We start from the raw sequence: 72,089 nt of genomic DNA on the forward strand, positions 1-72,089 counted from the left end.
CCGTAATCCCGCTAATTATTCGATTTAAAGATTTTTGGGTGTCCTGCGTATGCTCATGTTGATAATGGAAAATTGGAACCGAGATCCATTAAATGCGTTTTCTTGGTTATAAAGTGGTGTAAAAGGCTATAAGTTATGGTGTCCTGAAAATAGAAAAGTTGTGATTAGCAGAGATGTTGTTTTGATGAAGCGCTATGCTACCTAACTTATCTCTTAAAGACTCTTCCAATAAAGAAAACCAAAAGCGGTGGAGCATCGATTAATAGAATCAACTCCTCAAGCCGATACAAAATTGAGAATAGAGTTGCTTCTTCACCGCAATACTCTATCGCCAAAAACAGGCAAGAAGAGAAATTAAACCTCCAAAGAAGTATGCCGAGGTTGATCTAGTTGCTTATGCTTTAAATGTGGTGAAGATATAGATGCGAATCAAGAGCCATTTAATTATTTCGAGGCGATTAGTGTGAAGACTCGAAAAGTGGATGTTTGCTATGCAAGAGGAGATGGAATCACTCCACAAAAGCAGAACATGGGATCTTGTAAAACTTCCTAAAGGTAAAAAGGCATTCGTTGTAAATGGGTGTTTAAAAGAAAGAAGGGACTCAGGAGTTGAAGAACCGGATATAAAGCAAGGCTTGTTGCAAAGGGTTACTGATCAAATTCCAAGAGTGGACTTCACAGATGTGTTCTCTCCGGTTGTTAAGCATAGTTCGATTCGAGCTTTGCTTGGTATTGTGGCCATGCATGATTTGGAGCTTGAGCGGTTAGATGTAAAAGCGCATTTTGCATGGAGAACTTGAGGAAGATATTTACATGCAACAACCGGAGGGTTTTATAGTCTCGAAAAAGAGGACTATGTTTGCTTCTTTGAAAAAGTCCCTTTACGGTTTGAAACAATCACCAAGACAGTGGTACAAGAGGTTTGATTCCTTTATGACTTCTCATGATTTCAAAAGAAGTAGTTTTGACAATTGTGTCTACTTTAAGAAAAACAGTGATGGTTCTTTTGTGTATCTACTTCTTTATGTTGATGACATGTTGATAGCGAGAAAAGATAAAAGAGAGATAAGAAAGGTTAAAGCCCAACTAAGTGAAGAATTTGAGATGAAAGATTTAGGACCAGCAAAGAAGATACTTGGTATGGAGATTCTCGGAGATAGAAAAGCAAGTAAATTGTACCTAAGTCGGAAGGGGTACATTGAGAAAGTTCTTTTGAGTTCAATATGCAGAGTGCTAAGCTGTTAGTACTCCTTTAGCGACCCATTTCGGACTTTCATCGGCCTTATCTCCTCAATCGATAATGAGATTGAGTACATGTTACATGTTCCATACTCTAGTGCGATGAGGATCTCTCATGTATGCTATGGTTTGTTCACGCCCGATTTATCATATGCGATCGGTGCGATTAGCGAGATACATGGCGAATCTGGTAAAGAACACCGGAAAGCGATTCGATGGATTTTAAGATACTTACGAGGCACTACTAATGTTTGCTTACAGTTTGGAAGAACTAAAGATGGAGTTATAGGGTATGTTGATGCTGATTTTCTTGGAGACCTTGATAGAAGAAGATCTCTCACGAGTTACGTCTTTACAATCGGAGGTTGTGCAATTAGTTGGAAAGCCACTTTGCAAACTACGATCGCTTTGTCTACCACTGAAGTTGAGTACATGGCGATTCTTGAGGCTTGTAAAGAAGCTATTTGGTTGAAGGGACTATTTAGTGAACTCAATGAAGACCTTCAAATCAGCCACAAGATTTTGTGACGATCAGTGCCATCTTTCTTACAAAAGATCAAATGTTTCATGAGAGAACAAAACACATTGATATTCGGTATCATTTTGTTCGTGATATTATTGCTCGTGGTGATATTGTTGTGAGCAAAATTAGCACTCATGAAAATCCTGCAGATATGATGACTAAGTCACTTCCTATAACCAAGTTTGAGCATTGCTTAGACTTGGTTGGTGTTCATTGTTGAAGTTAAACCCTTAAGGGTTTTTGGAAGAGGTGAAGAACTTGTTTATTGAAAGTTCGCGATGAAGAACTTGTTCATTGAGAATTTGTGTCAAGGTGGAGATTGTTAGAATTAAGTGACCCAAATTTTATTTAAATAAAATACGATGGAAAATAAAATAAAAGTAAAATCCATATAGAACTAGACTTCTTTTATTTTATTTTAGAATAAGGTTTTAAACCTTATTAAACTCCATCTATTTTATATTGATTAGGATAAGGTGTTTCAATCCTACTAGAATATGGCTTTGCAAGCCTATAAATAGACATAGTCTATTCCTCTTGTATTTGAGTAAAAATTTTTCGACATAGTGAATTTTCTTCTCCTCTGTCCGTGGTTTTTTTCCCGAAAGGGTTTCCACGTAAAATTTATGTGTTCTTTATTTTTATTTATTTTATTCTATTTTATTTTTCACACTTGGTTTTAAAGTTAATTTTTCTTCCTCTAGTTGTCGAGTGCAAGATCTTACTACAGGGAAGATTCTTGGAACAAGCCAGAAAGTGGGGAGATTATTTGAGCTCGTTATGCTGCATCTACCTAAGAAAACTATCTCTGTTGTCACCACCTTGCAACCTTCTTTACTTTAGTGGCATCTTTGACTTAATCATGCCTCTAAAAGTAAACTTCATCCACTAGTGTCTCATAGATTATTAGGATCCACCAAATTTGAGTCGTTTAAATGTCTTGAGTGTCAACTTGCTAAACAACCAACTTTGTCTTTTACTAGTAGCACTTCTAATACTACATCTCCTTTCGGGGTCCTTCATCTGTTTCTACTGTTAGTGGTTTTCAGTATTTCATGATTTTTATTGATGATTACTCTTGTTTCACATGGATTTACTTTATGAAAAATAGTTTCCAATTACCTACTATTTTCTATTACTTTAAAAACTTTTCGTACTATAATGTTGCAGAATACAAAGAATCATCTTTTTTTAAATTCTTTTCTCAATAAGGTACTCAGGTTCAACGTTCTTGTCTCTATTCTTCTCAATAAAATGGTCGAGCTAAGCGTAAACATAGACACATCCTAGACTCCACTAGGGCCCTCCTTTTTTCGGCTAAATGTCTTGAAAAATTTTGGGGGAAACTGCTTTAACTATTGTTCATACAATCAATCGTACACCTAATAAAGTTCTTAATGATCTCTTTTCACATGAATGCCTTTTTCACAATCCTTTAGATTATTCAATTTTTAAAACCTTTGGATGTGTTTGCTTTGTACTTCTCCAACCTCATGAACATACTAAACTTGAACCTCATGCTCATCTTTGCTATTTTCTTAGGTATGACATTGAGCATGAAGGCTATACTGTTGGATCCAATATCTAATAAATTACGTATCATCCAGCATGTTACCTTCTAGGAGGATGTTAAGTTTTCTTCTTTGTCCACATTTCGTTTTTTCTTGTCCTCTTCTCTATCTTTTTTCATAGATGCTTTTGTTGAGTTGTTCCTCTATTCTGATGCATCCAATGAGCTCAATTCTCTTTTATCTTCCACTTCTACATCTATTGAATCTGAACCAGTTGAAGATCCTGCTCCTACTTCTATTATTCATCAGTCTAACCGGGTAAGAGAACCACCTTCATACTTAAAAGATTATAATTTTTTTGCCCTTGTCACTCTCTATGAACCCCAATCCTATCGTGAGGCTAGTACTAATTCTTCTTAGCAGCAAGCAATGTCTCACGAACTTCAGGTGTTGGAGAAAACTCATACTTGGGATCTGGTTGATCTTTCTCCTGGTAAGATACCGATTGGCTGTAAATGGGTGTACAAGATCAAGACCTGCTCTGATGGATTTATTGAGTGCTATAAACCTTGACTTGCAACCAAGCAATACACTTAGGAGTATGGTATTGACTATGAGGAAACATTTGCTCCTATGGCTTGTCTCACTTATGTTCGTAGTCTGTTGGCCATATTTGTAGTTAAACATGGAAATTGCGTTGATAGATGTCAAAAGTGTCTTTCTTAATGGTGATTTACATGAGAAAATCTACATGCATCCTCCACAAGGGTACTTTCATTTTCCAATCAAGTGTGCAAACTTCAGCGTGCTTTGTGTAGTTTGAAGCAGGCCTCTCGAGCTTGGTTTGCCAAATCTAGCTCTACTATATCTGCACGTGGCTTTGTATCAAGTCCTTATAATTCTGCATTATTTATTCGATGCTCTGATCAGGGTATTATCTTACTTCTTCTCTATGTGGATGATATGATTATCATAGGGGATGACACAAATTGCATTATTGAACTACAGCAGTACCTTAGTTAACATTTTGCGATGAAGGATCTTGGGCCTTTTAGTTATTTTTTGGGTCTTGAGGTTTTCTCTAATCATGATGGCCACTATCTTTCTCAGGAAAAATATGCTTCCGATTTGCTTTCTCATACCAATATTACTGACAGTAAAACCGTTCCTACTCCCTTGGAACTAAATGTCAGACTTATTCCATTGAATGACACTCCTCTTTCTGACCATACTTTGTACTGACAACTTGTCGGCAACCTAGCCTATCTTACAATGACTCGGCCTGATATTCCTCATGCAGTTCATATAGCTAGTTAGTTCTTGACATCTTCCATATCATCTCATTTTTCAGCAGTTCTTCATATTCTTCAATATGTCAATGGTACACTTTTTTGTGGTATTCATTTCTCTACTTACTCTTCCTTTGTTCTTCTTCGATACTCTGATGTTGATCGGGCAAGAGATCCTACAAATTGACATTCAACCACTAGTTATTGTTTCTTTCTAGGTGATTCCCTTATTTCTTGGCAAAGTAAGAAACAAACTGTTGTTGCTCGCTCTAGCACCGAATTTGAATATCGTGTTCTTACTGATGCCACTTCGAAGTTACTTTGGCTATGCCAACTACTTAAAGATATAGGACTCTTGTCTCCTATTGCTACTACCCTACATTGTGATAATCGCAATGCAATTTAGATCGCTCATAATGATGTGTTTCATGAACGTACAAAACACATAGAGATTAACTATCATTTTGAATGACATCATGTTACTCAGGGAACTCTACACCTTGCTTTTGTCTCCTCATTAGCTCAGATCGTAGACATTTTCACAAAGACGCATCTTCCAACCATATTTCAAGACTTAGTTTCCAAACTCAAGCTACGGTCCACAACACCACCTTGAGTTTGAGAGGGATGTTAATGTAAATATGTATTAATATGATTCTAGCATGCAAATTAGGCTATAATCTAGGATTTTTGTCTAGTTAGTTTCCATGTATAGTTCCCAGGTACTAATATAAATATTTAGCACTTGTACAACAATAGACACACAAAAATTCATTCATTTTTCTTTTTCTTAAGTTTATAATAGTCAAATTCTAGATTTAGATCGATCTTTTCCTTCACCCACTAACTTTGAAAGGCATAGGTTCGAGTATATGAGGTAGGCCTATTGACTTGGGATTTAGGTGTTGTTTGATAAACTGAAAATTTAAGTGATAAAAAAATAAGTGCTAAAAATTTAAGAACTGAATTTAAGTTATAAAATTTATTTGATATATTACTTAAAATTAATATATATTCTACATTTTATCCTTATTTTTAAAAATTTTACCTTATTCTAAAAAATTAAAATTTTAAATGTAAAGTTTTATAGAATAATATAATATTAAAATAAATAAATTTTAATTTAATTAATTAAAATATTCTCTATTAAGTGATAAATAGTTCTCATTTATTTACTATTTTTCATATTTTTATGTAAAAATATTCTATTTAATTGTTTTAATTTTAAATTATCATACCTGTCTAAAAATTTAAATCTATTTTCAATAAATTATGGACTTAGTAACCTATCATTGTGGATTTGAACTGTCTATCAATTTTAGTAATGAATTCTTTCTTACAAATATTTTTTATTTAAATTTAATCATAACATAATTTTAAATTTTTTATATAATAATAGTATCTTTCATAAATTATTCATAAAAATATTTTAATATTAATAAATAATTCAAACTTTGGCAAAAATATTTGATATTATGACCTAACGCATATAGTTTCAATAATATGTTTCATACGTAACCCCAACCAATAAACATATTTAAGCATTATTAATACAAAAGAGATGCCGCAAACTTAAAATATTTATGTGAACCATTTAATTCTAAGTTTGATTTGTAAACTGTTTTTTGGTTTCCTTACACCAACCAAGGATGTAACCAAGGACATGGAACTGATAAACTAAAACCACCAAACGTACGACAAAGGCTTTTTAACGTTATTCACGACAGGAAAGTGAGACTCAGCTGCCCTTCATAGCTGTCTTCCTCTTCCCTCTTCAACCTTTCTATTTTATATTATTTTTGAAACTACAATCTTATCAACTTTCCAATCCATTTATTATTTTCTTTTCAATCCCATGAACTTGTCAAACATCCCACACGTTGATCCTTAACACATTTTAATTATTTTTGGGTTTGAAGTTCGCTTTCTCGTTACCTGTTTGATTTTCTTATCTGGTGCTTTGAATAGCTACAAGTTGTGGAGCTCATGAATGTGACGGTTTTTGTTTGTATTTTCAACTTGGGTTTTTTATGCGGTTGTTGTTTTCATTAGTCGGCTATCTTCATTCAATCTTTTCTCTTTGATTAATTACTGTGTCAGGTGACGTTTTCAGGTCACCCTTTTTATTTATTCATTTGTTCATTGGGTGTTTCTCAAATTGCTCCATCGGTGAAGTAACAACCCAGCTCTCAACTTTTTTTTTATCACAGGTTAGCCTGTTTTCTTTTAGTGTACTGTGTCTATATATATAGGTTACTGTCTGCTACAATTTCTAATTTTTGCTACTGGGTTCTTGACCATCTCTTGTTTTTAATGCATTGGTCTCTCTTGATTATCTCTAGTATTTGCCATTTCCACCGCAATCTTTGTCCTCCATTGGAGATTCTTTCATGGATAATCCTGGGAATTTTGGTTTCATTATTTGGATTTTATCCATCTATGGTTTACTTCATCTTTCACTAGGATTCAACCCTGTAGATAACTATTTGATAGACTGTGGATCCATTAAGAACATATCAGTGGGTGATAGAATATTTCAAGCTGATAATTCCACTTCATCATATAATCTTTCAACCACACATCAGATTTTCGCAATTTCGAGTTCGAATTCGAATCCAACCTCACTTTACTATGATTCACCACTGTATCAAACGGCTAGAATCTTCAACGCAACTTCCCATTACAGTTTTCCAATCAAACAACAAGGGAGGCACTGGATTCGGCTTCATTTCTTTGCTTACGTATTCGAAAAGTTCGATATGAAGAAGGCGAAATTCTCTGTTTTCGCGCAAAACTTTACACTTCTCAGAGAAGCTCAAATGGGGGATGGATATATTGTTAAGGAATATTGCTTGAACATTACTTCTAATAAACTGGTTCTTACTTTTAGACCTGCTGTCAATTCATTTGCTTTTATCAATGGCTTGGAAGTTTTCTCAGTTCCGGATAATCTCTTTCCGGAAGAGGTCAGAACAATTGATCTGCAAGGTGGTAACAAGAGTCTACAGGAGCAAGCACTGGAGACGGTTGCAAGGGTCGATATGGGGAACACGACTGTTCTTCCTCAAAACGATACCTTATGGCGACTTTGGATCTCAGATAATGCGTATCTGATACACAATAATCTTGGATCATCGGTGTCAAATGTCTCAGCTGTGAATTTTACTGAAGTGACTGAGGATATTGCTCCTGCATCGGTATATGGCACTGCAACTATTTTGAACTCGAGTGATCCAAATCTGAATGCAAACTTGACATGGACCTTTGATGTTAACCCGGGTTTCGATTATCTTGTCCGGCTTCACTTTTGTAACATAATGAATGAACCTACTCAGCAAGCCATCTTTCTTGAAATCTTTATTGATTCACGTCATGCAGGTCACCTTGATCTTGGTTCAAGGACATCGGATGTTTTCGGTGCCCCATATTTCATGGATGTCTGCACAAGAGTATCCGGTAGTACTAAGCTTAATGTAAGTGTTGGTCCATCTAAGCTCAATAACCCTACGGTCATCCTCAATGGTTTGGAGATCATGAAGATAAACGATGCTAGGGGCAGTCTTGATGTTCCCGATGTTGTTTTCTCGGGACATTCTGAGATAAAAGTTGTAGTTATAGTTGTCATTGCTGTCGGATCGTTTGTCGTTGTTGTTTCAGTTGTGATTGTCATTCTTTTCTGCAGAAGAAGAAAAAGAAGAAGAAGAATGAAGCCAGTTCTGGGGAAAGAACAGCACTTTCTGATGAATCGGGGACGAAAAGTTCATACTACTGGAAGTACATACTCTAATGGAACTTCCATATTTTCCAGCCCAATGATTGGCTATCGATTTCCTTTTCTGGCAATTCTCGAGGCTACTGATAATTTCAGTGAAAATTTGGTAATCGGTGTTGGTGGTTTCGGTAAGGTTTATAGAGGAATATTGAAAGATGAAACCGAGGTTGCAGTCAAGAGGGGAACTCCTCAATCAAACCAAGGGCTTGCAGAATTCCGGACCGAGATCGAAATGTTATCTCAATTCCGACATCGACATTTAGTATCACTGATCGGTTACTGCGATGAACAAGATGAGATGATCATAATTTATGAGTACATGGAGAATGGGACACTCAAGAATCATCTATATGGCTCAAATCTTCCTAGTTTGAGTTGGAGACAAAGGCTTGAGATATGCATTGGATCAGCTAAAGGGCTTCACTATCTTCATACAGGTTCAGCTAAGGCTATCATACACCGCGATGTCAAGTCTGCAAACATATTACTCGATAAGCGTTTCATGGCTAAAGTTGCTGATTTCGGACTTTCAAAGACCGGTCCTGATATTGATCAGACACATGTGAGTACCGCGGTCAAAGGAAGCTTCGGGTATCTTGATCCAGAGTATTTGACAAGGCAGCAACTAACAGAGAAATCAGATGTGTACTCCTTTGGTGTTGTCTTGCTTGAAGTCCTTTCGGGAAGGGCGGTTATTGATCCATCACTTCCCAGAGAAAAGGCAAATTTGCTCGAGTGGGGGATGAAATCATACCGAAGTGGGAAACTGGAAGAAATTGTGGATCCTTGCCTTGTTGGTCAAGTAAAACTAGATTGTTTAAGGAAGCTTTGGGATATTATTGAGAAATGCTTGGCAGAAAATGGGATTTGCAGGCCTTCAATGGGAGAGGTCCTATGGAACTTGGAATACGCACTTCAACTACAAGAGAATGAAGAAAGATCCAATCAAAACAATGAACATTCTTCACATATCAGCCGTGTTAGTACCTCAGAAACGAGTCGGCAATTCAGCCGAGCCAGTAGCGGCGTCAACGATGATGAACTTGCTGGAATTTCAATGAGTAAAATGTTTGCTGAAATGGTGAGACAGGAAAGACCTGTAAGAAACATCTGAATTCAATATTTATGTGAAATCGAAGCTCAACTCAGCTTATTTATATCATTCTATAAATCTTTATATCGAACTGTACGCAAAAGATTTGATATTTGTATAGAATAGTTATTTAGTTTATTCATGTTTAATTTTTCTGCTTAGGATGGGATTTTTTTTTCGCTTGGAATCATTTAATATTGGGATAAATCTCAAAACTATGCATGAACTATGATTTAACGTGCAATTGTATACATGAACTTTGATTTTATACAATTTTATACATCAATTTTTTTTATTTGATCCAATTCTTGTAAATTATTAACCCAATTATTGATATAACGTCATTTTTTATGTCGTATTGAATGATCTCGGCTGCTTGCTTTCTGTTCATATAATGCATGCTGCTCTTGTTACTAGCTAGGTCAATTCAATGGCTCTATATGAATTAGCTATTTTTGATCCCTCCAATCCCGTTCTTGATTCAATGTGAAGACAATATATGTTCGTTATAGCCTTCATGACTCGTTTAGGAATAACTAATTCATGGGGCGGTTGGAGTATTACAAGGGGAACTATAACAAATCTGAGTATTTAGAGTTATGAAGGTGTAGCCAGAGCACATATTGTGTTTTCTGGCTTGTGCTTCTTGGTAACTATCTGGCATTGGGTATATTGGGATTTAGAAATTTTTGTGATAAGCGCATAGGAAAATTTTGTTGGAATATGGGTGTCGAACCCTTGTGGACTAACTGACAAGGTCCAACCTATAAATCCAGCATGGGGTATGAAAGGTTTTGATCCTTTTGTTTCGAGAGGAATAGCCTCTCATCATATTGCAACAGGAACAATATAAAAATAAATTAATATATTTATTTCTTTAAATGTATATGATTAAATTAAAATTAAATTTTAAGTATACATTTAAACCATAATTAACATTTCATTTGTATAGTTACACGAATAAAAATTTATGTATACAATTACACATTAAATTAAAATGACGTATAATTTATCCTAAAATTAGATGACTATTTAGTGCTTTATAGGTTAAAAATAATGTTTTTGTTTATTTTTATATGATATGAATTAATGGTTAAAATTTATTAGAATATTTATTCAAAAAACCTTATTAGAATATAAATTAAAAAATTTTAAGATTTTAATACAATAAAATATAAAATTTCATCTAAATAAAATGATAAAATGTTGAGATTCTAGTGTTATTTAGACTATTAATAAAATTTTAATTAATTTAGTGTCATAAGTTAATGGTGTGTCAACTCAATTAGAAAATAATTAATATATTATTTTAATGACCTTTTCTCTTTTCATATTTTTATATTATTTTAAAATTGAAAAAATAAAATTAACATGAAATAATATTAAAGATGTAGGTTGGGAGTAAAACTGACGTTGCAGCATCCTGAAAGTTATAAATTAAAGTTAAATTTTATTTAATATAATAAAATATAAATAACTTATTTAAAACCCTTAATAAATTGATAAAATTTAGAGAAAAATGTGAAGAAAAAAAAGGGGACTTTTAAAGACAGACAAGACTGGTAGGAGGAGGTTGCGTACGAAACGACGTCGCAACTTTTTAAAAAGTCAACGTCCGAACTTGGTTTTCTTTTCTTCGTCGTCGTTCAAATTACAGACAAAAATAAATTAAAAGAGTTTCCCCCATTTCTCTCTTCTTCAAACTCCAAAACCCTGACAATTCCTTGGCGAAAGAAAATTAATTAAACCGAATTGCATTGATCGATTCAGCGGCGAGAGAGGGAAACGAGATGTCGTGGCTGAGAACGGCGGTGAACAAAGCGGTAGAGGTTGGAAACAAGAATAACCTTACTCGAAACTTCAGGAACTACGCCGATACCGTTGTTCATCATGCTGGTCAAGCTGTCGCTGAAGGAGCTAAACTCTTGCAAGATCGCATTGTACATTCTTTTTTTCAATTTAAAAATATAATTTTATTGTTCCTATTATTTATTTGCATGTTGAGGTCTAGAGATTCTAATTTGAGACTGAATTTTAGTTAGTATGAAAGGCTTGCATGTCGAACTTTTGTTGTACCTTTTTCTTTTTCTTTTTTTTTTTACAATTTTGGAGTAACTTTTAAGACTCAGTTTTGTTATCTTTAAATTGCAAGAATGTTAGTTTTTATTTCCAATTATATTTTGATTTTTCATTGAGAGGATAATGACTTATAAGTAGTACTGTAAAAAAAAAAATCAAAATGGGATTACATTTGTATTATAATTTCATGAGTTGGCTCTGGTGATTTCCCTTCCAAAAATGGATAGGAAAACATTTAGTCTAAATTCAATTTTGACATGTCAGTAGTTCTTTTTGGCCATTTTTTAGGGCAGGACCTGATATCAACCAGGACATGAAATCAACACCAGTGGCTTAGTTAGAGCTTTATGATCTAGTCGTTTATCATATTAAAAACAGCTAGCATTCCTTATCTTGAGTTAATGTACTAATACATTTTGTTCTGTTTAGGCATAGAAATTCTTTCTCTTGTTGTGGATATCTTGTAATATTACTATCTGGCTTGCTTAAGATGTATGCTTATGCAGGCATCTCGGAATGTCAGGAGTGTAAAGCAAACTGTTAAAAGATTAGAGGAAGCAGCAATATCTTGTAGGGGTTCTGAGAGAGTTATGCTGCTGAGAAGTTGGTTGATTGCACTCAAAGAAATTGAGAAGTTAGCCAGTTCATCATCTGAAGGCAGTCAAAAGAGCCTTGGGCAAATTCTTGCTTCTGAAGATGAAAGGGAGAACCCTAAAAGAACATCTATGGTGAGTTCTTCCTTTATGTTAGTGAAAATCAAATTTAAGTGTCTTATGCCTTGCTTTACTTATTGAGTGGTAAATGATATGTCTAAGACTTTCAGTTAAATATCTGCTCAACAAGAGGAAAAGGTAGGTCCATTTTTCCAAATAGTCTGCTGTAAATTATGTATTCTTTCATGACTTAGGTTAAAGATTACCTTATCATCGTTCCACATATTTTCCTTTAAATTGTTTTACGTCAGTTGGATTTTGAAACTATTGATGTTGATGGATGGTTGTAAGTTGCGTGCCTGAAATAAGCTGGCATGTTCAAAATTCATCAGTATCTTGTATCTGATATCTTTTGGTTCTTCTTAATGATCTATAGGTCTTGTATTATGACTCTGATATTGGGGGTGCACCAATGGATTTTAGAGAGGTTTTTCTTCAGAGCCAGGCTTTGGAGGGCATAACAGTATCTATGGTATGATTTTGCATCTTGGTCATTTGTGTTATTATTTTTCTTTTGATCAGTAATGTGTTTTTCACTAATTCTGGAGAGAATTAGCATTATATGATGGTTTAGAAAAATCAATATTTCAGATTATTGTGGATCTTAATCTTACCCAGGAAAATGATAAAAGAGTCAAACATGATTTAAATAAAGAAAGATAGAAATTGACATTATCATGAACCTGGTGAAGTTTTTGATATTGTCTATTGATTACTAATGAATTATGATTTTCCAAACAGAAACAAATTAAAGCCTAGTTCCGGCACTTCATGTACCCAGGCTGCAATGGCTTTACTGGAAATTGTCCTTAGTCTGGAGTGCTATGCAAGAAGTGGAATATTACTCTTTTATGTGTTGTCTAAATCAATCAGTTACTATCAGTTCCGGTGAATTGTAAGGCTGCTTCAAGGCCTTTTATGCCTTATGCTATCAAAACAATCTATTTTTGACTACATAAAATGGGTTAGCGACAATGTGGAGATAATAAAAGGATACAGATACGATATATTAGAGCTCAATTTTACTGCCTCAGTATGACAGCATGTCATGGTTCCGTTAATTGTGCACATACCATTAAGTGCAAATTTATTGATTGAATCATCTTCTACGAACATTACCAAAAAGCTCTAAGTCTGTTGTGTTTTATCCAATTTAAGTGCATCTAAGATTTTTATAGATTTGTTATCTTTCTGCTGGAGTATCATGGATACTTCATGTAAGTTTGGTTTTCTGAAAATTTCATCTAATTATGATCAGGATTTGGAGATCTTTTTTATCATTATTAGCTAACTTTAATGAGCTAATCTTATGATAGAAAAAGCTGTTTTGGGAAAATACACAAGTTGTTTGTTAAAAGTTTTATGGCTTTAGAGCATCTGATAATTGAGATTAAAGCAGGTTGAATCTTTTGTATGGTTCAGATTATTGAAGCACCAAATGATGAAGAAATTTCTCTGCTCTTGGAGATGTTTGGGTTAGTCCTCTCATTTTAGGTCTATTGCTTTATTACATCCCGGATACCATATTTAGAGTTAATTAAGTCTGTTCTCATTGAATATGTTGCAAAAGATGCTATTTCTCCTACCATAAAATGATTTTTACAATTGATTGCTTCTTGTAGGTTAAATATAAATAACTTATCATTATGAATATTTAACTTGAAACTTAAATTGAATTTGGCAATTGCCTTTAATTATATAATAATACTTGCAGGCTCTGCCTCACCGGAGGAAAAGAAATTCACAATGCAATAGTGAGCAGTATACAGGATCTAGCTACTGCTTTTTCTAGCTACCAAGATGAAGTGCTGGTGACCAGTCAAACCTGTTCTATATTTTAGGAAGATTTGCATTTTAGCTTCTTTCTTCTTTTTTTCCCCATCTTTTTAATATGGGACCATATAGGTTAAACGGGAGGAACTGCTTCAATTTGCGCAAAGCGCCATAACAGGATTGAAGATCAGAGCAGATCTTGTAAGGTAGTTCAAAACAAGGAGCTTCCATTTCCTGGCTTGTGTTCTGTACTTTGGCTTTTTCTCAGCTCATGCTTGTGATAATGCCAAAATCTTGTGTGTTTCTGGTATTAGTTAAATGGATTTTTATTTCATAGTTTATACATATATTTTATTTTCCTCTTGGGAATTGAGTTTTAACCTTCTAATATCTAGCTAAGATATTTCTGTTAGGCTTGAATAAAATTTACTTTGATCATAGTTTGCACATTCCAATTTTGCATCTTGTTTAGCATAAATCTTCTTCTTCATTTTATTTTTATTTTTTTGTAAGGCTAAGGTATCCTTCATGTCCGTTTTATGGTTCACGAAGATTAATCCTTTCGGGGTTCATGGCTGCCCCTCCCAAGAATGTTGTCTCTAGGGTTCGAATCTGAGTTCTTTCCCTGGGAATGGAATGTGCCTTACTAGTGTACCCAACACTTGCCCGTTTTATTTTAAGAAATTACGAATGTGCTGCTATCATTTTTTTTGGTTCATATTGTTGCGCAGCCACAATGTTAGCCAGAAAATTTTAGGATTTGAATGTGAAGTGGTCAATTGCCCATACTTACTAAGCAAGAGAGATTAACCTTTTCTTTGATTTCTGATGACAGAATGGAAAGTGAAGCTTCTGATCTGAAGAAAAAACTTGACCAAATGAGCACTTTGCTGAAGCTTCCAAAAGGAGGTCATGATAATGCATCTGAAACGACGACTGAAGCAACTATTGAGGTGAGCAGTGAGCTTGATTTGAGTTTACAGTCAAAATAAGCTATAGGACGTTGTATATTGATTAAAAAACCTGTTTAAAATCTAGTAAACAATTTGAGATATTCTTGTTTAGTTAATCTTTTTTTTGGGGGGGGAGGGGGGGAATTGCTAGTGTGACATTATACTGGTTCATTTTTCCTTTTTATCTTGTAATTGCTTAATGCTAATTGTTTCCTTTTTCTTCATGGTTGGTTATGTGCATAATTCTTTAAGAATTACAAATCAAATAAACCATTTTCTCTAGACAGAGCTGCACAAAAAGGAAGTAGGCACTGGGAGTTCCTACAGAAATAAAATGTTGTCTATAACTATAGCTATGTCTCCCCTAAAACAGATGCTAAACTTCCCAATTGAAAGCTGATCATCCTATCTTTATGGTAGGATCTGAAAGTAGCACTTGCAGAAATACGAATCCGTTCCACTTTGGAAGGAATTTTACAGAAAAAGAAGCTTGCTGTAAACAATGGAGACTCTCCTGAGATTCATGCTCAAAAGGTAAAACTTTCTTGCTATTTGGTTGTTTCTTGGTTATTGTTTTAACAAGCTTGAATATGTGTATGCAACCTGCTTTTTGTTAAACTTTGCTTCCTCTTCCTAAAGAAGGATGAGTGTGTTCTGGCAAATGCTGCATTTCTTGAGGCTTCAGTTTGAACTTGTCTGTTTTATATTGTTTATTGGAGTAGGTTGATAAATTGAAGGTCTTATCAGAATCTCTTGCCAATTCCAGTATAAAAGCAGAGAAACGCATTTCAGATCACAGGTATATTAAGGATTTTTTAGAGTTGTTCAAAGTAATATTTGACTTTACCAATGCTTTATTCTACATAAATATTAATCACCGTCTTTTCATGTGGTACATTATTAAAGGGTCAGTGTGAACTAATTGATTTATTTAATTTTAACATTTAAGCATCTCATTAGATAATTCTGTTTTATGAAAAGAAAATTTGCAGTGATTATTTTCGGTGGTAAATAGTAAAAAGCAGTACTGCGTATTTTAGATGGATCCTATTTGAAAATTTTAAAGAAAGTAGAAGCATGTTGCAGAAACATGTACTCTCTATCTGGTCGACTGAATCACTGTTGCTTTAAAGGATGTCGGCTGAACTGTTTGGTGTGGTTTTATATTTCTTATGTCTTGCGTATGACCTTTGACCTAACTTTCCTTCTTGTTGATCTTATTTATCATTAATGATGAAAAGGTTAGCCTTGGGTTGCCATGCTATTTGGCACAAGTGGTCAAGGGATCAGAACCTGTATCTGGTGATTTCATGGAGTGCTTGACTGTAACGCTTCTACTTGTACTTCAGATAATGTCTGGATTCTGGATGAATTTCTTGAAGACAGAATACTGAAGCTAGATATAAAGCAATCTTAGCCTCATTACTTCTGATTCTGTTTAAAAATCATCTAAATATTTACTTCTGAAAGGTACATGTTACATATGAACTGGTCATTGTTGTATTACTGGCAGACTTCAGAAGGAGGAGGCCTTAACTGTTCGTGTGGTCAAAGCAAATGAAGCTGATGAAAGAGAGAAGGTTGTTTACTTGTGCTGATGTGTTCTCTGTGTGCACTGCTAGACCAAAAAGAAAATCTTGTTATCTTTCAACTTTAAGTTAAGAGTACAAGATTTGAATGCTAGAATTTTTCTCTGAGCCTAATGCTACCTGTTTTCTTGCTGTCTACAATCAAGTCCAGTTTCAACTTTAAGTCACTCTGGGGAAGATTTTTTCTATGCTTCCAATCATACATCTTTTATTCAGCATCTTTAACTAGTTGATGACATTGGCAGTTTTAATATAGTATATATCAAAATATTTCCTGGCCGGTTTCCTCTAACTGGCATACAAAGGAATGGTCCCATATTTTAATGATTTCTTGCATCATGGTACTTCATAGCAGTAATACATTGTTGATTAGATGGTAGCGTATGCTGTTCAAATAGCCCCCTAGGTACATGGGTAATGGCTAGAACGTGAGACTCAACTAGGTAGTCTTATGTTTGCATCTTGAGGATGAAAAAAGAATGAAGGTTTATTTATTTACTTTTGACTAAGCTTTCATTAGCATTCATCAACAATATAAGATTTTCATCGAAACAATGAAAGCCATGCAGGTCTGAGCAATTCAGCTTGTGAGTTTTGGTGTATTTACTTGTTTTGGGTGGGAAATCTGAATTTGTCTTCAATGAATAATATCCAGGAAATAGTAGCTGAGATTTCTGAGCTCGAGAAACAAAGAGATCAACTTGAAGCAGAGCTGAAAAAGGTCTTTCTACTGCATTCTGTTTCTAGTTTCTTGTTGCTTACATTATGGAAAATGTATACATCTTATGGAATGTGTTTTGCATGTTTGAGTCTGATTACATACATGTATTCTATTTTGTTCCCTCTTTTACTTTTTACTTGTATAATTTCCGTTTCTTTGTTCAGCTTTCTTTTAGTTATTCATTTATTGGGATGTGACTGTATACTTTTACTGAAGCAAATCTTTTATATACTTAATTACATTTTGGGGGTGAGTGGTGAAGTTATGTCACTAAAGCTTGTAAATTGATTACCATGAAATGTATAAGAATGGTTTTTATGAATGTTTTATTTCTTTATACTATTTAAATTTTTTTTATTATAATTTGCTGCACTTGATGGGTAATGAACGGATATTATTTCCAATTATGAAGTACTGGAGCTCCCAAAACAACCATGCTAATACAGCAGCTTGGTAAACCTTTAGGTTTGAACCTTCTTTGGGTTCATGTTATAGAAAGTTCTGTCTGTGTTTAACTACCTTCTGTATATAAAGGTGGATTCTGCCCCATTACCATTTTGGTGGAATATTTGTAGGTTCATATCTCGTTGGTTGCTGCTAATGCACGTCTACACAATGTCAGGAAAGAAAGAGATCACTTCTATGAAGCTAATGATCAGATTGTTACCCATCTGAAAACAAAGGTGGTGATTTTTTTTCTTTCCTAATTTCTATATTTTTTTATAAAGTTGTAATGTTTATAAATTACTACATCTTGATCTTATGGTTAAAATATGTAAGAATTCTTCCTGATTTGTTAACAGGAAGATGAACTGTCAAAATCGATTTCTGCATGTAAAGTAGAAGCAAAAGTTCTCCATACATGGATTAATTTCTTGGAAGATACTTGGCTTCTCCAGTCCTCATATGTAGAAACTAAGAACAAGCAAGTCGTGTATGTAATCTGGCATTCTTTTCTTCTGTTGAGTACAGACATTATGTTTCTCATTATCCTCCTTCATTGAAGCTTTTTCAAATTCTCTGCCTGAAGAAAGAAAATATTATGAATTCTGCTCTTAATTCTATAAATTAAATACTTAAATACTGGCCTTTTAACATTTTGGTTGATACTTGTTTGCATTTTACAGTGAGGAATTGGAGCGACATGAGGATTATTTTGTGAACTTTACCATTACCCTTCTCTCAGCTTACAAGGTATGCAGTACATTCTGTTGGAAAAAATACTTACTTTGAGAACTTAAGTGATGGATAGCTCTCCCTATGTTACTTGGACCTGGGTGTACATGTCGGATACAATATATGTTCGGCATGGGTATGTTCTTTTTTTTTTTTTTTTGTTTTTCCATGTATTTAGTGGAGGGTCATATCCCTTTGTCCTCTTGGAATTATTCCTCTTGGAATTATTGTACTCTTGCAGAAAGAGCTAGGCCCTTCAATTAGCCGTATCAGTAAATTTGCAGAGAACCTGAAGAAGTTGAGTGAGAGGTAATCTACATTTCCTGAAAAATTATTCTGGCCTATATTATTTCAGTTTTTAATTCTTTTTCTTTTTCCCGAATCTAGTGCAAGAAATGATGATTCTAAAGAATCAAATCCAAGGAAACATCTTGAGGAGGAATATTTGGGTTATGAAACCAAGGTAAAAGTCTCATAACTTTTATTCTTCAAAAGGTGTCATGTCATGAGTTGCTATTATCAGCATTTATGCTCCACATGCAAATCTCCCTCCTCCTTTTTCTTCCTTGTCTGATTCTTTCTACTTTTAGTGGATTTTTGCACCAATGAAAAGATATATTGCTTACTTTCTGACATTTTACTAGTTTCAAGCATTTTTCATTTTAGTCCTGGGTTTTTGTAATTCCAAATTTTAAGCTTAGGAGGTTTGTGAATCTAGAAGTTGTAATTGTATGCTTATTTATCAGTCTTTAAAGAATTGGACCTGCCTGGTTCTAGAGCTATCTGTTAACTGTTTCACCATTTCAGATTATAACAATCTTCAGTGTGGTTGAAAACTTGAGAGAGCATTTTAATGCTAAGCATGGGACAACTTCAAGGTGAGATAACAAGCAATCCTTGAATTTTTCCAATTTACTGTAAATTAGGTTTTTAAGCCAGTCTTCCTCTCTCCTATACAGGAAAGATGATCCAAAGGTTAAAGGGCTATTTGATGACATTGAAAAGTTAAGAGTGGAATTTGAAACCATTGAAAGGCCAATTTTAGAAATGGAGACTCCAAAGGTTGATAGTCCCAATGAAAGGCCGCTGGAAATTTTATCTCCACACCCACCTCTGGAATCAACACTACCTAAACTTGATACAAAAGAGAATCCCAAAACACAACCTAAACCTGATACAAAAGAGAATCCTGAAACACAGCCGGTGCTAGATGCTGCAGCTGAACTGGCGAAGCTAGAGTCAGAGTTTGGGAAGGTTAACCAAGACTACACTTCGGAGGAGATAGGTGATTGGGAGTTCGATGAACTTGAAAGGGGGTTGATTTCTGGTGATTCTGCATCAGGTAAATAGATCACATAAATTAACCTTGTGAAGAATGTAATTACGACATGTATCAACTATCAACTATCTACCTGCCAAAAAACTGCATTTAAGAAAGAAACAAGCTTTCGCTGTTATTTCTGTAAAATTGGATGGGGATTTCCATTAGTTGATTCTTCTGTAAATACTTTCACTCTGTAATATGGAATTTATAGAACACATGAATCAGTATTTAGTTATGAACCTGTACAATTTACGGGATGATGTCTTCAGCCTTAAGAAAGAGTAAATTTAAAGCTGATGTGAAAGATTCAGCCTTTTCCTCAAAAAACATATGGGACAGATGGATGAAGCAAGAGGCAGTGGTGAACCCCATGAAAACAACATCATCCGCATTGAAAAAGGTTTCCGGATATGTGTTTTTTCATCTTTAGAATAACAAATTCATTTTGCAGGGGAGGCTCTGATGCTTTCAACACCAGGGAATGAAAGCTAGTGGGATGTGAGCTTTCCACCATAAAAAAGTCTCTTCCAAAAGGTAGGTCCAAAATGACTTGGCCAAATGGTTCTTGCTAGCAGTTGTGTTGTTACTGTAGAGGTTTTCTTTACTTTTGCTGGTGGGATGCCTGGCAATAGTGTCCCTCATGTCAAGCTCTCTGTCAAATCCTACCCGAATCTAAGAGTTTTCCACCTTCATAATCTATTCCAAATGGTAGGGTCCAGAATGAATTAGCAAATTGGTTTTTTTCTTAGCTTTTTGATGGTGTTGTTGCTGGTTAAATGCCAGGAAATGGTGTCACTCTGGCCAAGCTTGTCAAAGGCTCTTCTTTGTCAACTGCTGCCTGAATCTAAGAGCTTTCCACCTTCATAACCTCTCTTCTAGAAGGTAGGGTCCAAAATGACTTAGTCAAATGGCCGTTGCTAGCAACTTTGTCGTTGCTGTTGCATTGTTTTTCTTAAGCTTTTGCTGGTGCTGGCAATGGTGCCTATCTGATTGAGCTTGAAGAGGTCTCTACTTTGTCAATTCCTACCCCACTCTAAGCATCCCTGGACTCCCCATTCTTTTGGCGGGGATTCATTTGGGCTAATACTATCTTTTGCTGGTACTATTTTGGGGGGACATAAATAGTGGTGGTAACACGGCGTTATGGTCATTATTTTGGTTCATTTCATCCTGACAGCACCCTACCCGGAACTCTCTTTTTCTTAGTGGTAGGTCATCGACGGTATTCTTTTTGTTCATACATGAACGGTATATATCTCTTGCTCTTACTTTTCCGGGACATAAATAGTGGTCGCATCCCATTATGTGTATTATTTTGTGATTTCGTTCTTTCCATCATTGCTATCTATTATAGATGTCTACTGCGATTGATTATCGCCATTACGAATAATGTGGTGAACTTAATTGATGGTTGGCTCAATTAAATAATTATTAGAAGTTCATAAAAATAAAAATATATATATATCAAAAACCAATTAACCAATTTAATTGGTTTGTATTAAATTGAGTTGATGCTTCATTTCAGATTGGTATTTTAGTTGGTTTTTAGTCTGACTGATTAGTTCAGTTTTGTTCATACAATCATGTGATAAATGTGATACGATTGAAAAGGTTTTTTATTTTTTTTTCTTCTCAATGTTTGATATGGCTTTTGTCTAAGTATTTTTCCATATAAGGGAGTTTCAGTCTGCCAAGTTTACAATCAAACTTGTCATGAAATCGTGGCGCAATGACATGAGAAATCCTCATATTCGACAATAGCAAATCCATCAAACAGTTGTTATTTGAGTTGTATTTTGATTTAAGTAATGTTTTCCATTTTCTTTGTGTTTGTTCCACGAACGGAAAATTACTTTATTTATTTTTTCAAGAAATGTCTGACATTTTTTTGACAACTGAAATAATGGAAAAGTGTTGAAATCAAGATACTGATATGTATTGGTTGGTACCGACGTCTTACGGTTGTACCGTTTTGGGTTATCAATATTTTTAAATATTCTTCTTACATATATTAATTTCTTGATAGATTATGTATTTTAAAATATTTATATATATAGCCTAATTTTTAGTTTCTTAACAAAGTATATATTATTTATATATATACATGTAATTATATCTCAATTAAATTTATATAAATATATTTATTGTAATATAAATTTTACAATTATTAATCATGTTCAATAGTTTAATTTAATACCTTTAATTTTAAATATAATTATAGAAAATCTAAAATGGTTAAAATAAAAATTTAAAATATAATTTAAAATATCAAAATCTTATACCAACTAGTACGGGTCGGTATGCACCGGTACAAGCCGGTATTGATTAAAACACACTAAAATGATCAAAACGCACTTTAATTTTGACCAGGATGGGACAAAGATTAGTTGGTAAGGATTTAGAATCAAAATTGTACAAATTAACAAATACAAGATAAAATACTAACTATCATCATTAAAATCCTTTTTGAAGAAAAAAAAGTGTAATAATTGTATGTACAGAACATTTACTTATATTACATTAAATTTTAACAATGGAAAATATCAAGATTCCATTTCTCAAATAATAAGGCAATGCATTTATCATAATTGTTGAAAAGAAAAAACTCAAATCATTATTGTTGTTGTCGTTTGTTTATCATAGTTGTCATGTCCCGTCTCAACATAGCAATGTCTAACCTTGTTTCTTGTTGGTAACATACAAATTTTCTTTACAAAACCCAAAAGGGCTCCCAAATAAATCAATATATATATGTACAACATAAAACACTGTACCTATACAAGCTTCTAAGACATGTACTTGCATTCGTCTTTATTCTTCGCTATAAGAAATGCCATTTTGCTATAATTAATCTTAATTGAAATCGGAAAAAAAAAATGGAAAATATAAAAGAATCCAAGGACTAAATTTTAAATTTCCCATTATATTGGATGCGATTGGGAGCTGAGCAATGATTTTTCTTAAATAGATTGGTCTGGGTTGTATTATTATTTGTTATTTATTTAAATTTAATTATAAATGTTATTTAAAATAATATTTTAATATTATAGTAAATAGTTATATGAGTTTTTTATAACTAAATACAACTTTGATACAAAATGTTTTGGAGCCACTAGTGGAATTTAGAGGGTGTTTGGGTGCTTAAATTGGAGGTTAATTGGGACAGTTGAGTGCTTGGACTCTTCATGGAGATGGAGGCAACTTATATAGAAGAACTTGGTATGGACCCTTTTGAATACATGTCCTACTTGTAGGGTCGATAGTAGAGTTATGAATCGTTGATAGTAGATTCATGGAGTGCTTTATTAAGGTGCAGCTAGCTAGTAATAGAATCATGTAAAATTTTATTAAATATGATAAGAGAAATATTTGAGTGAATCTTAATGTGATTTAGTGATGATTCATGTGACAAGTATTTAAGAACTTTTAATTGAGCAAGCTTTTTCTTAATACAAAGGGATGACTTAAAGAGAATTTCCAAGGAAGGTAATTACATAGAATAAAAAAATTGAGGCAGCAACCTCCTTTGAAGTGGAATGGTGAGGAAACAAGTTGGAAAAGATGAATAGGTAGAAACATTAGTTGAGATGTATTTTCCTTAGGTTTGTTTATTCATAAACCAAAAACATATACTTTTTTGGGCATGATTGCAGCATATATTGTTTAGTGGGTAATAGTGGGGAGTGAAGGAGGGAATAATGCAAATCAACAAAAACAAAACACATACAAAAAGAAATAAAAATTTATTTTTTTAAAAAAGGTGATGAGTTATGATAGAGTGTTGTCGTTCACAGTTTCCCTCCCTGTATTCTCACTCATCACTTAAGTGTCCATCATGTATTCTTTTCAAAAACTCATACATTCTTTCAGCCTCTTCTATTTATTATTTAATTAGTTTCTTTATATTAATTAAAATATAATTTATTTTAAATTTAATATTTAAAATCTTTAAAAAATTAATGACACGTAAAAAATTGAAAGTAAAAACATAGAAAATATATATTAAAAATAAAAAATTTAAAATACTATTATTTAAAATAAATTTATAGTTTTTGGGTATATTAATTAATATATTAATTTATATATTAATAATAAATACTTATTATTTTTAATTTATATATTAATTAATTACTTATATAATTGTAAAAGAGATAATATGTTAATTTTAATATATATATTAAAATTATCATTATAATTTAATTTATTTAAGAGATAATATATAAATTATATATATATATTAAAATTAAAATTTTCTAACCCATGCATCTCTAGAGGAAAAAATTAATTAATAAATTGTAAAAGTTATTTAAATTTCCTAAAATATTGAAAAAATATATAATTACAAAAGAAAATTTTTAAAGCTTTTAGTTTTTTTTGTTTTCTTACCTAAAAATTTATATAAAATTTTAAATTTTATCTAATTCTTTTAAATATTACTTAAAATTTCAAAAATTATTTATTTAAAATTGATATGAAAGATATAATAATTCAACATAAAAATTATTGATATGTCATTAAAATAAGTTATGGACATGAACTTTAATTTTAGACTATATAATGTAATATATATATATATATAATGTAATTTTAAATTTAAAAAAAACACACACACTAAAAGGACAGGTTAATGACTAAAATGAAGTTTGTATAATCAGTTATATAAAATGTGATATTCATATATATATATATATATATATATATATATATATATAATCAAATTATTTACTTAAAATGATAGGAATTGAGAAGAATGAAGAAAAAGAAAATTGAGAAATGGGAGTATTTATTTATTTTATAGAAAGCTAAAGAGATGCAGTATGATGGGATGATTTTAAGGAGAGAGATGTGGATTACTTGAATCCCCAATAACTAACAAACAAACAAACTCAAAAATAAAACAAACCCCAGGAATCCTGTAAAACTCAACTTTAGCTGCTGGATCACACTTTTTATTATTATCATTACTCTTACACTAACCAAACCAAACATTTTTTATTCATTTTGGACACATTCCACTGCTTTTCAATAATAAACACTCTTTTCTCATACTCTTAAATTTAATTCATTTAATTTTTATAATTTAAATATAAAAAAATAATACAATATAATTAGAGTAATATTGGAAATATGTGGGGAGCGGTTTCCCACATCTCCAAAGTCAACCCAGAGGACCGCACATAATTAAATTTAAACAAGAGTAAATTTAGAGACAAACCTGGGGCATTGAAAGTTCGTCCAAGCCCAACAATGTACACGACACTCGGTTGATCAAATATTATATATATACACCCTCTGTCGCCATCGCTATTTTGTTGCCTAAACTCCATTGCCTCTCCTCCTCACTAAGCTCTGCTTAAGCTTCTGAAAATGGCTGCACTAAGCCACTTCTCAAATAACCTTGAAGAAGGAGAAGAAGAAGAAGAAGAGGATGAATACATTGACATGGAAGTGAGCTCACGTTCTAAGAACATGGTCTCCAACCCCATAAGCAGAGAGTTCGAGTTCCAAATGTCTTCAGTTTCCATTGAAAAAGAGCCCACAAATTCCCCAGCTGATGAGCTTTTTTACAAAGGGAAACTCCTTCCTCTTCACCTTCCTCCTCGCCTGCAAATGGTGCAAAAATTGCTGCAAAACAACATTACCGAACCTCACAAGAACGACATCTCACCTTCTTCCGAGTCTAGTGGAGATCAGCTGGAGCATTCAAATGGCGGAAGTGGTGAAAACCCGAAGAAATCATGGACCAAAAAGCTTAAGCTGATGAAGCAATCCTCCATCGGTTCAAAACTGAAGAAGGCTTCTAGGGTTTATCTCAGATATTTGTTTGGTAATTATAAATCAACAAAGAAAACTCCATTAGAGCAAGACATGAATGGAAATGGACATAGAAGATCGTTTTCAATGGCCAGCAAACGCCATTCATCTGGATCTTCAAATGGACAACAGCATTTGCTGGTTCTTAAACGAAGCAGCAGTGTAAACGCGGAGATGGAGAGCCCCATTCAAGGAGCCATTGCACATTGCAAGCAGTCTCAGCAGGCATGGGTTAGGTCAAGAAGAACAGTTAGCGAAGTTGGGGTGTTCTCATTTTCAGCTTCAGACATGAAATGCAGTTGGTGAAGATGAAGAGAGGCCCCACATTTGCAGTTCATTTTTGTCTTATGTTTCCCTACTTTCTGATTTTAATTCCACAACAAAAGATTTTCAACAAATATTTCTCCATTCCTCGTACCATGGGCCTCATCAGGCCTATAGTCTAAATGTTATTGGGTTGTGGCCTGCTTTCGTCGGACCAAGTGAGTGGGTGAAAACTTATTTTTATGCAAATTTATGTTAGGGGGACTCGTTGATTGGATCAATGTAAGTGGTCTGTGCTACAACTTGTTCTGGGTAAGCCTGTTTGGATTAAAAACATTCCGTGCTCAAATTTTGTGATGAGATTTCTTCTTCCTCTTTTTTAAACATAAATAGGTAAATTTAGTAATGAGATTCAACCTCATATGAAGTCACACACCAATACGAAGACTTCGTCGTAATCCTGCTACCATGAATTGCATTTGATTTTTGAACCAAAAAATAAAATATTCCATGAATTCCTCTATTGCCTTGTAGGGTTTGGGCATGAGCTCATATTATACCATCTCTGCATATCATCTTCGACACCTTCATTAGAACCAAGACCAATTGACATTTGACACCTCTCCTAGAGCACTTCAATCATAATGAGTCAATCATCACTTGTTAAGCTACCCTATACTGTCACATCGCCAATTTAAAGGGTCACATTACTTCTCCTCTTAAGGAACAAAGAAGCAACTCATACACCAATAAGATGTCTAACGATTCGATTCTAAGCGGTGTTGAAAAATGAGATCTCGGGATCTCATTTCTGTAAATCGAGTTTGTAAAGACGAAATATAAAGTTTAATAAAGATATTAAGATAATATATAGATCGGTTAAGTAATTTAACCGAGAAAATAGTTAATTAAAGCTCAGGGACTAAATTATAAAATTTTAATCTCTATATAGTTTTAATTTAAAAAATGCTTATCGACCTAGATAACAATTACCTAAAGGGCCTTAATGGTTATTAAACCATTATTTTTTATGTTGTTAGTGCAGAATGATGATGAAACTACTAAGCTTTCATAATCCCAATTAGTAATTAATATGCTTTAATTAAATGAATTTAGTTAAACTAATTAAGGTTAACTAACCCTAATCTAAGTATATATATTAAGCTAAGTGGAAGATTGTCATCTTCTTTCTTTAATTAAACCGTACAAGCTTGCGAAGAAAGAAGAAAACTCAAGCTTGGTTCAAAACACTCGGCTATTAAATTATATAAGGTACTTAAGATAAATTCATGAAATTTTTATTTAGATAGCTCGTGTATCAATTTATTCAATTGTTAAGTTCTTAGCAAGTTACTATTATAGAGAAATTGACTAATTAGGCTTGAATTTGATAGTTAATAAGCTTAGATCATGATAAAGACTAAATTAGAAATCTAATTAAGCTTGTTAGATAACTTTGTAACATTAGGGACTAAATTGAATAAATTAAAAATTTTCATGAAATTATGTTATATATAAGAATTATAAGGTTCCTAATGAAAGGATATGAAACCGAATTTTAATCTGATGTTAGATATTGGAAAATATGTGTATCTCGGATATAGAAACTAAATTGAATAAAATGAAAAATATGTTTGGTTATGTATTTGAATGTTAATTGGATGTAAACTGATGTTGCTTCTATCATTGAATTATCAAATGTAGCTAAAGATGACCTTAAACCGTCACAAAAGAAAGGAAAGTTAAGAGTCATTGACGAATAATGACAATTTCGGTTTGTACTTTTATTATTCGAGTTTAATATATATATACATGCATGATTGTTGCATATTAACTATTAAGGTAAGACTATTACTGTAACATTCCTAGCTTGTCCCGGTTGTTGAGATTGAGCTACAGAATGCTACAGTACAAAATAAGATAGTTATAGACATTTAACAGATAAATTGAATAAGAAATCATTAACTACCATCATATGAGTCATTTAGTACAAATTATACTTTTCCTGAGCGTTATATGAGCTTTCATAAGCTCAAACATTGACTCGAAATCTAATAAGAACCAAACTACAAAGGTTTCAAAAGTTCAGTATGACATCATGATCTGAAGGAGTTCCTCGTCGTGACGTCGCCAAAACAGTTTGTCATGTCACGACATAAGTCCGTTCAACGTTGTGATGTCACTCATTGTTTGGCCTTGTTGAGACGACGGGGCTTCTCGTCTCAACGTGACATTACAGGCCTTTTCTCGTCGGGATGACCACCATACGGTGTTGCGATGTGAATCCTGTTTTGGGTATATTAAGGTCATTTAACACTTATTTCATATCATCTTTCAAAATAGCCAAAGGGGCGCATTAAACACAACCTATACCTGCTCCAAACACATCAAATTCATACTAAACACACCATTTGAACATATTTTTGAACATCTCAACCTATATGCCACATTTGCAACAAAGATACATGAATTAATCCAAACCATTCCACCTATTTATACCATGTCATATCACTTATTCATTCAAAACAACAAGTTAATTAAAGCATTCCAAACTTATTATAAATACATATTCATATATGCATATTAATATACCAACACTTTGAACATGGGCGAATTAACATCATCATAAGTGCTCAAAATCAACTATGCCTCAAACATGTTTAACATTACAAACGAATTGACACTCATAAGTACATGCCACATATAATTGAGCTCAAAACGTTCAAAAGGCTACCAAAACGAGAGATGAGTGTGAGCTCCAAAGTGATCTAATCGTCATACTCTACGGTCAGAAATCTCCAATAAGTCAAATTAACAATAAGTATATCAAATACTTAGTAAGTTCATATGAGATTTAACTAAACTTACCTAAGTATTATATCATTTAATCAATAGGAATTCAAAGATGCGTAACGTTATAATCTTTTGATATCCGTAAACCTATTTGTACAATTTCACTAAACCATCATCAAATTAACATATTAGTACAATAATCTCAAAGTGTTTAGATCACATATATATTCCATATAGTGCTATACCATTTCAACTTATACGATATTAAAACCATGTCAACCAAGTTTCTTATTAGATTTTTCAACCATTTCTTTTATCAATTTGTCTATATCTTTGCCGGAGAACTATGATAATTTAGTTTCGGATATTCAAGATTGAATTGCTCACATAATCGATAACATATAATTTGCTGACATAAGTTGTATAACTCGGGTTTGCTCACACAAGCTGTAAAGAACCTGAAACATATGCTGGATCTCAGTCATCGATAACTAATTCCCTGACCAGCACCCAATCTGTATCACTTGGGTTTGCTCTCACAAGTTGTAGGTCAGGATTGTTATGTTAACTCTATACTATGTTGCTCGCACAAGCTGTAGAGAATACGCAACATATGCTGGATCTTAGCTATCGATAAAGTAGTCCCTAATCAGCACCCAATTCCTTTAAAATGATAAAGGTTTGCTATTCGTATCGTAACATTTACTAAATTCTCATGGCATTGTTCTGTATTTTTTCATTTTGATCACTCTAATATAATTATTTATACATACCGCTTTACTATATAAATATTTCATAACCATCAATCGCTACATATTTATTCAAAAATGTTCTATATTACATACTTTGCAACTTAATCCACTCAGTGTTACAACTTAACATTTCCACAACAATTCAACTAAAAAACAAGATACTATAATACTTAAATAATTAAAATTAACATAATAAGTTCTATATGAACTTACCTGGAAAAAGAGAAAATTGACAAGGTGTTAGGGACTAATCCATAATTTTCCTTTTTTTTGCAAATATCCTCCGATTGGTTTAAATCTCAATCTAAACCATAATTTAATTCAATTATCAATTGAAAATATCATTTAACAACATACTATAACTATATATTTGTTCAATTTCATTGATTAGATATTCCCTAAAGCTTTTCATTTTATTCAATTTAGTCCCTAAAATCAAAATTGTTATAACTTTGAAATTTGAGCTTCGATTTCAAAACCGATCTCAATATCATCCTTCTACAGACCTCAATAACCTATATTTATAGAAATTTCATGCTAAAATTGAAATTATTGCACTTAAGTCCCCATGTTCAAAATTACTCATTTTTCTTTACAAACTAATCCTTTTTCATAGCTAAGCTCAAAACCTATCAATTTAGTACCAAAATTTTCAAGATTCAACAATGGAAACTTTTGTAAACTTTAACAGTTTTACAAATTAATCCATGGGTTAGCTAAATGCTCTCGGGATTTCAAAAACATAAAAATTACAAGAAAATGACTTAAATTGCCTTAGAAATTGAAAAACCTAAGCTTCGACAATGGAAAACCTATATTCCTCTTCTTTGAATTGGTTTTGGGAAGAAAGAAAGAATGTCTTTCATTTTCTTTTTGTTTTTCTTTTTATACCAAGTTTAACTATTAATTAACCTCAATTAGCATTATTAATCTTTAATTATTGAATGATAAGTATGTTTAACTTAACTTTGTGGAAACATGCATCATACTTCACCAACCATCAAAGCAAAAAAGTCCAATTGCTAAATTAGTCCATTAACTAATGAAAAATCTATAGTGATTAAACTTTTAACGTTTTTACGATTTAGTCCTTATACCTTAATTAATCACTAATTCAGCAAAATTTCCTATCCAAAATTTAATTCATCTATATAATAAATTTGAAAATATTTAATATAAATATTTACGAGCTTAGTTTACGAAAATGAGGTCCTAGTACCTCATTTTTTGACATAATTGACTTTAGGGTCAAAACACTTATACCCTGACTAACTGTCTCATTTAACAAATTCGTCAGACCAAAATTCAATATAATTCTAAAATAGACTCGTAAATATCAATAATAATTTTTACTGACTCGATCATCAACAAATGGGGTTCTAAAACCATCGTTTTTGGCACTACTAAAAAGCGAGTTATTACAATTACTTGTCTTGTGAATTAGATTATGTTTAACGATATTGAATGTCAAGAATTGAATTGTTTTGAGCACAGTAGAAACAAGCATGATAGCAATTGCTAAATGATATATGATATGAATTGTTGATGGAAATGGTATGGAACTATGATATTGAATTGGTATATAATGTGTAATTGAAACATTAGTTACCCTATTAATTGTTTGAGCAACGTCAAATATAGTTGGCTTGCCATAGGGTTAGGTATAATGATAGAAACCCGATGCAGTAGAATGTACATATTCTAGTAGTCATCGTTGTCGGGCAACCTGGGATGACAGAGTAAACAAATTGTGAAAGCCATCATTGTCGGATAACTTGGGATGGTAGTATGTACATGTTTTAGTAGTCATTGTTGTCAAGCAACCTAGGATGACAAAGAAATAGATTCGTGTATCCCTGTTGAATTTGTGTCCAGTTAATAGGGTTTTAAAACATGAATTGATTATAATGTGATTGAATTTGGTATATATATACATTATATATGAAATGTGGAAATGTGAAAGACCATTTGAACTGATTAAAAAGGAGCACTTGGAAATGATTTGAATATGAACAAGCTAATAGTCTCGAGAGTGAATGAGATGGTAAAATGAAATTGAGCACCAAATTGGTATATATATATATATATATATATATATATATATATATATATATATATATATATATATGAATATGTACCTAGATGATGAAATGAATAAGCACGGTTCGAAATGAATGGAAAATGATTGTGATATATATTAGAAAGCATGGTATGATATGGTCTTTTTGAATTCCAAAATGAATTAGTGCACCAAATTGGTATCTGATTAAATCATGTAGTGACTTGTATTGATTCTTATTAATGCTAATGTTATTGAAATGAATCATGAAAGTACCATTGAGCTTTATCACTCAACGTACAGTTTGTTTATTTATGTGAACAAGTATAGGTGGATCTCAAAGTCCCAAAAAGTGATTTAGCATCCAATCTGTAGCTTTCGACTCAACAAGTTTATAAAGTTTCCTTATGTTCTCGGTAGCTGGCATGTACCTATGTTTTGAGTCGCTTTTGTATCATAAATGGTTACTTTGGAACATTTGTAGCTAATGTTAACTTGAATTAAGCATTTGGTTGTACATTGTGTATGTAAATGGTATAATATGGTAAGAATGATTGAAATGTTGTAATTGGTAAATTGTTTAAGTGATTGTATCCTACGTTTCAAAATTCCTTTGTTAATTCAGATGTTTCCTGATATGGTTCCAGGAAAAAGATCTAATTTGATTAGGATCAATCTTATTTTTAATAGTAAACATGGAAGTTCGCACGAGTGACTGCGTACCTTTCTTCTTGCGAGTAAATATTCGATTCGGGATCGAGGTATCATTAGCCGAAGAAGACCCTGGCCAATCCACGTGGCCTGCTTGACGAACGTCAGCGACGGAGACATCATTTGGACCTTGTGAAAATAAGCAATCTCATTGCACAGTCGAGTCCTTAATTTCATGAGGAGAAATGGACAGTGAGTTACGTCGTGACCTGGAACCCCCCTCCAAAGTCATGAAATTAACCCCATAGTTTGAAATTTTTTTATTTTGGTCTTTATTCAACCTCAAGTGATCAAAAGAGCTTCTTTAAGCTTGTTTTAACATCAGAATTGATTACATAACATGTTATAATGAAGTATTGAATAGAACAGTATGTATAAATTGTTACATTAAATTGTATTGAGATCATAGTTTCTTTGGAAACGAATGTGGCATCTAGTAACTTAGACCCGACGATCGGGTCAGGTATAGGGTATTTCAAGATGTCTACACGTGACATCCTAAACCTCTCATATAAAATCCTTCTCACCTCAATAGAAAATAGGGATATAAGAAAACTCCTTATCTATTTTTCCCTTGAACAATCTCTCTTTTTCACTCTTCTCACATGACACCTTTAACTTAGTATGGCTCTCTACCTTGTTAATTCTTAGTATCAACTATTAGTGCAGTGAGCGTGGACGTTCATGGCTCACAATCTTTAGATACCCTTGGCGTTAGGGAAGTGAATCCCCATCTTGAAAAGTAAAAAGTAAAACCCATAAAAAATCCCACCCAAGACCAACCCTAAACTAGCACCAGGCGAACAACCTAGAATCCATAATACGCATATATTATCAGTTTCCACTATTTTGGTATTACAACCAACATCCCTAAAGTCACTCCAGTGCCCCACAAAGTAACCAAACCTCTCAAAATATTCACTCAAGCTCCTAACAGTTTAAAAAAATGTAGGAAAAAATGAAGGTGCTCAAAGAGTAGTTGTTATCACAGTAAAAAACCAACCAAGAATGACAAAGACATTTCCAAAAGAAATATGAACGCCAGTGCCAAATAAATGAAAGGAATGAAAAAAATGAAAAGGTTATTGAAGAGCTAAGAGCCACTAAGAATGCTTAGCAATAGAATCCTCAAGAGTAGAAAGATAAGACTATATAATCATCCCATGAAGGACAACATAGACTGCGACATAAAGATTATGTGGCGAACTAGTGGCAAGAACAAATTCGCTATGAGAATGAGAATACATTTGAAGAAAGGATACTTTGAAGAATTCTACAAAGGGGAATTAGTTGACTTACCCTAGAATTATTCCAACGAATCCTTAGCATCAAAAGTGTTTTTACACTATGTACCCCAAACTTTCAAGTTTCCCAAAGTGGATTATGGTGGTCGTGGTGACCTACAAGACCATTTAGCATACTACAACAATCACATGAACATTTTTAATGCCTTAGATAAAGTTAAATGTTGACCATTTTTCATTACTCTCAAGGACTCTGCCAACGTTTGGTATTTATCACTCTAAAAAAACTCTATTTGAATATTTGAGCATTAGTCGATTTGTTTACAAGCAGATTCTTGGCTAACAAGATACTGCAACGATCTCTAAAATATCTTATGTCAACCAAAAAACAAGAAGATGAAACCCTTTGAGAATTTTTCTAAAGGTTTAATGTTGTGACAATGATAACAAATAGGGGTGTCACATGACTTCACTATCCAAGCATTTGTGTCAGGTACAAGCCACGAGTTTTTGAAGTATGATTTAATCAGTAAGCCACCTACTAGATTATCCTCCCTCCACGAGATGACGTACAGGTTTGTGAAAAGTGATGAAATCCAAAAAGTTAATGCTCAGGTGCATGCCAAATATTTTAATAGTTAGTTTCGAGGAAGGTCACCTCTTAATGATCGACTTAGAATAAACTCCACAAGAGAAACACAACCGGAGGTAGGGGCAAACAATCTTACAGCCCTAAAAAATCTTTGCATTACCAAATGTCTATTAGAGATGGCAGGTAGTATCTAAAACATTAAAGCCAACAAGGCAAAGCCTTATATAATAGGTTTTATTTTTACCATAATTTGACTTGTAACGCCCCAAAATTTCCTATACAATATTTGGTACTATTTTGAGATCGCGTTCAATGAACTTTTAGGGAAATATGGAAATGAGTAAGATAAAGAGAATTCATAAATAATTAAATTGATATTGAATATGGAAATTGATGTATAAAATTGTGAATGTCAAAATGTGGAAAACTGACCAAATTGTAAATTTTGATAAGTTGGAGGACAAATGCATTTTGACCAAATTGAGAAAATATGAGGTATTGATGATTATTTGGCATTTGAATGACTTGAAATATGAATTAGTACAATGGAAATCACTTTTGGACTAAATTTGAAAAGATTGGAAAGTATAATAACCAACTTGCAAATTTTCCATTTTCACTGTAGAAAGGGCATAAGTGTAATTTTGATCATCCGTGGACATATATTAGAGAGAAAATATGATTTATAAAGGTATAATTTGATAAGTGTCAATTGTTTTGTGAAGGAAATGTAATAAATGGTAAAAATGGGCTAAAATGTAAATTTTCCACATAAGGGCATTTTGGTCATTCCATCTAAAATTTGTATTGGAAATATTTTTTTGTTGAGATATTCTTTAATTGGGTCATTCTAAGTCCCTATATTTTTCAACTTTTGAAATATCAGTCTTGACATAAATGATAGTCGTTAATTCACTAACTAGATTTTTAGTGAAAATAACAAGCTGAGACATTACACATATAATAATATGTTTGTCACATCAGATTTAGGAAATAGCAGACCTCAACTTAATGAATTTAATAGTTATCGTTTGGTGAGAACTAAAATTTTAAATTTTGAAAAATACAAGAATGAAAAATGACCAAATTAAAGTACATGAACTAACTTCACAACTTTTGTAAAGCATTAGAAGTGCATAGTAAAATTTAACATGTAAAAACTGAACATCGATAATGACAGTATAGAATGATCGCAAAGCAAAAAGAAAGAAAAATAAGAACACACATATTTTACATAGAAACCCTTTCGGGAAAAAAATCATGGGCAGAAGAGAAGAAAATTCACTAATGTTGAAATTCGAATGATACAATAAGAGTTTGTTTCAACTACATCTATGTAAAGGTTGAAAAACCTTATTCTAATTAATGTCAAATAGATAAAGTGTAGTAAGGTTAAAAAACATTATTCTAATCAATGTCAAATAAAAGAAGTATAGTTCTATATGGATTTTACTTTACTTATATTTTATCTTACCACTGTATTTTATTTTAACAAGAATTTGGGTCACTCAACTCTAACAATCTCCACCTTGACACAAGTTCTCAATGAACAAGTTCTTCACCTCGAATTCTCAATGAACAAGTTCTTCACCTCTTCCATGAAGCCCCTTAAGGGGTTTTTTTCAACAATGAACATCAACCAAGTCCAAGCAATACTCAAAGTTAGTTATAGGAAGTGACTTAGTCATCATCTACAGGATTTTCATAAGTAATAACTTTGCTCACAACAATATCTCCACAAGCAATAATATCACTCACAATATGATATTGAACATCAATGTTCTTTTTTCTCTCATGAAATATTTGATTTTTCATAAGGAAGATGACACTCTAACTATCACAAAACACTGTATTGATCTGAAAGTCTTTACCGAGTTCACCAAAGAGTCCTTTTAACCAAATAAGTTCTTTACAAGCCTTAGTAATCGCTATGTACTCAACTTCAATAGTAGACAAAACAACTATAGTTTGCAAAGTGGCTTTCAAAATGATTGCGCAACCCTCAATAGTAAAAACATACCCTGTGAGAGATTTTCTTTATCAAGGTCTTCAGTAAAATCAAAACCAACATACCCATTGACTTCATCTCTAGTTCTTCTAAACTGTAAGCAAACATCAGTAGTACCTTGTAAGTATATGAAAATCCACTGAATTACTTTCTACTGTTGTTTACCGGGATTCGCCATGTATCTACTAACTGCACTAACTGCATATGATAAATCTGAATGTGAGCAAACCATAAAATATATGAGAGATCCCACTGCACTAGAATATAGAACACGTGACATGTAGTCAATCCCATCATCTGATCCTAGAGACAAAACTAATGAAAGTCTGAAATGGGCTGCTAATGAAGTACTGACAGGCTTGCACTCTGTATATTGAACCTACAAAGAACTTTCTCAATGTACCCTTTCTGACTTAAGTACAATTTCATGTTTTTTTATCTCTAAGAATCTCCATCCCAAGTATCTTTTTTACTACTCCCAAATCTTTTATTTCAAATTCTTCTCTAAGTTGGGCTTTGACTTTTCTTATCTCTCATTTATCTTTGACTACTATCAACATGTCATCAACATAAAAGAGTAGATATACAAATGGACCATCATTATTTTTCTTAAAATAAACTCAACTGTCAAAGTTGCTTCTTTGAAATCATGAGTAATCATAAATGAATCAAACATCTTATACCACTACCTTGGTAACTGTTTTAGGCCATAAAGAGACTTTTTCAACAAGTAAGCATAGTTCTCTTTTTCTGAGATTGTAAAACCCTCTGGTTGTTGCATGTAAATATCTTCCTCAAGTTTTCCATGCAAGAATGTTGTTTTTACATCTAACTGCTCAAGCTCCAAATCATACATGGTCACAATACCAAATGTAACAAATTGTAACATGTTTATGCAAGTGTACATAGTCGTTCAAATAATAAGTAAATAAAAATGAGTTATCGTCTCCACAAGGACTGTATAAGCTTAACCAAATATTTGTAAAATTATAACTTCACAATTTGATGTAAAAATTCAATAATTTGGATGGTGATGATTAAACTAAGTAAATTAGTTAGAAGCAAAGATTGATCCTTATGCAATTCTAATCTAGATGCAATATACCCAAGTGTATGAATGAAAGTTTTTGTGACAGCCCTAATTTTACCCTAGTCGGAAAGTGATTTCGGGACCACTGAACCGAATCATAAAAATAATTAACCGTTATATTCCATGCTTATTTATGTGTACATGCATGTGTGAAAGTTTCATGCTTTAATTTTGTCATTTGTATGTGAATTATTAAATAAGACTTAGGTGAGACAATTGGGAAAGATGATGGGTAAAATTAAAAGTGGCCTGTTAATGCATGTCATAAAAAAATTGGATTTGCATGTCAAATACCCATTTTTTGTTTATGGTGACCGGCCATAATGATGGTGTTGGGATAATATATGTTTATTTAAGTATTATAATATGATATGGCATTATTTTGCAATAAAAATAATTAGTAAAATAAGGTAAAGATAATAAAAATAAGGGAGACTCATCTTTCTTTCTTCATTACCGAAATTGAGAAAGAAAATTTTGAAGGAGAAACCACCAAGGCATTTGGCCATGGCTATCCTAATTTAAAGGTATGTATAGTGATTTTTATTTTAATTGATTATGAGATTAAATTGATAAGGGCTTAGTATAGTTAACCCATGGTTTGAATTCATGAATCCTTGATCATATAGCCATTCGGTAAGTAGATAAATTTGTGTTAATTTGATAAGTTTTTTTTTAGAAGATGTGGTTTATATGTTAAAGTAGCTTAAATGAATAAGTTGAATTCCTGGTTGGGAGGTGTGAATTGAAGTTGCCGTATGTATATAGATATATGCATTTTAGAAAGAAAATTTTGTGGTATTTGAATACTTTTATATATGTGCATTCGGTCATTGGGGGTAATTAGATGAATTTAAAATGTTGTGGTTGTTTATAAGATTCGTTGAAATTTTTGTGGTCCTTGTGTTTAGTTAATTAGTAAATTAATGGTGTGTGTGCACAAATTATATGAATTATAAAGGTTGTATGAATACTTAAAAGATGTACATGAATTTGGTTTAATTGATCCAATTATGTTAGGGGAATAGGAATAAATATCGGGTTGATGAGCTATATAAATATATATATATATATATATATATATATATGTATATATATATTCGGCTATATATATATATATATATAGATTTCATGTGTACATGAAAATATGATAAGCCTTATGAGATTGTATTTGTGTATGTGAACTAGATGCTTAATGGATATTCGGCTAAAAAGGAGTTAAAGGTTAAGTCATAAGAATTTTGGGTGATATTTATATTTGGACATTAAGGTTACATGTACTTTGGTTATGTGAGTTATGTGTTAAGTAAGCTATTTATTTGATATGCATATTCGGTCATTGTTCGGCAAGACTGAAACCTATGTGCAATTTGCTACAATTGATCATGAAATGAAATTGTAGATGAAAGCTGAGTTTGAGTGTTGAGGGTCGAATGTGGCATATAATATATTAAGGCATACTATAAATATATATGTGTGTTTACGTGGTTGTGCATAAAATGAGTAATCTATTAAATTGTGTTAATCACATATAGGTATATATATATATGCCTTATGTAAGTACCTTGTGACATAGAGACATTCGGTTATATATATATATATATATATATATATATATTATATATAGTTAAATTGTGATTATGGTAACCATGACTAGTTGGTTGTTGAATGTTTTTAATTAGAAGAAGGTTATAAGTTGAGTTAATGTTAAAAGAAAAATTTGAAAAGATGCATAGTGCCGAATGTGTTTGAATGTAACTTACAAAGTACATAAATTTGAAAATGAAATGGTGATAGACTTAAAGTGGACAAATGATACAAATAAATTGGTTTTTGAAATATATATGGTTGTTGTATGTATGTGTTTGATTGAGAATAAATTTGTTTGATTTAGCTCAAGAGCTTAAAGGACCAAAGTTGGATAGGGGAAAGGAGAAAGTAACCTAATAGCCATTGAAATCGATCGACAACATCTGAGGTAAGTTTTAAGTAGTTTCCTTTAGTATATAATTGATGATGCCTTTATAAGAGTATAGTAGGTGAATTGCAATCTTTGGCTTGCACTTGAATAAAGTTGTATATTAGATAATGCATGTATATGACTTATAATCTGATGGTCACTTTGAGTTTAAGATTAAATGGTGAAAAGAATGAGTGATATATGACTATTAAGTGATAATGTGAATGATAATGTGCATATTGAGTTTATATTCAAATGTAATATATGACTATTAAGTGATAAGATGGTGAGATGTGTTAAAATATGACCAAATATATATGAGATTGAAATATATCCGGACATGAGGTCCATGAGCTATATCTTTGAAATATATCCGGACTTGAGGTCCATGAGCTACGTCTTTGGAAAAATATCCGGTTAAAGACCCATGAGCTTACGCTAGTAATGTATTCGAACTCTAAGACTTGTGAACCGATGCGATAAGTTAAGTAAAATTGCGACTTCGAATGTCCGTGGTAAACATCGTTGTGTAAGTATTATATATTTTACATGTTAAGGTTCGTGTTATGGGCTCATATTTGAATTGATTTCTAAGTGATTTATTAGTATCAAAGAACGATATATATATATATATATGTGTGTGTGTGTGTGAATGAATTCGGTGCTTGAGGATAAGACAAGGATATAATTGGTCAATGTAAGTCATCATATGAAAGTATGTGACTAAAAGTATAGTATAAGCTATGTAGATAGTGAAATATGTGCTAGAAGTTTTCTTGTGTATACATACATACATAATCGGCCAATAGGTTTTATAACTACTGTACTGGTGTATATTTGGCCAAGTTAATTTCAATTAGAATACGAGTTTTGTGATACTCAATGTTCAATTTTAATGACAAGTTTTAATAGTATGAATTGCTTAAAACTTACTAAGCCTCGAAAGCTTACTCTGTTGCTTATTTCTCTGTTTTATAGATTGTTGATTTTGGCCACCGTCTTGGGGATCGTCAGCAGTTCTTCATACTATCAATCTTTTTGGTACAGTTATATTTTGGACTCGATATGGCATGTATAGGTTAGCCTGTTGACAAAATATGTTTTGTAATTGTAAATATTTTGGCCATATGAAAATGGCATATATATAACTCAAGGTTCGGTATATGTTCAGCTCGATTTCTGCTTTTATTGCTAAATTTTGTGAATGAAAAATTAAATGTTTAGCTCGGTAATACCTTATAGCCTAAACCGGCGATCGGACTCTGGCTAGGGGTGTTACAGTTTTAGCAACAAATACAATAAGCATTAAATGGGTTAGGATAATTATATTAATCAAATCAACTTACTTTCATCATGCTAACATGTTTGGAATTACTTCCATGGCAACTCGATCTCTTATGGGTTTGGAAACCAAATTAAGTCCTCTTGGATCTTTTACTTAGTTAAATATGCATGTTACTGATCATATTAGACTAAGGGTTTTTTAGTATTTATACAAGGTCACAAGGACATTTACGTTTGCAATAGTTTAGTTACATAAATCTAAAATACATGCAAGATAATTTAGCTAACTAAAGATATTATGAACCTTAACTTAGTCAATTTTAATGAGCTAAATTAAGCATTACACTTTTCAATTATGCGTCTACTAACCATCGTCTAGTGCACCCAATCAAGTATGAATGAAATACATCATTATATTAATTGAAAACATAATTGACTGAGGCACAAAATATGTTAACATGAATTAAATATATCTCATTAAATTAATATAATCATCCTAGCAGATAGAAATTAAAACTTCATAGTTGATGTCAAAAACATAAAACACAAAGCAAGCATGTTTAAAATAAATGACAAGAGGAAAGAGTTTGCTCAGTTCAGCAGCCTTTCGAATCTATTCTGACTGAAACACTCCTCCGTTATGATTAAAGCTTCTTTTGCTAAGGGTTTAGAAGGTAGCCGGCTAAAGAGTGCTTTTGAAAAAGCTTTTGAGGCTAAAGATTGAAAAGGGGATAGACAACTATGCAAAGGAAAAAGGGAAAAGAAATTGAGAGAAAACTAATATGAGTGAGAGAGGAATGTTGAGTGGTGAAAAATGATGGAAAAGTGAGGAATGGCAAGGTATTTATAAGTGAAGGTAAAGGTTCGAGTTTACTAAAAATGGGTTTAAATTTTCTCCCTTCCCTCTCTCATGTGGCCGGCCATGCTTCAAGGAAAAGGGATGACCAAGTCTTCTCAAATTGAATTCGAGTTTCAAGCTAAAAATAGCTATAGAGTGGATGATTTCAACAGGGAAGTTGTTGGGCTGAATTCTGATTAATTTCCAACTATAAGGACCTTCAATTAAATATCCCAAAATTTTGGGTAGCCAATATAAAGTTCCGAAATTGGGCTTTTAATCTCCCTTGTTAGATGTTTTTTTAGTCCAATAACTTAGTAGACATGTCCAGCTTTTATCACCTTTTTTACTGGGTTAAGTAGTCAACCCCGTGCCCAAAATTGCATGGTCTTACTAACCATATGGATAATTTGTGCATGACCATCTTTTATTTATGTAAATCATGTCTCCAATAGCCTACCTACATAGTGAAAAATACATACGTTAATAAATTAACATTATTTAATATAAAATATGCATGAAAATCATGTAATTAAGCATAATTTCACATACTTTCCAAATTCATGTCTAAAATTACTAGTTAAGTAAACTTCACTTATTTCAATAATAATTACTCGAGATAAGCATAATAATTAAGTAAAAAGGTGGTAAAAATATATAGACAAACTCTATATAGTTTTGAGTTTACACCAAACAAGACTCAAATCGAACTATGTTTTACAACTGGAGAAAACACATATGTGAAGTCTACACCTGGAATCTGACTGTAACCTTTTGTAACTAACTTTGCTTTATATTTGAGTTCTTCAACTCCCAGAGTCTTTTCTTTTTTCTTGAACACCCATTTACAATGAACAACCTTTTTACCCTTAGGGAGCTTCACTAGGTCTCATGTTCTATTCTTATGGAGTGATTCCATCTCTTCTTGCATGGAAAAATCTATTTTCCTAAATCTTCACAGCTAACTACCTCATAATAAATAGATGACTCTTGATTTATATCTATATCTTTAGCCACGTTTAAAGCATAATCAAATAGATCAGCCTTGACGTACCTTTTTGGAGTTTTAATTTCTCTTTTAGGTCTGTTCTTGGCAATAAAATATTATGGTGGTAGCTGTGGTGAAGACATACCTTTTTGGAGTTTTAATTTCTCTTTTAGGTCTGTTCTTGGCAATAAAATATTATGGTGGTAACTGTGGTGAAGAAGCAACTCTACCCTGAGTTTCTGTTTTAACCTGAGAAGTAGAATCTGTTGTAGATCTTGGATCAATTTGAAGCTCCACCTACTTCACATGTGTGTTTGAACTTTGCTAGTCTCTATTGGAAAAGTCTTTAAGAGGTTAGTTAGGTAGCATAATAGTTTCATAAAAAATAGCATCTCTACTAATTATAACTTTCCTCGTTTCAGGACACTATAACTTATACCCTTTAACATCAACCTTATAACTAAGAAAAATACATTTAATAGATCTAGGCTTAAATTTCCCATTATCAACATTAGCATACGCTGGACACCCAAAAATCTTCAAATCAGAATAATCAGCAGGATTATTAGACCATACCTCTTGCGGAGTCTTTTTCTCAATGGCAAAAGATGGAGACTGGTTAATCAAAAAACATGCAGTAGAGGCCGCTTCAACCCAAAACGAATTTGGTAAATAAGCAATCGACAACATACATCAAACTTTTTTCATGATTGTTCTATTCATCCGTTCTGCAACGCCATTTTGCTATGGAGTATGACAAACTGTCAAGTGTCTCATGATCCCTTCTAATTTACACAATTCATTAAACTCATCAGAACAAAATTCCAAGCCATCATTTGTGTGGAGATGTTTTATTTGTTTTTCTTTTTACTTCTTGATCATAGTTTTTTAAACCTTAAATGCCAAAAACATGTCACTTTTTTACTTCAAGAAGAATGCCCAAACTTTTCTGAAAAAATCATCAATAATCGTCAGCATATAATTAACAGCACCTTTCGAAAGCACTCTGAATGGTCCCCAAAGATCAGAATGAATAATCCAACATTCCTTTTGTGTTACAGATTCCTCTAGTGAATCGAACTCTCTTTTGATTCCTAAAAATGTAGTGCTCACAAAACTTCAGTTTGCTAATGCCTTATCCATCAAGAAGTTCTATTTTGTTTAATTTTGTCATGTTGTTCTCACTCATATGCCCTAAACGCATATGCCAAAGTCTAGTAACATCATCATTTGACAAGGAAGAGGAAACGATAGCTGCATCACTAGTAACAGTAAAACCTTGCAAAACATATAACTTTGCAGTCTTTCTCTGCCCTTTCATCGCAACGAGGGAACACTTGCTAATCTTCAGAACCCCACTTTCAGCTATGTACTTATACCCTTTCGAATCAAGAGTACTCAACAAAATCAAATTCATATTCAATTCTAGTACATGTCGTACGCCACTAAGTGTTCTGATGACTCCATCAAACATCTTAATTTATCGTGCCAATACCTATGATTTTACATAAAACATTATTTCTATCAAAACAACACCTTTAGAAACTGTTTCTTATGTCGTAAACTAATCCCAATTATGACTCATATAGAAGGTGCAACTAGAATTGAGGATCCACTCATCGCTCACTTTAGAGTTGTCGATAGAAGCAACTAGGAGTTCACCATCGTTGTATTCTTCTACAATATCAACTTCACCGGATTATTCTGGTTGTTTTCCCTTTTGATTCGCAACCTCTATTTTGATCTTATTCTGCAACTTATAACACTCAGATTTAATGTTCCCTTTCTTCCTGCAAAAGTTATAGGTTTTACCTTAGTTTGAATATCTCGATCTACCTTTAGATTTACTGTAAGGATTTCGTTCCTGTGTCATTCCACGATTATTACCAGTATTTCATTCTTGTTTCCCACGAACAATGAGACTCTCTCCTTGAGAGTCAGACCTAACCACAAGATGTTTCATCTTGTCATATGAGGTTAATAAAGCATAAACTTTATCAACTGTGAGAGATTCGCGACTATACAAAATTGTATCTCTAAATGTTGAATAAAACGGGGGCAACGAATAAAGTAGAATTAACCCTAAATATTCTTTATCATACCGAACCTCCATGGCCTCTAGATCTGAGAGAATTTACTTAAACACAGTTAAGTGTTTGTGCACAGATGCACCTTCCTTCAAATGATGAGCATAAAGATGCTGCATCATATGCAACTTGCTAATTAGGGTTTTTGACATGCATAGCTTTTGTGGCTTTGCCTATAATGCAGCAGCGATCTTCTCCGTCATCATGTCCTGTAGAATTTCATTTGACAGATGCAGATGTAATTGCGTCAAAGCATTTCGATCTTTACACTTTTTCTCTTCCTCCGTCAATTTCGAAGGTATCTTATCTATCCCTAATAGGACATTATTCAAATCCATTTGTACAAGAATTGTCTGCATCTTTATCTTCCACAACGCGAATCTAGTGTTGCGATCCAACAGCGAAATATCATACTTCAGTGTCGTCGTTGCCATGATCAAGACAAGCAACTCGAAAAGTTCTTGATACTAGTTTGTAAAAACTGAACGTCGATAATGACAATATAAAACGACCGCAAAGCAAAAAGAAAGAAAAATAAGAACACAAGGATTTTACGTGGAAACCCTCTCGGGAAAAAAAACCACGAGCAGAGGAGAAGAAAATTCACTACTGTTGAAATTCGAATGATACAAGAGGAGTTTCAACTACACCTATTTAAAGGTTGAAAAACCTTATTCTAATCAATATCAAATAAAAGAAGTATAGTTCCATATTGATTTTACTTTTATTTTATTTTATTTTATTTTACCACTATGTTTTATTTTAACAATGATTCGGGTCATTTAACTCTAACATAACTAAAAAAATCATAAAATAATATATTTTTGTAAATAGGAAGAATTCCTTATAAGTTAATGACAACATTAATAAACTTATCCTATGTTGTTTTTTAAGTATGTCGTCAAGGATATAAAGCTAATTATTGTCAATACATGAAACCCTATCTAATAACTCTCTTTTAGTTTTTAATTAAACATGCATTATTAATTTTTTCTGAATATATATTTTAATTCGTCAGATTATTTTATGCGCTCAAGCAGCCTCCTTTAAATAATTTTAATTTGGAAAGTATTTCTTCTCTATTAATTTATTTAGCATAAGCATATTAAGATTATATTCAACAACCACGAATATTGGTTTTGTTATGAAAAAGAATTTTTTATTAGAAAAATATCTTTAAATATATGACAATTTTGAGCACCCAAAAGTTGGAGTTGCGGGTGGTGGTTGCAGCAATTGGTTACTCAAACCGACATTTTCGCTCCTGCTCCTGCTTTGTCTACTTCATCTCATGTAGGTGTTCCCCTAAGGCGGAATGCTCTTCTACCGATACATTTTTACATCCCAATGCTTCGGTAAATAGTTTAACCCCGTTCATCTTTAACGCAAGAGCGCTGATCAATGAGCTATTACGCACTCTTTCAAGGGTGGCTGCTTCTAGGCAAACCTCCTGGCTATCTACTTATAAAACAATCCCATTTTACCTCTCTTTAATATTTACTCACACCCACTGAGCGCAAAATGTTTGTTTAATTTGAGGAATCATTGTTCCTTTTGTACCAAAAAACAGTTAAATCCTACATCCACAATGCTAACTGGCCCACCACATTTCAATTCGTATCGGCTTATGAACAACCAACACCGGCATTCCAAATGAAGCCTTCCTCATTTAAATCCCATCTTCTATGTAATTGGACTCCCTTCCCGTTTCCGAAATCAGAGTGCATAAATCCGATCAACTTCAACTTCGGAATTACTCGCGTCCGAACGATGCCAAGAGTTGGATCCACTCCTCCTCGAATTCTTTACCCTCTTCCTTCTACTTCTCTTTGATTTCACTACATAATAAGTCATGGTGCCGATAACCCCACCCATTACCATACCCCCTACCACGCTAACCAAAATCGCAGCCCACTCGTGTTTCCGCCCAACCACTATATACGAGGAGGCCATAAAAGCAACTGAAGTACAGACCGAAGCCAACCACATCAACTTGTTAATCACTTCCACGACCTGTTTCTCCGCTTTTGTTTCACCTCTAACCAACGTAATTTGTACCACCACAACCGCCAAAGACGTGAAGAGAGCAATAGCATTGAAGATAAAGAAAATCTTGAAAGAACAAGAGCTTGCCACCACAGCGACTCCGCTATCTTGATCCCCTCCTGGCACAGTAAATATAGCAGCGAAAGCAACTGTTGCGAATAGAACAGCCACCACAGTCACTGAATTCGTGGCATTGTTGATTCCTTCTCGGTGGAGTTTTCTGAGTTCCTTCGAGATATTATGAACATTTTTGTTGGTTTTTCTGGTTTGTTCGAGCTGTGTGTGGACATCTTTCTTAATTTGTGTCACCGTCAGCCTCAACTCATCTCTCGGTTGATTCAGTTCATTAGCTCGGAGAGCACCACAACGAAAAAGGCAGCTCTTTATATCTGAGGATTCTGCAGAGAGGGGAAGCTCCTCAGCTATGTCTAGGGCTGTTTTATGGTCTCGGTTGGGTGCATTGACATTTGTATCGGGTAGGCGCAACAACTCGCTTACTATCTGCAAAGAAATCAGAAGATTCAATTAGACAAACTGATTACAGAAAATTGCAAGGAATGTCACAAAATATACAAAATCATGGGTACCATTTACTAGATCTAATGAAATTGGAATGTCACAAAATACATTTTTGGGAAGATCTCGGAATCTCGAGGGATATTTGTACCTCAGCTCTCTTTTTCCGAGTGGCTACATGCAATGCTGTGTTCCCAAACTTGTCCGGAAGCATGACAATAGCAGCATCTGCCTCGAGAAGCAACTTCACAACCTCACAGCTCTGTCCTTTAACAGCCATGTGCAATGCAGTCTGTCCTTTCTTGTCGGTTCTTCTTGCCAATTGTGGATCTTTGCATAGCAAAGTTTTTACAACATCAACATGCCCTTGTCGAGCAGTTAGATGTAATGCGTTTTTCCCATTTGATCTTGTACTCTCTAGCAAGCCACCATCCCTCAATAACAGCTCATTGACTACCGCCGTATGCCCTTTGGTAGCTGCAGAGACAAGGGGGTTTGCATTTGATGGCCCGAAAGTCTGGCACAGACTAGGGTCATGATCTAGCAGCACTTGGACAATAGCTGCACAGGAAGAACCCGGGTTAGTGTTCCATCCTACTGCAAATCAATACTGCAGGCATTCATTTATTCACTAGTTACAGTCCATATCATATACAAACAAAATGATGAAAGTTGTCCAGAAGGTTGAAAAGTGATAGTGCCTCATCATAACATTCATAACATAAGGGTGCAGCAGACTGTTCCTGGAGGAAGTTATATAGTAAGGCACAAAATACTGTGCCTCAAAACATTTCTCGAGCAAGTGCACATCAATATACTGAGGTTAACCCTATGATTTTAACAATTTCTGTTCCCTAATAATTAATGAACTGAATTCACTACTAGATAGATTAAAGATGCATTAATTGAAGGCAATCTAGTAAAACCAACCCCTTTTTTTTTTTTTTTAATTTAGCCCTCTTGTTTTCCTACATTTTCTGAGCTATCTAACGTAACAGAATAGTCAAAATTGTTCAATAGTCTTGTCCACATATACGGTTTAAGAACTCGAACAACCAATAAAAGAAAATCACCATAAGCAAAATCACATAACGAAAAGCTCAAGATCATTACCATGGTTCCCTTGACTCGCAGCAATATGCAAGGGATCAAACCCAGTTTTATTCTTCTTCGTCACAGTCTCTTTATTAGAGTATTTTAACAACTCCTTGACAACATCAAGATATCCTTTCTCGGCAGCAGTAAACAAGGCTGTCTCACCCAATTCATTTATTTCATTCACCACACTTGCTTGAATCTCGGAGACCTCCATGTCGAGATCTTCCACACTTGCAGTCCTCATCATCTGCAAATCAATATCCGCAAGAATCTGCTTTACAGCTGCCAGGTCACCACGCTGTGCTGCCAAGTGCAGCTCAGTGTCATTATGGCGACCTGTTACCTGCTTCACATATTTCTTTTTGCCAGCCTGATCAATGCGCTTGCCGGAATTCGATAGCACCAGAGCTGGGGCTGTTGCAGTAGATGATGGTGATGGTGTTACCGAGGGTTCGACAGTGCCGGAACTGGAACTGGAGAGGCTACTAGGCATCCTGTCAATCCGCTTGCTGGAATTCGATAGGACCAAAGCTGGGGCCTTTACTGTTGAGGACGGTGATGGTGTTGCCGAGTTGATACTTGAACTGGAAAGGCTGCTCCCCATCCTATCAATACACTTTGCGGAACTCGGTAGGATCAGGGTCGGAGCTGTTGAAGTCAACGATGGGGATGGCATTTTTGACGCTTCAATGACTGGATTCCAACTTGGCTGTGGAGTACCTAGTCCTTCCTCTAGATCCATTTCTCCACCTAAACAATCAATCATCAATCTCAATAATTCTTAAACAAACCACAATTTTTTCATAATCCTTCATAGAAATGATATAATTAACCCCATCAACCAAAAACGCAACAAATATTAACTTCTTCTTCAGCTTCTACCAAAGAAACAATCATAAAAATTAAGTCACCTTCCACTACTTCATCTTAATTCATAATTTCAAAATAAAACTAGGAAAAAATTTCAAAAAAAAGAACCCTAATTCCCATCAAAGTCTCATCTCTGTTTTCTAATTAAGCTCCAACGGATGAAGACATGAACTGTATTTTTGGATCAAACAAGATCTGAACTTGATAGCTAAAACTATATTGTCTATGTTCAATAGTACTCAAATATTCTTTCAGGCAGTAAATTTAAGCTAAAATTCAATTAAAAAAAGATTAAAAGGAACATCTTTTTTCAGCTGAATTAAGCTCATTTTCTATTTTTAAAAATAAATTTAAGCATTTTGAAGAAAGAATCAGTTACCCAGAATCAAAAAGCTAACTTTTAAGCTAAAGGAAGAAACTTTATAACAAAAAAGTAAGAAAAAAAAATAAGAGAGAAATAATGATGTAAAATTAAAGATGGATGAAAGGAGAGTCAACTGGGTTACCTTGTTGGATTGAAGAAGAGGCCATGGGTGTAACAGAGATGAAGCAAAGCTGAGAATAACAAATAAAAACAGGAATCGGCCCTTCCTTATTTATGTAGCCTCTGGCTGTTTAATAAGCAAGGATCATTTTTTTGGGGTTTTCCTTTTCACATCAAATTTAACTCGTTTTTGTTGAAATTAGATTTAGTAATGTTAGGTACCATATAAAAATGGCAAGTATTGATAGTACGAAAAAGAATCAAATTTATTTTTTTACTATTTAATTTTAATTAGGAAGGCAACAAAAAGAGAAAACGGATACCAAAATTCTAATTAGATTAATTAGTTCACCAAAAATACAAGTATGTGATTGCTTAAATTAGTGTTTGAATTTGTCATTTATACATAAAATTTTTGAGATGAAGATTGATGCATGCATCTACCCAATCAATCACATTCATTTGATGTGATGTATTGATATTTTGAAATATGCTGTATAAGGTTGTTTAATTACTATTAAATATTATAGTCATGTATAATCATCTCTAAATTTTATTTATTTCGTTAATTTGAAATTTCTCTCTATGTTTATTTTTAAAAATTAGATCTAATAGCTACGGTGTTAATAAATTTATTAGTGTAATATTTTAAAATAAAAATATTTACTTAGTAATTATATAATTATAAAATTAATATTAAAAATATTGATTAAGATTTATTCTTAAAACATCTATTCAAACTCGTTATAATAAAATTATTTTTATTATAGTGTTCTAAAAAATTAACGTTAATATTTTAATTGAAGTAGTTAACAATATCATTTATTTATACTAAAAATAATATTATAAAAGTAAAAGAATCAAATTAAATAAAAATTAAAATATCTAGATTCAATTTAAGTTTCAACATAATATAAGGTCAAAATTAAAATTTGACCATTATCTTATAATGAAAAAAGGATAAACTAAAAAAACACATGTTAAATAGATTAATTAATAATTTTAGAAAATGTAGGATTAAATTATAATAAAATAAAATAAAGTTTTAAATTTAAACATATTAAAAGCACCAAAAGCTAAAATTTAGCTTTCTTTATGAAATGAGAAAAAGGAAAAGAGAAAAGCGTGTGTGTCATGCGTGCGACGTGTATATAGATTTTAGGGGAAAGTAATTTACAACGTTAAAGGATTATGTATAAAAAAAACCATATTTTTGTTTTGGTTTGCTATTATTATTTAAATTAAAACATTTAAATGTAATTAGAGGATGATAATAGAAAAATGCAGTAAGTAATGCTGAAATGGTATAAAATATTCAATTAATGAAATGGATCATGTAATCAAGAAATTAATTTCTTAATTATATTTATTAATTAAAGTAAATTAAAATTTAAAGGAATTTGCATTCAAAGGCACTGACATTTGGATGTAGTAATGCAATTATCTTTGTTCCCTTTTCTTTATTTTATTAAGTGTTGAAACAGTTAGTTAGCTTAATACTTAAATCAATTATTATTAATTGAATTATTTGAAACATAAAAATTTAATCATTAATTAAAATTAAATTTTTTCAAATACGTTAATCGAATTGAAATATTTCGATTAATTCGGTTTGTTAACCAAAATTTATACATTTTATCTTTTGATTAAAATAAATATAAAATATATAAAAAATACATTATTAATTTTTTTATTTAATAGTTTAGAAAAACTTTAAATGAAGTTGAAAACAAAAATAAGATATTATAAATACTATATACATTAATTATTTATATACTGAGAGGAGCTATATATATTATATATAATATATATTATTTATTTGGATTAATTATTTGGTTTCAACTTAAATTAAGTTAATTTAATTAATTAATTTAATTTTAATCGAACTTTATTATAAAAAATTTCTATAACATATTCGATGAAGGTGCTAAACTGTGAAATTCTACTTTTAATTATTTAACTCCACTTCCAACGCTCAACTCAACCTTTTTACTATATTTTCTATTTTGGACTATTCATCTTCTACATATTTTACAATATATTAAATAATCAATAAACGTATTCAATTTAATCTCTTATATACAATGCAAGTATCTCAGCTTGAAGTTGGAATAGCGGCTCTGCTGTGTAATCCAGATTACACTTGGCCTTTCCATCAAAATATACTAATTCTGCATTAACAACCGAAATACTCAGCTTTTATTTTAATTACAAAAGAAGATAATTAATTTGTTAATATTTTTAAAAGTGTATACTATTATATATAATACCCCTACCTAAGTATATTATCATCGGCTCCGTTAACTTATTTCTACCATAATTACTATTCATTTAGAATTTAGAAAACACACGATCTTATACTTCTGACAAATAAAATTACTTCAAGAGAACAATTATCATTTATCACATACACACCTACAACTTGAGCAACACCACATCACCAATCTAGCGATAACCTTTAAGGAGATCAGTTGGCTAACCAAGGATCGCCACATGACCCGTTGGAAACTCGTTTGATCCTCTCTCTCTCTCCCTTATGCCCTCTTAACAAACCATCTTCAATTTTATTGTACAGTTCTGTATCTCAAAAGGTGAATTGACCTTCAACCTCCAACGTAATTTCTTCTACAATATTCTTTATATCAAAATATATAATTTATGAGAGTAAGATTTTAATTTTGTAAAATTTATGTTATATATTAGATATAATGTCAAATTTAACCCTCAACGTTTATAAATTTTTTGTCAATTTGATCATTATTCTTTTTTAATTAAATTTAGTCCTCAACCTTTAAAAAAAATGAAATTGACCATCAACTTTTTAAAAGAGTTAAATTGTTTTTTTAACGAAAATACTAACTAAATGTTAAAGTTTTAAACATAGTAGCTCAAATGACAATTCACTTGCACTTCATGCTAAATTTTTTTGAATTTTTATGAACTTTTTATATTTTATTGAATTTTAAATATTTTTATTTTAAATATTTTTGAAATTATTTGTTGACATGTCATATAAGATAAAAAGTGTCATGTCAGTATGACAATACACCTATATTGCTAAAGCTGATTGCCACACAAACATTATTAAAAAAATTTAATGTTTTATTCTGTACTTCTATTAAAACAAGAGATTTGACTTTTTTTTTTTGTAAGGGTTGAGAGCTAAATTTAGTTAAAAAAAGAAGAAGAGCTAAATTGACAAAAAATATAAGTATTGAGGGTTAAATTTGATATTATGCCTATATATTATTTAATTTTTTACTAATTTCTAAACACGTGTTATAATAAGTAATAAGTGTTAGAAGAATAAATACAAAAATTGAAACAAGAAAAAATAAAATAATATCAGTCTCATAATCCGTGTGAGCTTAAGCGATTTCTTTGCTTCAAATCTTTTTAAGTTAACCTAACTCCTAAAAGTTAAAATTCTCGATGGAAATTCTCCAATACACCAAAAGTAAAGCAGAAGCAACTGCATGAGAAAGAAGCAAAGAGAAAACAGAAACAAAAAAATATTAATTAAGAATGAATGATTACAAATGAGAGTGTAAGAGTTCTATTTATAGTTGAGTTTTACATATGTAACTGTATAGTTTAATCTACAATGAGTTTATTAAAGAATTTACATGATCTCCTAATATTATAAATCTTTTAAAATTAATTTCCATATTTACCAAGGTCACCCTAATTTTCCTTAAGTAGTTAGATCTCTTCACATGTATCGGGCAAGTTTAATTGGATTAAATAAGTCTTATCTAATCAATTGACCTCTATAAGACGTTCTATATGCATTTGTCATAGATTTTGATCCGCAACTTGTGACAATTGTACTAACATTTTCAACCTAATTTATAAAAAAAAAAAAGTTGTCAATAAAAAAAAGACATAAAATGGAAAAAAAATGTAAGATAAAAAAGCTAAATAATTGAGAGATTATATTATGATTTAAGCTCTTATACTATTATCTAGTCATCAAGAAAATGGATTAATGGTGTGAGGAATTTGACCACCAATCTTATACCAACAACATTGGCTTCTTTGTATGATTGTTCCTTAAGGAATGAAAATGAAAGTTTATTATCTAAAAAGGAATAATTAATTAAGTAAATAAGATTAGTTCACCCAAGTATCGGGGTCGACTGAAAACAAAACCCAATATATAAAACCCTAAACCCTACCTTTCTTCTTTCGCTATTCCTCTCTTCAAAGGTGGCCTCTTTGTAGGTATTTCGATCTTCCTCTTCCTCCTTTCTTCTTTTTTTTTTCAAAGAAAAGTTCTAGATTATATTTGTCGCGTTTGTTTGTTTAGAAAATTTGGGCGTAAGTGATCAGCCTTTTGGGTGCTAAATTGAGCGGTCTCGTTTCCCTCTTTGTTTTTCTTGTTGTTGATTCGTTTCTGTTGGTCAAGGCAGTGCTACCCGCCATTGTCAAAAGCGGCAGCCTCTTGTTTTGAGAGCTAGATTGTTATCTCTTTTACTTCTTGTTTTGCGGTTTGATGAAATGACTGGGTTTTGTTGAACTTTGTACGCTGCTGAGGGGAACCCATTTGCTTAGCAACATTTTGAATGAATTTATATTGGCTGTGTTATGTTCTTTGTGGAGGCAATATATTTTATCTCATGACAGGGAAATAGTTTGGGTGCTTACACTTCTTTCTGGAAGATATGACTTATAAATCCTAATTAGATTTGGGGGGGGGGGTTGATTTTGGAGCTTCTTCTCCAATAGAGAGTGTAAACACGGATGTGTTTGCATAGTTGCTTTTTCCTAAGTTAGAGTTGCTTAAACCATTTCTCTTACATCTCATATTGGGGTTAATGTTGATATAGGCATGCTCTCTTTGTTTATCATTTAGATCTTTGTTTCTTAGCAGTTGTTAATTGGTTGATTTTTATCTCATCTTCTGTATATAATGTTCCAAAATTGTTTGATGCTTGGTGGATTTTTTTAACACCTTTGGAATCTTCTGCAATTTGACATCTAATGTTTAACTTGTCAGCATTGAGTAAAATGAATCTCAACAACCTCAAAGTTCCTAAGATGCCTGGAGGCGGAGCACTTCCTGCTTTGCTTAAGATTGGAGTCATTGGTGGGCTTGGCCTCTATGGAGTTGCCAATAGTCTCTACAACGTTGACGGAGGGCACCGAGCAATTGTTTTCAATCGGATTTTGGGCATCAAAGATAAGGTAATCATTCTACCAGTTTGCATGTTTATTTAAAATGCATCTCCTTCCCTATATCTGTTGTTTGCGGATATTATAGTGCTTTGTGGAACTTGCTTATTAAGAATAGCTATGGCTTCTATATTGAATTGATTAACTAGCAGCCTTGTGCTATCCTTTCTTGAATGACCAAATTTTTTTCTGCCGTCCTATTGACATTCTAATTTACATTTTTTTTTTCTGACTTAGCCTCTGTCTAGCAGTATGTCATGAGGTTTAATTCTTGGTTCTGCAGGTTTATTCAGAGGGGACGCACCTTATGATACCATGGTTTGAGAGGCCTATCATCTATGATGTTCGTGCAAGACCTCATTTAGTTGAGAGTACTTCCGGTAGTCGTGATCTCCAGATGGTAAATGCTGATTTTCAATTTTCACAAGACTTTTTCCTATCATTACCTCATTGCTTTTTAGTTTTCTAAATCTAAAAAGATACTATCTGGGGCTTAAAAAATTAAAATCTCGCCCTATTTTATTTTTGTGCTTTATCAAACGTCATGCTTTAATGCTGGTGAGATGAAGGTAGTTTTTGCGGGGAAAGTCCTGCAATGTTATGTTTGGAAACATGAACTTGAAAATTTGGATTCTTTTTTATTAAAATTGTGAAAGTAGAATGCATGCATTATTTGTAAATTAGTTAGATTCAATATGATTATATGTTTGTTACATATAAAAGTATGTATTTCAAATCTACAGATATCTATAAGTATTTCAAATCCATCACTAATCATGTATCCAACAAATCCATAAATTTGAAAAATAATCATGGACTTTACATTTATGTGTTTTATTTCTCAACAACTCTATATTTTAGATCCCAATCCATATTTTGAAATGTAAATTCCCAAACGCAATCTAAGCATAGTGTTTAAATCCTTAAAATTTGAATTTACATTCTCAATCAATCAGATAAATATATTATTTCTAATTGCTATATCGAAGCTTACTAAAGGAAGAACATTAATTAAAAGAATATATATTACTTGCTATATTTTGCACAAAGTATTAATTGTAAACGTAATGTTTTCTTTTCCTTCTATATCATACCTCCTATTGATTTTTTCATTTTTAAAAGTTACGTAACGGTTCTTCTATCTTTTAAGAATTAATTTATTTGTGTCTGTCCAGTCTCTGATATGGTCATATGAACTATGAATACAATATTTGAAATTTACATTGTCCAGTCTCTGATATGGTCATATGAACTGTGAATACAATATTTGAAATTTACATTCTTTTTCCCTGCGAAATGTTTCATTCAATCATATGAAAAGGCTCTATAATGAGAGGGTGAAAATTCTTGTTGATGCTATAACATTCATGCATTTGAAGTTATACTAGGTGAAAATTTAAAATAGAAAAATGTTACAGGAAGTAATGCCTTAATTAGACCCTAAACCTGCTTCTGAACTGTATCCTCTGCAGGTCAAGATTGGGCTTCGTGTTCTCACTCGCCCCAAGTCAACTCAGTTAACTGAAATTTATCGAACCCTTGGTGAGAACTATAATGAGAGGGTCCTGCCTTCAATCATTCATGAAACTTTAAAAGCTGTTGTTGCTCAATACAATGCTAGCCAACTCATTACACAGAGAGAGGTAGATATCCTGTCATACATTTTTGATGCCCGAAGAATAGCATAGATGGTTTATATTAATTGTGTGAAGTTGAATTATTGTGCTTTTAGAATGTCAGTAAGGAAATCCGGAAGATTCTGACTGAAAGGGCAGCTTACTTCAACATTCAACTTGATGATGTGTCCATTACAAGTCTGACTTTTGGGAAGGAATTCACTGCTGCAATTGAGGCGAAACAGGTGGCTGCACAAGAAGCCGAGAGAGCTAAATTTATTGTGGAAAAAGCTGAACAGGACAAGAAAAGTGCTGTTATCCGAGCACAGGTGAGATACATAAAATGGAACTAAACAATCTGGCCTTGGTAGTTTTCTATAAAATTTGAAGATAAAATGCAGCTCAATGGGAGTATTAGGTAGATCTGATATATTTACAGCGTAGAAGATAATCTGAAGCATATTTGGATGTCAGTTTTCTGCTGTTCTCAGAAAATTCTGATATTTGACTTAATATGATAAAGTTGATTGATTTTTTTCTCTACTACAGTAATTTATTTGTTTTTTCTGGTTTACAGGGAGAAGCCAAGAGTGCCCAACTCATTGGTCAAGCAATTGCAAAGAACCCAGCATTCATAACATTGAGGAAAATCGAAGCTTCTAGAGAAATTGCACAGACCATTGCAAATTCAGCCAACAAAGTCTTCTTGAACTCAAAGGATCTATTACTGAACCTTCAGGAGATGGATCTTGAATCCCACCCAAAGTAACTTAGTTACTTCAATTTCGTACTTTTTCAATAAATCTATTGTGGGAAACATTAAATACAACACAGTCTGTCTTCTTTTGTTTTGGAAGGATTTTATTTTGTCCTAAGGATTAGTGTTCAAACATCATATCAGTTGGATCTAGGGCTGTTTATTTGAGGTAGAGAAGAGCTATTGGATATATGTTAGTACTGCAATTTTATATTTTATTCAGGTTAATACCTTACCTAATGGACCTCTAATGGACCTGTTGGATGTGGATTTTTGTAATTTGGATTATGGTCGAGTTGTAGAATGATAGTAATCCAATGCTGTTTTGGGTTTGTTTTATGTAATTTGCTTCAACTATTTGACGCCGCCAAATAAACCCGAAACAGCATAGGATGGTTTCTGGTTTGGTTGGCCACCCTCGTTAAACTAGTTTGAATTGCTTCAACTAAAATTATCACCCGAAATATCTGGTTAAGGTTACCAGAATAGTGTGGTATTACGAGTTATGCTGGTTGTGGCTACCAATGTCAACTCCTGGGTGGCTTGCAAGTTGTACGGTGTTATTGACACCCGGAGTGAAGTCCCACAATTTGTTTTAAGATTAATTTGGATATTGTGTGATTAGTTGTAATTTCAAGTTTTTTGTGGTATTGTTGAATTTCTTATTTTAATTTCGTAAAAGAAATATTTGCTGATGGTTGATTTGAAGTGTGTGAATGGAATAAGGCGAAATTCAAGGTTGATGTGAATGTTAGCATGGAAGAGGAGTTTGTATTGCAGGATGAGGATGTGGCTATAGAGATGGTGAATGGAATACCTTCAATCATGTTTTCAAATAGTGCATCGGTTTATTGAGAGGAAGATGGCACTGATAGTTGTGATCAAATTATTAGGGAGAAAAATAGGATTCAACACCTTGATAAGGTGTCTTTATCGAGCAACATCAAATTATTTCTATCTTGTCTGGTTCTAGGATAAGGATGATTTTGACGAAGTTTTATGGGGTGGTCCATGGGTGGTCTTTGGACATTATTTGTCGTTGAGAACTTGGTCAGCCAAGTTCTTGACAACCAATAGAGAAGTGGATACTCAGGTAGTTTGGATTTGTTTACTTGAGTTATTCAAGGGTTATTACTTTGATTTTTTGCTTTGAGCTATTGGAAGAATGATTGGACTTGTGATTCATATCGATGCTTGTACTGATGCGGCAGTTAGGGGGCGGTTTGCTAGATTGGTTGTAAGTGTGGATTTGAAAAAAAACCTTTGATTCCAAAATTAGAATCAATGATAGATTACAAAGAGTTGAGTATGAAGGGTTACTTAACGTTTGTTTTACGTGCGGACTTTATGGTCATAGCTCGGTGTTGTGTTACGGGAGCAAATAGGCCACGACGGGGGATGGGGCTGTTCAAGGCGGTTCAGAGGTTGAGAAATCAAGTTTACAGGCTAAGGTGAAGGAAGAGTTGTTTGGTACTTGGATGCTGGTTGAACAAAGATAGAGGGGGAAACTGCGGGGTTCATTGGAGGTGAAGGGTGTCGACAATAGTGGTCGTTCAGGTGGATCTAGATTCACTGTGTTAGAGGCCAATGGGGTGGTGAGATAAGGGTCGATAATCACACAGAGAGTGTCAATCTTGATGGGGTTGTTGGTTTGGCGGCAAGTACGACGGTGATTTCGGTTAGGAAAAGGTCGACTTTGGATGAAAGGAAACTTGCGGGATCTTCACTAAAGAAGGAGGGTGTTGCGGTTGATAAGGATTTTGGGGTTAGGAAAAGAGATGTTAGGGTTAAGGGTAAAGGGGATAGTGTGAGCCTTGGGCCTAAAGCTAGTGAGAGGGTTTTAAAGCCCAACAATAGTGGTGTTGGGTTTTCTTCAAAGAAGGCTGTTAGTGGGTTTGTTGTTGGAGATTTGTTGGGTTGTGTTGGTAAAGATGGAAGTTTGGGTCAGGAGAATTTCAAAGTTGTTTCTTTAAAGCCTAATTTGGACAAGTCAAAGCATATGGTCTTTCGGACTGTTGAGGTTTGTTAGCATGGTGTAGGGTCTGGGAAAGAAAATATATTGTTCAAGTTTGGAGCTACAAGGAAAGAATAATGGGGGAAGGATCGAATGTTGTATTAGAAGATATTATTTAAAGGAGAAAACCTCCTAATGGTAAAATGGGTTATATTGAGAAACCTACTATGGAGTTATTGACAACTATGGAGTTATTGACGACCATGGAGGGAATTGTAGGTAAGTTAAATCAGGCCCTGGAGTAATTGATTATGGAGACTTTTTCATTGACGGTGGTTGAGGGTATGGCAACGAGCTCTGATCGAGAAGTTGCAGTAATCTGTTAGTGCTCGTGGATTGTGGCTTTCTGTAGGTTCTTATTTCAAGTGTTTATGGATTTAAATTAATTTTTTTTTGTTTATTTCCGAGTATAGACACGAGTTTAGTCATGATATATTTTATTTTTTTGAAACCCAGGTCAGTGGTTTTCGTGCTGATGAAATTATTAGCAAAATGGCGTATTCAAATTCTTGTAGAATTGGGACAAATGGTTTCTCTGGTGGAATTTGGGTACTCTGGAGTGATAATGTTATTGTTAATATTTTGGGATTACTTTCTCAGGTTGTGCACATGAGGATTAGTAATGGCCAGAGTTCGTCAGGGTTTCTCTATTCGGCTGTGAATGCTAATACCCATAGGACAACTAGGTGTCTGTTGTGGGATTATTTAAATTCTGTGGCTAATTCAATTGATGAGCCCTGGCTTATTGCTGGTGATTTTAATTCGATTTTGGACATGTTTGATAGAATAGGTTGCGCGGCTACATTTAGGAATGGATGTGCCTATTTTAAGGAGTTTTTGTTTACTAATGGTCTTCTAGACTTGGATTGTTGTATGTCTCATTTTACATAGAGTAGATGAAGGTTACCTCAATGGTTGGATCGGGTTTTGGGGAATTCAAATTTTGATTTCTTTGCACCTGTTTGTTTGATTTGGAATTTGCAACGTTTGAAATCTGATCGCCGTTCGATCTTAGTGTCTCTTAAGCCTCACCAGGTTAGGGGCCTAGACTGTTTCAGTGTCTTAACAGTTGGATGTTCCATGCTGAATTTAGGAGGTTGGTTAGTAGCAACTAGAATTATGAAGATTCAGTGGTGAATATTCTAGAGCAGTTTCAAGTAAAGGTCCAAGGCTGAAACAAGTGTGTTTACGACAGATTTTAGAGTTAAGGTCGTCTGATAGGGTTTGTATTCGTGAGCTAGAATTGGGACAATAATTGGAAGAACTTCTGAAGCATGAAGAGCTCATATGGTTTCAGAAGTCTCGATCGACATGGCTCATGAATGGAGATAGTAATACTAAATACTTTCACGGATAGACCCTTGCGACGTAGAAGGAACAAAATTGAGGGACTTAAGGTGGTTGGTGTTGATTGGTGTTTTGATCTTGTAATTCTAAAACATGTTAAATTCTTTAAGAGTATCTTTTCTGTGAATTATTAAATTGATGGGTTTTTGCCATGCAAAGGTCATTTTCTTGATTTATCTCTGGTGGAGAAGTGTGGCCTCGAGCTGGAAGTGATAGATTTAGAGGTCCGTAATGTAGTCTTTGGAATGGCTCTGCTTAAGGCACTGGGAGTTGATGGTTTCCATGCGAATTTTTATCGATCTCAATGGGATATTATTGGTCCTTCGGTTTGTTCGATGGTGTGTCTTATGTTTTGGGGTTGTCTGGTGGATCCTAGAATTAACAAAACTTTGCTTGTTCTAATTCCTAAGGTTGATGGTTTGGGAAGCATCACTAAGTTCCGTTCGATTAGTCTTTGTACAGTTTTATATAAGATTGTCATTAAGACAATTGTTAATAGGCTGTAACCGTTGATGTCGAGGCTTACTAAATAAAACCAAGCTAGTTTTGTGATGGGTAGAAGCATTTCAGATAATATTATTATTGCTTAGGAGTTTGTGCATTCTTTAAGGAATTTTAAGGGCAGAAAATCTGACATCATTTCAAAAATTGATCTTGAGAAGGCATGTGACAAAATCTATTTAGATTTCTTGAGGGATACACTTTCAAAAGCTGAGATTTTATCCATGATGATCATGGTAATTATGAATTGTGTGTCGTCAACTACTTTTTAGTTCTCTGGAATGGTGCGGTCACAGATGAATTTAGGCCTTCTCGGGGGTTACGGCAAGGAGATCCCTTATCTCTTTATTTATTTGTGTTATGTATGGAGAGATTGAGACATTTAATTGATGAATCAGTTGACAAGAGGAGGTGTAAGCCTTTGGTGCTGTTTAGGAGAAGTCCAAATTTATCACATTTATTTTTTGCTAATGCTCTTATGCTCTTTTGTGAGGTAGATTCGAAGTAGGAAGAGGTTGTCAATGATATTTTGAATACTTTTTTATCACTTCTCAGGTAAAAAAGTGAATAAAAATAAATCTCTAATATTTTTCTCGCCTAATGTTCCAAAGGCTTTAGCTTCTGATATTTGAAGGAAGGTGGGATATGGACGAGTGGATGATCTTGGGATGTACCTTGCACTTCTGATCATTCATAAGAGGGTTGGGGTTAGCACATTCGAGTTTGTGGTTAATAAAATCTGTAGTAAACTTAATGGGTCGGAGGCGAAGAAGCTATTAGGCAGGCATAATTATATTAGCGAAGTTAGTGCTTTTATCTATTCCCAATTACTTTATGACAATAGTTCATATACTTGTCGCTGTGTGTGGTGAAATTGAGAAGTTGGCCTGTAACTTTATTTGGGGCTCACTTCTGATATTAGGAAGCCGACTCTTTTAAAATGAGATAATTATTGTCATCCGGTAGAGGTTGGGGGTTTAGAAGTAAAAAGTTTAGCTGATCAAAACAAGTGTTAGCTTCCAATTGTTAACCGACTGATGATTAATGGGTTAAGATTGTGAGGAGTAAATATAAAAATTGTTGGGTCTTGCCGAACTCTATTGCTATGAGTAAGTGTTCCTATATATGAAAGTCTTTAATGAGGGTCTGATAGGATGTTTTGGATAATGTCTATTGGACTACAAGGGATGGATCTCTGACAAACTTTTGGAACGATAATTGGATGTCAGGTGGGCCCTTTAAGGAATTTTTATATGGGCTTTGAAAAACTAGATGACACTTGCGTGTTTGTGATTTGGTCAATGAGAGTGGTAATTGGGATTGGAGTCATCTTAGAAGTTTCCTATTAAACCCAATTGTTATGCAAATATCTTTGGTGTTTCCACCTTCACTGGATGCGGGGAATGATCGATTGTCATGGAGATGGGCGACTAGAAGTTCTTTTTCCACTACAGAAACCTATAGAGGTATGCATCCCTTTGGTTCGACTGATAGTTCTAATGTTTGGAAATTGATTTGGAAAGCAAGGCACCTCAACAGGTTAAAGTGTTCATTTGGTTATTGCAGAAGAATATATTGTTAAGTGATGATGAAAAAGTTAGGAGACATATGGCTTGTGAGGGCCACTGTCCGAGATGTAGCAATATGTATGAGTCCGAGGTACATGTGTAAGGGATTGTTCCTTTTCATGGGTGGTTTGGAGCACAATTGTACCAACTCAGGAACAAGTATTGTTTTTCTCCTTACCACTTGATGAATGGATTGTATGGGACTTGCAGAACACAGGAGATTGTGGTAGTCATAAGGTAGATTGGCATACTTTGTTTCCTATAGCGTGTTGGTTCCTATGGAAAAAATAGGGATGAGAAGCTCCACCATTGACGCCTAGTTTTCGCGCGGGACATATGGTTACCATTATGAAATGGTCAGCTTTGGAAAGTGGTTGGGTTAAGCTCAATACAGATGGTGCGTTTTTGTTTAATTTTTACTCGGCTACAATTGGGGGAGTCATTAGAGATGCTAATAGAAATTGGTTATGTGGCTATTCGAAGGTATTAGGGAAGGGTGAAATGTTCAAGATTGAAGCGAGGTAAATGTTAGAAGGGCCACATTTATTACGGGATAAATTTAGTCCTTATACTTAAATTATTAACTGTTCAAACAAAATTATCAATTCAATATTTAATAAAATTTTATAAATAAACTTGTAAATGTTATTAAATAATATTTACGGACTCATTTGTCGAAATTATGGTTTCGAAATCACTATTTTCGACATCACTAAAAAATAGGCTGTTACAAATAGACACCTATACCCAGAGCCAACATCAATCCACCACGTTGACCATTCCTATTGGTATCTGATGGTTTTGTTACGGGTTAAATAAGAGTTAAGGTTTGATTCGGGTTTACAGGGATAGGGTTGGTCCAGTTGAACTATGGGTGTAATGACTTGAATTTCAACAATGTCAAAAATTCAATTTGGAATCGAATTTTTAGTGAATCAAATTATTAATTGAATTATGATAGAATAATTAAATGTAAAGTACAAATAGAGGGGTCAAATCAGTGAGTGAAATTGAATTAAATCGATCATTTAAATAGTACAAAACTAAATTGCTAAAGTTTGAAAACATGAAATTATTTTGATTTAATCTATATGAATATCCGTGCTTGGTAATTAAATATGCCCTTGGAATTAATTATTCCATAATAAAGGTATGATAGTGAGATATAATGGTTTTTTTCATCATTATCTATAACTATCATTAATAAATATATATGTATGAATAATGAAAATTAATGGCTTAAGTAAGATAATTAAGCTACTAATGATATATAAAGAGTGTTGGATCTGGTGTCCTGAGTGTAGTATATTCGTTTGTAAACTTGTAATTTTTTTGAACGAGTTATTAATAAAACAATTCATGGATCACATTAATTTAATTTGTATAATTTTCCTTATATGGTTTTTGCATGCAAAGCAAAATAGAAGCAAATATTGGCTCACTAGTTGTCTAATGTTTAAACTAATACTAACCGGTATTACGTGGTTGGATCGTAATACAGAAAAACAATTTATATTAGTAGGCAGACCTAAACATGTGTAACAGCCCGATTTTGGGCCAAGTCAGAATAGTAGTTTCAGAACCACTAATCTGAGGTCAGAGAAATTATTTTTAATAGCATTTTATGTGTTATAACATGTTTACATGGATGCATGAAAATTTTGATGAATTAATTTTAGCAATTGTGAGCTTAATTGCAAAAAAGGACTAAATCGCATAAAGGGCAAAAGTTTTGTTTTTCTAGCAAATGGTTTTAAATAACTAGAGAATCATAATTAGGGGTCTTTAAAGGGCAAATAGACCCATTTCAATAGGGGTGGCCGGCCATAGAGACAAAGAAGAATAGAAAAGTCAAAATTAGGTGAAGTTGGTAGCTTATTTTAACTAGAAATAAGATAAAATAAAACAAAAAAGGCTTCATCTTTTTACCATTCATCTTCTCCACTAAAAATATCAGCAAGAAAGAGGTTTTTGAAGCTTGTAACTTTCAGCCATTAAGTTCTCTCATAAGTAAGTGATTTTGATGTTTTTTCTTGATAATTTTTGTACTTTTGGGACCCTTGTAACTTAATTTAGCTAATGGAGGGACTATTTTGCAATATGGTTGAGAGTTAAGGGTTTTAACATAAAAGCATTTATGTTATGAGCTGAAACTTTATGGGAGAAAATGAGTTATAGTTGTGAAATAAATAACTCTTGTAAAGTGGTGTTCATGAAAAACACCTAAAATGGACCTTTTTGTAAAGGTTATAAAATAGGTAATAATTGTGTGAAATAATCGAAATTGGGAGATGCCATAAGTGTAATAAAGGTTCGGCTAGGTTTTTTTAAATAGGAAATTTGATAAAAATTAATTTACGAGCCTAGAGATAAAATCGTAATTTTGTAAAAGTTTAGGGGCAAAATGGTTATTTTGCCAAAATATGAATTATGAAATGCATTGATTAATATGATGATTAAATCAGTGAATTTTTATCATTTTAGATCAAGAAATACGAAATCCGGGCCTAGACTGGAGGAAGGCCAAGCTAGTAGACTAAATCCAACTAGTAGCCCACTTTTTGTATATCAAGGTAAGTTGCACGTAAATATTACAACTATTGTTATTATGCATTGAATTATTGATATGGCATGAAATGCTCGATTTTGTTACGAATATGCATGACGGAATTTGATATGGTGAGACTCCCTGTTGAACCGTAGGAATAGATCAGATATCCATGTCGTGATACTAGGGTTATGTGAGCCAGTATAATATCATGTTTGGAACATGACATCGGTATTGATATGAGAACTAGTGTAAGACCATGTCTGGAACATGGCATCGGCCTCGATATGTGAGCCAGTGTAAGACCATGTTTGGAACATGGCATCGGCATTGATATGAGAGCTAGTGTAAGACCATGTTTGGGACATGGCATTGGCCTCGATATGTGAGCCAGTGTAAGACCATGTTTAGAACATGGCATCGGTATTGATATGAGAGCTAGTGTAAGACCATGTCTGGGACATGAAATCGGCCTCGATATGTGAGCCAGTGTAAAACCATGTTTGGAACATGGCATCGGTATTGATATGAGAGCTAGTGTAAGACCATGCTTGGGACATTGCATCAGCCTCGATATGTGAGCCAGTATAAGACCATGTTTGGAACATGGCATCGGCATTGATGGGAGAGCTTGTGTAAGATCATGTTTGGGATATGGAATCGGCCTCGACATGTGGGCTAGTGTAAGACCATGTTTGGAACATGGCATCGGCACCGATATATGAGAGCCAGTGTAAGACCATGTCTGGGACATGGCATCAGCATCTTACCCTTTTGTATGAGGCTTATCAAGTATCCATTTACTATTCCAACTGGTTCAACGGGTAATTTAAAGATTATATCATGATTGAGAAAAGTTATGATTACGTTGCAAGTGTTACTGGTACTTACAAGAAACTCATAAGAATGAGCTTGGGTTATGTATATGAATAGTAAGGATGAAATGAGTATGTTATGTCTATAGTCATTCAAGAAACTTGTGCAAGTGTATGATATGTTATGAGTATGATGTTACTTGGTAAAGCAATGTTAATTATTTACTTGTAACTTACTAAGCTTTATGCTTACTCCCTTTCTTTTCCATTTTCTTAAAGTGCCGCCAAGCTAGCATCGGGAATTAAGGGACGTTAGAAGCATCGATCACACTATCACCTGAAGCTTTTGGTATAGCTAGTTTAAATGTTTTGAGTGTGGCATGTATAGGGACTTGTTCTTTTTGTTTGGTGTCATGTTAGTTTAGCCACAAGTGTTGGCTCATATGGATGTGATATTCATTTTGTATAGGCTATTGATGTTGGCTAATACTGATTACTATTAAATGCATTTGATGAAAATTCTCATGGATATGGATGTTAGGTTATGGCTGGTTTGGTTATGTGTGTTTATGCTTGGATTGGAAATGTTTGATGTTGTGTAGGTTGGTGCAAGTAAGGGTGGCAAAAAGGCTTGGTAGATAGCCTTGTTTTTGTCCACACGGACAGACACACGGGCGTGTGTCTAGGCCGTGTGCGACACACGATCTGCCCCATGGGCGTGTAGTCAGGCCGTGTGTCCCCTGCACCTAAATTTGGAAAAATAAAATACCCAGTAGTAACCACGTGGGCGGAGACACGGCCATGTGTCCCAACCATGTGGAGGACACGGCCTAGTACACGAGCGTGTACCATGGCCGTGTGCACCTAAAGGGTTGCTGACGTCAGAAACAGAATGTCAAGGTTTTTGTACACGGGCTGAGACACGAGTGTGTCATGGCCGTGTAAGGGACACGGGTGTGTGACAAGCAGTGTAAAAAACCCTGTAGGTTCGAATCGAGAAATAAATTCGCACGTGCTAGGGACACAGACGTGTCTCGATATGTTCAGACCGTGTGAGCCACATGGGCCTTCAACATGGCCATGTTAAGAAGACACACGAGTGTGTCACCCTTCCACACGGGCGTGTACCCCTATCTACTTTGAAATTTTACAAATTTTTCTAAAGTGTTTAGTTTATTCCTGAACCATTTCCAAAGCGTGTTTTGGGTCTCGTAGGTCTATATTAGGGTCGTTAAGAGGAAGTTTGAAAGTTTTAAAATCAAACGAAATTTTATAACCCGAAAATGTTTGTATGTATATGTTCAAGTTCGGTAACACCTCGTATCCTGCTCTGGCGTCGAACTAGGGTAAGGGGTGTTACAACATGTCTTTAGTCTAATTGGAAATGAGCAAACCAATTAAAAGACTAATATGCCGTCTATCAAGTCCAATTGGAGAGATGTTTTGTCTTTGACATCGGAGCGGATGACTCCCAGAAGGTAGAGACATAGATGTGACTGACTAGACTGATAGTACATCGGGCTGGACCCAAGAAGAATAGATCTTAAATTCGTTTATGGATTTATGCACTTGTGACATTTAAAGTGTGACATACCTTAATAGTGAGTGGATGAGGGACTATGTATGCGCTACTCATATACTTTGATGTAAGTAAAAGCCTGATTTCAAAAAGATAAGGGATCGGAAGCTGGTGCGTTAGGTATACGACTTCTATAATATATAGTGTCATTCACAACAATGGAATTCATAGCCCGAGACATGGGTAAACGATATCCTTTCATTGGCATTACATCGTTGATGAAAAGTGAACGTGGCCTCGGGTTGTTCGTCTTTGTGATGAATAACTTGATTACTATCTGATAGTAATTGATTTTTCATGAAGAAATATATAATGGTTATCATGAGATAAAATAGGATCATATTAGGAGAACATATTTATCCCAAAGAGATTAAGGATATCTTATGAGGGTAACACACTTATGACAAGGTTATTGGACGAACATTGATCGAGTTACTTTCATAATAGTATGCCGTTGATTTTGTGACTAAATGAGTCTATAATTAATAGGTGAAAAGTTAGAACTTAATTATAAATTATTTAAGCCTTAATCACATGTCTAATCGGTCCATCTACTAGCTCGTTGAAACCATAAATGAATTGCATGTTGAATCAAATGAACAAAAATGGACAGAAATAGTAAAAATGGAAAACACTCAGGAAATAATTATGATTTTCTCCAAAATGAAAATGAAAAAAATGGAATCATTTGGAAATGAATGTGGTTTTCTCAAAATGAAAATGTAAATGAAAACGAAAGCGAAAATGAAAATAAAAATGAAAATGAGAAATGAATTCATTTAGAACTGAACAACGAATTCGCAAAAATGATCAAAATTTTGAGTTTATATTTTTGAGCTATTTCAAAACCCGAAAATGAAAATAAACCATATGATCATGGTGAACAAGTTGAATGGTGAAATATTAAATATATTTTCTCAAAAATTTTATTAGAGGTAAAATCATCATGAATTTAGCTAGGGTAAAATTAGGACAAGAAAATTATTTAATTAAATATAAATATAGAAATTTATTTTGGGAAATAGAAAAACATAATCGGGTTTGATCAAATTATAAAGTATTGGATCGAAAAGTTCTAGAAGTACTCGTAATTGGACCTGATGTGAGAGAAACCCAAAATCCCTTGATGGAAAATGAAAGGAGCGGTAACCCTAATAGGAATACTAGGGGTGTGCTGCCCACCCTGATCTTACTCAAAGTAAGGGGTGCTTTTCTATTTGAAATAAATTTCTCTAATTCAACAAGGGTTCTACCTTCTCCCCCTATAATAGATGGCATCGATAGGGCTATTTACACAACTTTCATATATCGTTATTCTGCCAGAAAATAGAGATATTTTTATTCTCTAATAATTAAATATATTTTTTAGAATAACGATTCTGTTGGTTTCTATTTTGAAGAGAAAATTTTCATTTTCACCTCAAAAGAAAAGGAAACTATTTCTAGTTTTTGTGTTTAATTCGATTTGATCGAGCCCACACTCAATGCAATTCACAGTATGAGAATAACAAAGAAGATCATTTGGTTGAAAGTCGATAACAATAAGGATCCGTTTATCCAAAAACATATGTATGATTTTGGTCTAGAGTTTATTACTATAAATATTATAAACCAGGTTGGTTTTCAAATTTTTATTTTCTGCTATGTAAGAAAACCATATTCAAATCAGTTTTTTTTCCAACAATACCCTCAGTGGTACAGCTTATGGCTCCTATATTGATTTCAGAAGCCCGCGGTCTCGAGTGTATTCCTGGTGGGCCGCCATTCACTCACTTTTCTCTTCTGCTCGGCTTGAGTGCTTGTTGTAGAACTACTCAAAGATGACATCATTCAAGATGCACATTTTTGTAATTAAATGTGGAAGTAGAAGTCCTCGGGTATGCCCCTTGGTACGTTGCCTTATGTTGTGGATGATCTGGTCCCCCACATTAATATTTCGGTTATGTAAAATAGCCTACAATAGAAAAGCACAATCACGAGTAACTTCTGTGATGTGTTGTGCAAGAAATTTTTTTGTACATATGAAATACACCCATAGTTTAGCCTCGAGAATCATTATAGATTGTTTAAATCTTATTGGTTCTTTAGTTGTGGTCTTTCGAACCCAAGTTCCTTGACCCTCAGTTAAAAAATTGATGATCTCTTCATAATTCACCTCTTTTTCATGTAATTTTTCATAAAAATCCAGGTTATACCAAGGTTTCTTATGGACGGCTTCGATCGCAATCATAGAATCTTATTGGTTTTTCAGTTATGACTTTTCGAACCTAATTTCCTCAACCTTCAGTTAAAAAATTGATGATCTCGTCATAATTCACCTATTCTTTATATAAGTTTTCATAAAAATCTGGTTTATACCAAGGTGTTTTACAGATAGCTTCGATCCTAATCAGAGAGACATCTACGAAAATGCCTCTCACAAGGACCTTATGGTCTTGTGCCTTAAGAAAATGTATGGAAAAATCCAATACTATTAGATAACTATGGGTTTAAGGGGTTGTCAACAAAAGGTGTTCCACTTTAAGTGTTTGACCCTTGTAGTTATAGGGTCGCGAAACAATTGTGTGGAAAATTCGAATCCATGTTTCGAAACTAATGATTTATCTAAGTTTTCAAACCGTTCGGCAGTCTCATTCAAGACAAATTGTATCCTCAGATCGTTGGGAGTATCGCGCTCCATTGTTCCCCGAGATGCTGTTCATTTTCGAAAAGCCATAACCAATTTCACAACAATATCCAAACAACCAAAATTACAGTTTGTATGACCAACTTATCAATTTGAGTTCTCTAACTTTACTTATTCAAATCAAACACAAGTATATAAATATTTAGAGTTTTGAGAGTAGGAAAATTTCACCAATCTTTGTTGTTGTCAGTAAGTTGTCTTGTCATGTTTTCCTACTGGCCGCCGTCAATCCTTGCCAGAAAGTTGCTTGTCATGCTCTAAAAGGATAATTCTAGTATATGTAATTAAAATTCTAAGTAAAACTAAAAAAAAAAAAAAGAGTGAAGATTAATGGTTAACAAATGAAAAAGATTGAAGAACTTTGGTCGCTGGAGGAGTTGAAGACTGAAGAGTGATATGCCACAATTTACACTATCAATTATACTTATTTTCACGTGACTTTAGCTTGTTTTATGGATTAAATTGAGTCATTTTAATAAATATTTATATTCTGATAGTTGAAGTTGCTTTTTAGTAGTCTTTATTACATTTTAGATATCTAAATAAGGTTATATGGTTATGTAGGTTGAATCGGGAGCAAAAAGTGCACATTTGGGTTGAAACTCGTGCCAATGTCGCAACATCTGAACCCAGTGTCGTGACATCAAAGATTGAAGTGAAAAAAAAACCTGGAACAAAATAGGCATCAATGTTGCAACATTGGAATTGGGTGTCACGACACCAACTCGGTGTCGCAACACTGGAACTCAGTGTTGCAACACTGGAACCTAGTGTTGCGACACTGGCTTTCTATGTGGCCAAAAATTCCTTGACGTGACAGCTATGATTTTTAGGGCAATTAAGGGTTTTTCCAACCTAAAACCCTAATTGACATTATAATTGAATGGACAGTTTAATCTTTTGGATTTTTGTCTCTATAAACAACATTAAAACCAAATTCAAGGTAGGATTGAACACAATCTATCGCTTAGATTATAGATTTTCTTTAGTTCTTAGTTTTTCTTGTTTAGTTTCTTTTATATTCATTTAATCAGAATCATTTTATTCCGAAGTTAGACAATCGCGAGTAATGGATGTTTGGGAATCACGTTATTTTTTCGATTAATTCATGAGCATTATCTTCCCCTTATTCTCTTATTTATATTTTGTTTGTTAATTTGATTAATTGAATGTGTGTATAAATATTTGGATATATTTTGTGCTTCATATTAATTTCGCATGAATTGTCTGTTTCATTAATTAATTGATTGAGGAAATAATTATTTGAAATTAAGTGTTTATTTGAGGGTGTTTAGTATATTAGTAGTGATGCCCCTAATAAAAGATTTAGACAAGTGACACCGATAGGGTATCTTGTTAAGTAGAACTTGTGCCAAGCGGTGAGACCGAGAGGGCATTTGTATGCCTAGGTGAGACCGAAAAGGTATCTTATGTGGTAATCCTTAGTGAAGATGAGATCGAGAGGATATTATTAGCTAAGGGTGGTAAAAACTTAATTAAGAGTAATTATTGATTTAATTAATAATTAGGGAACACAATTGATTTTAGGCTCAGGGACTCGCGTAGTCAAAACTAGGAATAGGAGAAGCCGATAGTTTAACTTAGGTAGTTTTAGTGAATTAATTTTATTATTGTTATTTTAGTTTAATTTAATTAGTTAATTATTATTATTTTGGATTTACACCACTAACTCGTAACTCGACTAAATTAGTACTTATTTTTTATAATTAATTTAGTATAGTTTTCTCTAATATGCAATCCCTTGGGTATGATCCTCAAAATACTTCCTAAGTGTTTCGTTGTAAACAAAGTATATTACAACTTGACTTGTATACTTGTGGACATCACTGCTTTGTTATTGATCTTTTTGATGAAGTATTTCCACTCTAGACGTTTGCATGTCTGGAGGCGGTCAGAGAGCGATAGAGAAGAGGAAGAAAAATCAATTTAGGGCATCTAAACTAGGGCTCTTTGTGATGAGGCCTTTTTATAATTGTTTCCTCATCGCGACGTGATGTCTCCTCTCGTCAAGATGTCGTGTATCAATTATAATTTCCAAGGTTGTTATGTCATGGCTCTTTGCAACATGTCCTTGATGGAATTGTGACGTTGAGCTGCTCAAAGCGACGATGCAATTTTCCTCATTGTGACTTCACTTACTGTTTTGTAATTTGTTGACCAACTTATCATGATGTCCTAGGCCAGAGTTAAGTCGTGAGGTTGTATCATT

At 33.4% G+C, this 72,089-nt stretch overlaps 5 protein-coding genes across 6 annotated transcripts; 4 read left to right on the forward strand and 1 right to left on the reverse strand.

Moving 5' to 3' along the window:
• Positions 1-6,147: 6,147 nt before the first annotated feature.
• Positions 6,148-9,722, forward strand: LOC108460857 (probable receptor-like protein kinase At2g39360). Its single transcript, XM_017760544.2, has 2 exons — positions 6,148-6,772; positions 6,905-9,722. The coding sequence occupies exon 2, from the start codon at positions 6,953-6,955 to the stop codon at positions 9,446-9,448; it is 2,496 nt and encodes an 831-aa protein (XP_017616033.1). The 5' UTR covers positions 6,148-6,772; positions 6,905-6,952; the 3' UTR covers positions 9,449-9,722.
• Positions 9,723-10,942: 1,220 nt separating this feature from the next.
• Positions 10,943-20,015, forward strand: LOC108460583 (uncharacterized). The gene is made up of 18 exons (XM_017760127.2): positions 10,943-11,367; positions 12,013-12,234; positions 12,596-12,691; positions 13,642-13,694; positions 13,934-14,030; positions 14,125-14,198; positions 14,828-14,945; positions 15,366-15,479; positions 15,668-15,744; positions 16,459-16,525; positions 17,190-17,255; positions 17,831-17,938; positions 18,059-18,189; positions 18,383-18,449; positions 18,673-18,740; positions 18,819-18,894; positions 19,239-19,309; positions 19,391-20,015. The coding sequence occupies exons 1-18, from the start codon at positions 11,218-11,220 to the stop codon at positions 19,779-19,781; spliced, it is 2,046 nt and encodes a 681-aa protein (XP_017615616.2). The 5' UTR covers positions 10,943-11,217; the 3' UTR covers positions 19,782-20,015.
• Positions 20,016-25,122: 5,107 nt separating this feature from the next.
• Positions 25,123-25,875, forward strand: LOC108458574 (probable membrane-associated kinase regulator 4). Its single transcript, XM_017757987.1, has one exon. The coding sequence runs from the start codon at positions 25,123-25,125 to the stop codon at positions 25,873-25,875; it is 753 nt and encodes a 250-aa protein (XP_017613476.1).
• Positions 25,876-45,376: 19,501 nt separating this feature from the next.
• On the reverse strand, positions 45,377-49,646 carry LOC108460896 (ankyrin repeat-containing protein ITN1-like). Its single transcript, XM_017760593.2, has 4 exons — positions 49,276-49,646; positions 47,915-48,649; positions 46,953-47,362; positions 45,377-46,786 (listed from the first exon to the last, which is right to left on the reverse strand). Exons 1-4 carry the CDS (start codon positions 49,298-49,300, stop codon positions 45,956-45,958), a joined length of 2,001 nt encoding a protein of 666 aa, XP_017616082.1. The 5' UTR covers positions 49,301-49,646; the 3' UTR covers positions 45,377-45,955.
• A 3,623-nt stretch (positions 49,647-53,269) lies between these two features.
• LOC108460491 (prohibitin-1, mitochondrial) lies at positions 53,270-57,041 on the forward strand. Of its 2 annotated transcripts, none has more exons than XM_053027014.1 (6): positions 53,270-53,473; positions 54,253-54,440; positions 54,712-54,828; positions 55,901-56,071; positions 56,161-56,373; positions 56,622-57,041. In XM_053027014.1, exons 2-6 carry the CDS (start codon positions 54,264-54,266, stop codon positions 56,811-56,813), a joined length of 870 nt encoding a protein of 289 aa, XP_052882974.1. In that variant the 5' UTR covers positions 53,270-53,473; positions 54,253-54,263; the 3' UTR covers positions 56,814-57,041. The 2 variants fall into 2 exon arrangements, with proteins under 2 accessions (XP_052882974.1, XP_017615496.1); XM_017760007.2 differs by having other exon boundaries at positions 53,281-53,477.
• The last annotated feature ends 15,048 nt before the right edge of the window (positions 57,042-72,089 follow it).

This window comes from Gossypium arboreum, chromosome 4, assembly GCF_025698485.1.
Source record: "Gossypium arboreum isolate Shixiya-1 chromosome 4, ASM2569848v2, whole genome shotgun sequence".
Classification (NCBI taxonomy): domain Eukaryota; kingdom Viridiplantae; phylum Streptophyta; class Magnoliopsida; order Malvales; family Malvaceae; genus Gossypium; species Gossypium arboreum.

Excerpts from the sequence above, each read along its gene's own strand:
- LOC108460583 (XM_017760127.2), top strand. The coding sequence starts at position 11,218 with ATGTCGTGGCTGAGAACGGCGGTGAACAAAGCGGTAGAGGTTGGAAAC. Across the intron at positions 18,190-18,382 it reads ACTAAGAACAAGCAAGTCGT|TGAGGAATTGGAGCGACATG; the intron begins GTATGTAATCTG and ends TGCATTTTACAG. Across the intron at positions 18,741-18,818 it reads CTGAAGAAGTTGAGTGAGAG|TGCAAGAAATGATGATTCTA; the intron begins GTAATCTACATT and ends TCCCGAATCTAG.
- LOC108460896 (XM_017760593.2), bottom strand. The coding sequence starts at position 49,300 with ATGGCCTCTTCTTCAATCCAACAAG. Across the intron at positions 48,650-49,275 it reads CTCTTCTTCAATCCAACAAG|GTGGAGAAATGGATCTAGAG; the intron begins GTAACCCAGTTG and ends TTGATTGTTTAG. Across the intron at positions 47,363-47,914 it reads TGCGAGTCAAGGGAACCATG|CTATTGTCCAAGTGCTGCTA; the intron begins GTAATGATCTTG and ends CTTCCTGTGCAG.
- LOC108460491 (XM_053027014.1), top strand. The coding sequence starts at position 54,264 with ATGAATCTCAACAACCTCAAAGTTCCTAAGATGCCTGGAGGCGGAGCA. Across the intron at positions 56,072-56,160 it reads AACTCATTACACAGAGAGAG|AATGTCAGTAAGGAAATCCG; the intron begins GTAGATATCCTG and ends TTGTGCTTTTAG. Across the intron at positions 56,374-56,621 it reads GTGCTGTTATCCGAGCACAG|GGAGAAGCCAAGAGTGCCCA; the intron begins GTGAGATACATA and ends TCTGGTTTACAG.
- LOC108458574 (XM_017757987.1), top strand. The coding sequence starts at position 25,123 with ATGGCTGCACTAAGCCACTTCTCAAATAACCTTGAAGAAGGAGAAGAA.
- LOC108460857 (XM_017760544.2), top strand. The coding sequence starts at position 6,953 with ATGGATAATCCTGGGAATTTTGGTTTCATTATTTGGATTTTATCCATC.